The sequence below is a fragment of the Salvia miltiorrhiza genome, chromosome 8, assembly GCF_028751815.1.
Source record: "Salvia miltiorrhiza cultivar Shanhuang (shh) chromosome 8, IMPLAD_Smil_shh, whole genome shotgun sequence".
In the NCBI taxonomy this organism is placed as follows: domain Eukaryota; kingdom Viridiplantae; phylum Streptophyta; class Magnoliopsida; order Lamiales; family Lamiaceae; genus Salvia; species Salvia miltiorrhiza.
In genome coordinates, this window is record NC_080394.1 from 24,105,456 (window position 1) to 24,177,544 (window position 72,089).

The 72,089-nt window shown below is 36.4% G+C and overlaps 3 protein-coding genes and 2 long non-coding RNA genes across 9 annotated transcripts; 2 read left to right on the forward strand and 3 right to left on the reverse strand.

The window, feature by feature from the left end:
* Positions 1 to 8,675: 8,675 nt before the first annotated feature.
* On the reverse strand, positions 8,676 to 10,821 carry LOC131002018 (uncharacterized). The gene is made up of 2 exons (XR_009094103.1): positions 10,498 to 10,821; positions 8,676 to 9,242 (listed from the first exon to the last, which is right to left on the reverse strand). It is a non-coding gene; the product is annotated as an uncharacterized LOC131002018 (long non-coding RNA).
* An 8,538-nt stretch (positions 10,822 to 19,359) lies between these two features.
* LOC131002019 (SNF2 domain-containing protein CLASSY 1-like) lies at positions 19,360 to 25,875 on the reverse strand. 2 transcript variants are annotated; one of them, XM_057928698.1, is made up of 8 exons: positions 25,486 to 25,875; positions 25,273 to 25,373; positions 24,806 to 24,888; positions 24,446 to 24,516; positions 23,746 to 23,999; positions 22,049 to 23,539; positions 21,648 to 21,803; positions 19,360 to 21,553 (listed from the first exon to the last, which is right to left on the reverse strand). In XM_057928698.1, exons 4-8 carry the CDS (start codon positions 24,492 to 24,494, stop codon positions 19,595 to 19,597), a joined length of 3,909 nt encoding a protein of 1,302 aa, XP_057784681.1. In that variant the 5' UTR covers positions 24,495 to 24,516; positions 24,806 to 24,888; positions 25,273 to 25,373; positions 25,486 to 25,875; the 3' UTR covers positions 19,360 to 19,594. The 2 variants fall into 2 exon arrangements, with proteins under 2 accessions (XP_057784681.1, XP_057784680.1); XM_057928697.1 differs by lacking the exon at positions 24,806 to 24,888.
* Positions 25,876 to 31,513: 5,638 nt separating this feature from the next.
* Positions 31,514 to 33,718, reverse strand: LOC131002020 (dehydration-responsive element-binding protein 2A-like). The gene is made up of 2 exons (XM_057928699.1): positions 33,466 to 33,718; positions 31,514 to 32,919 (listed from the first exon to the last, which is right to left on the reverse strand). The coding sequence occupies exon 2, from the start codon at positions 32,907 to 32,909 to the stop codon at positions 31,896 to 31,898; it is 1,014 nt and encodes a 337-aa protein (XP_057784682.1). The 5' UTR covers positions 32,910 to 32,919; positions 33,466 to 33,718; the 3' UTR covers positions 31,514 to 31,895.
* A 15,283-nt stretch (positions 33,719 to 49,001) lies between these two features.
* LOC130998224 (uncharacterized) lies at positions 49,002 to 49,415 on the forward strand. The gene has a single exon (XM_057923654.1). The coding sequence runs from the start codon at positions 49,002 to 49,004 to the stop codon at positions 49,413 to 49,415; it is 414 nt and encodes a 137-aa protein (XP_057779637.1).
* Positions 49,416 to 49,695: 280 nt separating this feature from the next.
* LOC131002021 (uncharacterized) lies at positions 49,696 to 53,104 on the forward strand. 4 transcript variants are annotated; one of them, XR_009094105.1, is made up of 3 exons: positions 50,058 to 50,072; positions 50,172 to 51,733; positions 51,819 to 53,104. It is a non-coding gene; the product is annotated as an uncharacterized LOC131002021 (long non-coding RNA). The 4 variants fall into 4 exon arrangements; XR_009094106.1 differs by having other exon boundaries at positions 51,875 to 53,104; XR_009094107.1 differs by having other exon boundaries at positions 51,882 to 53,104.
* Positions 53,105 to 72,089: the final 18,985 nt, after the last annotated feature.

The following is a 72,089-nucleotide window of genomic DNA, read 5'->3' on the forward strand; positions in this document are numbered from 1 at the left end:
GATAACGAGAAGATATTGCAACGTTTTCAATCGATGAGTACTCGTCGCAATCAGTTGTCATCGCTTTCTCAAACAGAAACAAGTAGCTCACCAAGTATTTATTCTTAGGTTATTTGTAATGTATTGAAACTTTTTTAGTTATGTTATTTGAAATGTATTAGAACTATATTATCTATGAAAATGTCGTTATTATTATTATTATACTTGTATTTTAGTAAAAAATGTCTAAAATGTATTGAATGCCCAAAAAAAAAAAAAAAACGGGGACTACCGCCCCCGAACCCCCGTACCAATTCACCCCCCCCCCCCAAAAAAAAAAATCCTGCCTCCGCCACTGGGTACTGCACAAACATTTACACCATAAGAGATGAGATCTCTTGGGAGCACCACAGTGAAAATTGAGGCTCCTTATCTAACAAGTTAAAAAATTTATTCCAGCTCCACATTCTAGCTTTAATCTCTGCAACCGTACTCTTAACATCCCGTTGTTTACCTTCGAATCTACTTTCGTTGCGCTCCTTCCACAGTTGCCAAACTGTACACGACCTCAGCGACGACAGGAACTTCCCACTTCTCTTCCCCTTGCCTAAGTTAGAGAAAGATGAGAAATGTGCACTAACATGGTTAAGTCGTACCGTGGTCATCCCAAGCCACTTCTGTAGTTCATCCCACACCATTTTAGTTTTCGGACATCGAAGGAATACGTGATTGATCGACTCGTTGTGAAAGAAGCAAGCATTGCACATAGAGTCCACCTCATCCAATGGAATATTCTTCTTCTTAAGGTTGTCACAAGTAGGTAGCCTATATATATATATATATATATATATATATATATATATATATATATATATATGGTGTGGTTCTAGAGAGAACTACATTATTTGTGAGAACGTGAGAACCATCAAATCTAATGCATTCACTGTAAAAGTTAATGCATTCGCTGTTAAAATTAATGCACTCAAAAAAATAAAAAAAAATACTCCCTTCAGGATTCGAACCCAGGATCTGCATTCATCCAACAAGATGATACATCCACCGTAGATCTTGATGATCGAATGGCTGAAAATGGTTCTCCGTTCTTTTTTTATTTATGGTTTTTTTATTTATGGTTCTTTTATATATATATATATATATATATATATATATATATATTGTTGATTTATTTATTTATTTTTGAAACATAAATTTTTTTCCATGCATAAAGTTTCACACAAAAATGCATAACCTTACACACAAAAATTATTGCATTTTTCAACTTATCAGATTTTTTTGCCATTGGGCCAACCCACCTCCCACCTCGTCAATTTTTTTTTTTTAGATTTTTTGAAATGGAAATGTCTTCCATGCATAAAGTTTCACACAAAAATGCATTATACTGTATAAAAGATGCATTGCATTTTTCGACCGATCAGGTTTTTTTGCCGTTGCCCCACCCCACCAACCCATCCACCCACTCGGTCAAATTTGCGTGTGCAACGTTATGTATTTTTGTGTGCAAAAATAAAAGTGATAAAGTAAGAAAGAGAATGTAATAAAGTGATAAAGTAGGTGAGATAAGGTAATAAAGAAATACTTAATTAGTGTCAATTAAGTGTTTAAAATTCCTTATTTTTGCCAAATATAGAAATATAGCATCTTCGTTGGGACGGCCCGAAAAGGAATATGTAGCATCTTAGGCGGGACGGAGGGAGTATTATTTAAAGCTTAAGTACTAAATCATCTCACTCATATATATATATATATATATATATATATATATATATATATATATAGGGGTGCGCTCCAATGAGACACATATTTTTCGTGAGACACTGAGACCCTTATTTTTCAATGAATAAGACATATATATATATATATATATAGGGTGCATCTGCTATACAGGCAGTATAGCATCTGATGAACAAGGCATCTGCTATACAGGCAGTATAAAATTACTGCATCTGATGAACAAGGCATATATATATATATATATATATATAGGGAGAGGTTCAAATAAGAACCACTAATAAAATGGAGAATGCAATGTTGTTAGAAGGGAGAAACAATTTCAACCATTAAAATAGCTCAATCAAACGGTCAATAATTAAGAATAAATTCAGTGTCCAAATTTTGGTGAACTTATCAATAATTGTGATGAACATGTTAATAATTCTGATAAACTGAAGTATTTGTTGAAAATCTCGCACTCCAGAATTCGAACCTCAAACCAAAATGTTTGTTCAATAAAATTATTGGTATGTTCATCAAAATTATTGATTTGTTTAACGTTTCTAAATTTCGCATAAAAAAATAATTTTTCCATAAAACCTAACCATATATATATAGGGGAGCGTTCCAATGAGATCCCCTATATGTGATGAGATTTTAGATTGATTTGTGAGTGTTGATTTCATGTATTATATGACTGATATTTACCTTGAGAGATAAATTTTTTACCAGCTGGATTCGAAATCCCGGAGGGAGCAAAAGTTTTACCAATTTATTCATTAATATATATTGTCTTATTCATTGTACTCATCATTCAACACTATATATTGGTGTAAGTTATGGCAATCTCATCCTCTCACGAAATATAGCAATCTCACTGGAGTGCACCCCTATATATGTATATATATATTATTGATTACTCATTTTCATTTTAACTTGACGAAAAACATCATTATGTCGGCATTTATTTGAGTTATATGATATATATAGTATAAATAATATAGGTTAATTTATCATTTATTTTGATGAATTGATCAATTCTGAATTTTGTTTAATCATTTAATCCTTCACATACTCTAATATATGGTCTATTTTATCCATATGATCTTAAAGTAAACCTTACCTTATAGTTTGTTATAATATGTCCTTGTACTATAGTTTTGTGTATCGTTCATATCAAGAGGTCCATTTTTAACCGATTTCTCTAAACAATTAAGGGTTAATTGCATGAAAATACACGAACTTTAGTCGCAATTTCATTTTGCACATGACTTTTGAAACTTACATTTTTAATCATGAACTTTACATTTGTTCCAAATTTTCCTTAAAATTGAGCTCCGGCCATTTTGATGCTGAGGTGGCGCCTATGTGGCAGCCGGAAGTGTGCCATTTAAACAGCCGGAAGCTTGTAGGCAAAACGACGTCGTTTTTTAAAAGCTTAAAAAAACATAATAACCACCGCTACCACCATCTACCCTAGCCGCCTCCACCACCACCATAGCGACCACCACTGCCTTCGAAGCCTCCTGTTTGTGGCCTATCATTTGCATAGTTAACCTTCATTGTACGACCATGAAGTTCCTGAAGGTAATTTCAAAAGAAGTAGTAATTGTTAGTAGTCAGATTAAGAAACTACAAGAACACATCTATTAGAAACTAGAAGGATCAGAGCAGTGCAAACAAAACCTACTGATCCAGAGCCTGGATGTCAGCTGATGCCTTCTCGGCAGAAGTAAACGTAACAAACCCAAATCCTCTGGATCTAGGATTTTTGGGAGAGAGAGCTATAAGATTGAGGGAGCTAGGGTTTTCAATCATCAATGCCGTCAAGAACAATCACCCCAATCAAATTGGAATTTTGGGAGAGAGAGCTGTGAGATTGAGGGAGCTACGGTTTTCAATTTGGGTATTTTGTTGGGTAGATGGTCAGAATAGAGAGGGAGAGAGGATGGCGCCGGGCTGGAGAAGTGGCGACGCCGGTGACCGGCGTTGTATGTGCAACGGCGGTCCGCGACCGTGTGCGGCGATGGAGAGAAGCAGAGAGAGAGTCTGGCGAAGGGAGAAAAGAAAAGGAGAGAGAGAGAGAGAGAGAGAGTATTACAATGATGTCATTTTCGTGCCACATCGCTTTAATTAATGACGACGTGGTACATACGCGTGGCAAGTTTAAAGACACGTCAGCTTTCCGATGGCCGGAGCTCAATTTTAAGGAAAATTTGGAACGAATGTAAAGTTCATGATTAAAAATGTAAGTTTCAAAAGTCATGTACAAAATGAAATTACGACTAAAGTTCGTGTATTTTCATGCAATTAACCCAACAATTAATTAGCATACCGCATACCGCTAATAATTAAGGGGTCTATTGAAATTACAAATTAAGGGCAAAGTCCTCTACTATCTTAATGCTAAGTTGATGTGAACACGTACAAGTTAAATTTCCTATACATGATGTAGGCAATGACGTTTGCTTTGCAAAAATGAAGAGTTAAAAATGTGAAAATTTGTGGCATCATTTCGTATTGACTTTCACTCGCACTTCTAGAAGAGTTAATTAAAATTGATATTTACTGCTGTAAGTTATGGCAACAAGTGCAGTATTAGATCATAGCTAATTAGCTATTAAACTATAGAAAAGCACCGACACAGTGAACTCGATTGTAATATTGACGAACTTATTTGGATTTATCCAGCATTATTTGATAGTGAAGCTTAACATAATTAACAAAAACGTGCACAGAGTTAGTTTTACTTGATAAGTCTTTTTCAGAAATTAATTCAAATTTTCTATTACGCAACTCTCCACCCCTCCCCGACCCAATAAAAGTGTGAAAGAGAGAGAGAGAGAGAGAGGAATTCGAATAAAAAATAAAATTTGTGTGAGAAATAAGAACCAATCTCAATCATTTATTTGTATAAATATGCAGCAAAGATTGGCATGCATCATTTTCGTTCTATTTTCAACATGCTATGCTTATGGGTTAGCTAGCAATGTAATTTTTAATGTTTCTCTATATGATAGTGGCCGAAACTTATGAGATTTTTTTTGTTATACCATTTAATTAAACTAATTAGTTACTTTATGTTATTTATCTATAAAATTCTTGATGTGCAACTCACATTGAACTAAAATTCAACAAAGAACTAGAAATTAATTATGCAAGTTAAAATTAATTATTATTCATGCAACTGACATATTTATAAAAAGGGTTAATGTGCAGATAGGCCCCTCAAGTGGAGGCCCTTAGAGCGTTTCAGTCCCCTTACTAACTGTGTGTGCAAATTGGCCCCCGAACTCAAAAAAACGGTGCAGATTGGCCCCTCTGACTTAACACCGTTATGGGCCGTTAGTCAAGGGGGCGATCTGCACCGTTTTTTCGGAGTTCATGGGCTAATCTGCACCTTTTAACTTTTTAATTAATTCATCTCTCTCGCTCAAAATTTGATCGTCGTTGTCGCTGATTCAAGCTCCGGCGGAGGGCGCCGCCCCTTTCTTTCTCTCTTGGGCCCTAAACCTCGGAGCTCGCTCGACTGCACACGCTTAGCGTCAAGGACGAGCCCTAATTCTCCCATTCCGTCGAAAATCGCCGCCGCAATATCCGGTGAACCCGCCGCCTGGATTTTCTCGATGAGGAGTCGCCTAGCTTTTCTCGATAAGGAGTCGCCTCTTTCTCTCAAATTCGGTGATAAAGGCCGACGATGCCCGTCGCCATCTACACTATCGGCGTGCTGTTGAAGAAGGACGCCTTCAAATCAGAGACCATGGCCAACATGATCTCGATCTCGATTGGGGTCACGATCACCGCCTACGGCGAGGCGAAGTTCGATTCGTTGGGGGTGATTCTGCAATTGGGGGCGGTGACGTTCGAGGGAGAATTCGAGTTTCCATTTCGATTATGTGATTTTCGGGAGCAATGACGCCGATTTGGAATTCCCGATTTGGGGCTGGGAACTTGATTTCGTGATTTTCCTCATCTGACGGCGATTGACGCCGGAAAAGTTGGTCGGAGAAGATGAGATGTGATTTTTTTTAATGAACGGTGTGCAGATTAGCCCCCGAACTCCAAAAAGGAAAAAGGTGCAGATTAGCCCCTGAACTCCAAAAAAACGGTGCAGATTGCCTCCTCTGACTAACGGCCCATAACGGTGTTAAGTCAGAGGGGGCGATCTGCACCATTTTTTTGAGTTCGAGGGCCAATCTGCACACACAGTTAGTAAGAGGACTAAAATGCTCTAAGGGCCTTCACTTGAGGGGCCTATCTGCACCTTAACCCTTATAAAAATAAGCATTACATTATAACATAAGATTTTATAATTACAAAATTATATCCGTGCAACCATATATATAATGTAATAAATACAACTTCAATATACATAGTATCCAATATACCTCGTTTGCAGCTTCAATATATGCCGTGTGCAACTTCAATATATTATAAAAAAATACCCATGCACTAACAAAATCTTATCCGTGCAATCATCTAATATAACAAATACTCCAATATATTTAGTATCTAATATACGTCGTGTGCAACTTCAATTTACGTCATTTGCAACTCCAATACACATCATGTACAACTAAAATATACATAGTATCTAATATACATCGTGTGCAACTCAAATATTAATATACGCCTTATACAATTCAAATATACATCGTGTGCAACTCATTTGCTATCTCACCGCCATCGATTAAAGGAAGTATTTGCTTGTAACCCACTGTCAATTTGTTGTCCTCTTTTAAAAAATCGAAACGAATTGTCAAAATTCTTGCAAATTTTTGTTATGGTTAAACAATAGATGGAGTTTATTAAACATGGTAATTTCGCATAGTGAAGTTACACCAAAATGCATATTCTTTTTTATCCTTTTCACACTTTTAATTTGTTTAATGTTAATCCGTGTAAAAATTAGAATTAAATATGGACCTTTTATTTACATGAAATCAATGGTTCATATTGATTCTTATTTCTTATCTTAAGGATAGTTTCTATTTTAACCCCACCATATATATACGGAAAGAAAACAATTGTTAAAATATCTTATCCAACTGCGACTTCTTTACTTCCAAGAATGGTAGTTTGATGATTGAATCTCTTCTATAATTTGTCGAGCATCTAATGATGGATATAATGAAATGGAAATATGTCCTGATCATTTTAAACAAGCAAACATAAATTTTGGTCATTAACTTAAAAAATATAAAAATCTGATCATATTTTACGCGTTCTGTTCAAATTACCTTTTTACCCATCGATCATGCCTATTTGTGTTACACGAATGGTACTAGTGATCATATTAGTGTTAATAGTGTCATATACTTATGCTGATACATTGTCTTGTCTTATATAGATGGGTGCAGTCATATGACCATTTTGAACACTTCCCCGTAAGTTTTAGATTCTCTATTTAGGGTTTAGATTCTTCATTTAAGGTTTAATCATCAAATAATACTTTTGGCACTAATACTATTATTTGTGCCAAAAGTACCAATTTATTTGATTTTTTTTTTTGTTGGTACTTTTGGCACTAATGTTGTCATTTGTGCCAAAAGTACCAATTAACTTGAATTTTTTTAATTTTTATTGGTACTTTTGGCACTAATAGTGCCAAATGTACCTAATTCACGCGCAAACTCGAATCCGGTCCGCCCTAATTAAGGGCAAAATACGTATAAAAAAAATGGCCAAAATTTATAATTTTTAGATGAGTGATCAAATATTAAGTTTCATTGCTCAATATGACTATCCCATGAGTTAACTCTAATGAAATTAATAAATACTTCACATGTATATTTTGATCTAACAACAAAAGGGAGATGGATAAATGGAATTTTTACTATCTAGATTTACATGAGTCACTCATTTAATGATTCAAATCACTAACAATTAAGCACAAGTTTTTTTTATCCATACTTTCTCACCCATCAAAGCAAGTGAAGCTTTAATTTTATGATGGTGATATCTAACAATACCTATTAAAAAGATTCATTTTTTATCTGTTGAAAATAAAATTAATAATGAGCTAGGAATCTTAATCCAGTTTGAATTTGACGATTGGCTTGATAGATTGAAAAAAGGAGATTAATTAGAATCGAAATTTTCGAGCCTACAAAAAATTGAGCTTGATTAACTCGAATTAAAAATAGCTTGAGCTCGAAAGAACTACCAAAATAAATGAATTAGTTTAACTAATTTAATTTTTTATCGTTACTTGGTTTGTCAAATTTCTTTTTTTTTTTTTTTAGAATTATAAGAGACATTTAATATATAATCAAATCAGCAATCCGCAATAATCGTACGCAGGCGAAACACTATTCCCATAAAGGTGGCCAAGTGGGAACACTACTCACAAGCGGGATTGAACCCAAAATTTCTTATTGTAACAGCCCGTTCTTGGGAAAAATAAAATATAATAAATAAAAGAGCTATTTAGAATAAAGGAGGTTAATGATATAAATGAGGTTGCGTTACGAGAAAAATCCCAAGGATTCAAATAGGTTTAACTTCGCAGCTCCTTAGAAAAAGAAATAGGAAAAAATATTAGGAAAACTTGACTGAGCTGAATAAACTTGACAATTATATGTTACATCGGTTATTAATACTCTAAAGAGATAAATGAAAGGAGATAAAATGTAAGGTATTGAGAGATGTCAATCAAATGACAATATTCAAACTCAGGATCGCATAAGTTTAGTTTTGTGACTCTGATCATAATCAATGATAGTTTCATTAATAGAAATATGAGTTAAGCGTCTAAGCCTAACCTGATAATAGTGTGCTACAAAATAGAAATTCTCAGTTTAGGGAATTTAAAAGACGAGCTGGCAAGCTAGTCATTAGCGGAAGCAAAAGACGTCATGATACTATTACCTAGCATCAACTCAGCCTCGTCTGCACCAACCGATCAACCTGAAAATATTTGAAAATAATTTGGACTGAGTAATAATGCACTCAGTGGGCATGAGTTTCTAAAATATTTTATGAAATAATCAAAGCAGTTTATCCAATATCACAATCATAACTCATAAGGTTTAAAAACAGAAATCCACTTCTAAGTATGATAAAACTTTTTCTTATTAAGTGGCGCGCCATGCGACGTTCGATTGTTACTCGCTGCTTATAATCCCGGGCCTTTAGCCACCGTCGGATCGTTTACCGCCGCTTAAGTGAACCCGGGACGCTACCCAGATGGAACATATCATCATTTGTGCTTTGGAACGTGTCCAGGAGCACCCTTATAACGCCTGCTTAGCTTTGTTAGTGCACGATGGTGATCAACCCACCGAGCTACTATCCTTGTGTACACAATCCTCATCTAACGTGTTAAGCCAAATGAGAATCTCGATCGATGCTTATACGAGCATTAAACAATACATAACGCACATAAAAACATTTATATTAGATAAACAGATATTTTCATGAAATATCAGAGCTTATATAACTCAAGATAGATTTTAGCAAAATAAAGCCCACTTCGAAGTAGATATTCAGTGCTTGCTTTGCTCTTCTCTACTGCCCTTGGTTACTTGAACCTACAAAAAATCTATTCTTAAATAGGTCTTGAGGTGTCATTCTAATTTCTAAGTAAAAGGGAAAAATCGCTCACTATTGATACACTTTGCCTGAAATAATAATTTCTTTAAGTGAGACCATAAATTTTTAATACATAATTATTAACTTAATAAATTTAAAATTTATAAAATAATTAATAATTTTAGAATATAAAACTTTAATCTTGAGAGAAAGTTAATTAAAACATTTACAAGACCAAAATAATAATAAAAGTTCAAGGAAATAATGTAATAGGCCTGCCCAATTTAATGAGCCCAAATAAAATATATAAACTGAACCCATCAGTTAATTAAAATCAGCCCATTTGAAAAAATTAGCCCAACAGATTTTAAAGAAAATCAGCCCATCATTTAATAAAAGAGAGCCCAAAAGAAACCTACATTAAAAAAAAAATCCGATTAAAAGATTGAGCTTCTCTCTCTATCCTCACTCTAACGTCTCTCTCTCTCTCTCTCTTTCTAACTCACGCCTCTTCTCCGGTCTCCCTCCACAGATCCGCCGCCGCCGCCTGCTCCAACCTCGGCGAGAATCGCCGGCTCCGACGCCTCCCTCACCCAACGCCTTCCCTCTCTCACCATACCCTCTCGCTCACCACCTCCCATCTGCCCCTCTCTCTCTCTCTTGCGTACCCGACAGCAGACGGCCAAGGAAGGAGCGCCGCCATCACTGCTGCTGCTGCTCCGTTCTCGGCCGCGTTAGTGGCGCCTGGCCTCCGGCCGCGCCACCTCGTTCAGCCGCCCCGGACTTCGCCGCCTTGCTCCGACTCTGTCTGCCTTGGCCGCGAGTGGCCGGCGGGCTGCTGCCACGCATGCAGCGCCGGCAGCCGCAGCCTTGACAGCCCGCGCCGAGCTCGGACAGCCCCCCCTTTCTCCCTCTCAACGATTCCTCGACTATCACTCACCGGAGGAACAAAAGGAATTTCAAATGTAAAGATTTGATTTTTGGTGTTTTGTATTTCTGAAATCTTTGAAGTTATGAGAAAAGAAAGTTTATGCCACTGCTGAGTTCTGATTTGGGCGTCAAAAATGGTTTCTTGAACAGTCCTTGCTGGGTTTAGTCGATTGAGTCCTCAAGTTTGTGTTCTAGTCATTGAGTTTTCTGTTATGATGTGGGTTTAGTAGTCTATGATCTTTCTTCTTCTTCTTTTTCTTTTTTTTTTACAAAATGGAAGAAAATATAGAAGGGAATTTATAAATGTATGGGAGTTGAAGTAACCTTTCTTCTTGAGTGTTGCTGTCTTTTGTTTGAGATTTTCTGTAACAAAAGGAAAAGATCGCTTGGTTGTTCATATGAAAAAGACAAAAGAGAGAGTGAATGAAGTTACTGAATTTAGTTGGAGTCTTGAGCTTTTGTAAGCAGCAATGAAGTATTGACAGATGTTGTTGGTATTGATTTCATCCGGTCATAAAATTTCTGCAATTGAAAAGTAATTGAATGAAAGCAAATTGAATGGGATTGAAGAAATTACCTTCAGAAATTGGAGTGTGCGGATTGAAAATGTTTGTGGGTCAGGTGAATCTTAAAGAAACAAGAAGATGATGTGGCTGAAAGAAAGCCAAAAGCTTTTGGATAGAATTCTTGGGGAAAAAGGAAAATGTTTCAATTCTCCCTCGACTCGGCTTCTGACACTGGCATCTTAATTTTGGGCTACCACTTATCTCAAAATTCTTGGGCTGAAAGCCCATAAAAAATATTCTCTTAAATAGAGATTATTGGGCTTAAGGTCCATCAAAACAAATAAATAAATATAAATAAAGAAAATACTAATAAGAACCTTTCTCATGTATTTTAGTATTGGGCTCAAGACCTTTGATTGATAAAAATTAATAGTAATGAACTTTAATTTAATAAAAAAAATCTCGTTCAAATAATATGACTTACTAAAAATCGGGCGTGTATCACTAGTATACTAATTAAAGGTCTTCTATATTCTTTATGGAAAGGTCGGGGTATTACACTTACAAAGAAAAAAAAATTGATGCCTTAACTTTGCCACTTGAACTAGGCCTCATCGACCGTTTGTCAAATTTTATTGCTTTGCTTCATTATGAATTTGATAATGAGGCTTCGATACTCGTCGTTGTGAAGTGTGTTTTGATTTTTTTTATCTTAAAGTTGAACTTATCATTTTATTTCTCTACTTTTTTACTCAAATGTTAAATGAAGAACTCTCCGACATAAAAATTAACAAAGGATAATTATTTAGAAATATTTAATACTCCTTTCGTCTCATTTGTATTGGCCCCCTTGCTATTTTGGATTGTCCCAATTATAGTAGCCTATTTCTTAAAATAACAAAAATAAGGGCTCATAAGTGGACAAAAGTAAAGCATTCCATCTACTTAACTCATAAATAAAGACTTTTTTAATCTCCGTGCCCAAAAGTAAGGGGCCAATACAAATGGGACGGAGGGAGTATAACTTTTTGTTGAAATGACACCCATTTTCTCATCAAATAAAATGTCAAGTTTATTGATTTAGAAAGGGTTAATTCTCTCTAAATCCTTAAACTATAGTCATTTTCCGTTTTTTCCCTCAATCTTTGAACTTCCCACAAAAAAACCCCCAACTTTCAATTTTTCCTAATTTTCCCATGACGGATTTTCCGGCCAAATCCGAAGTCGGAATTTTCCTATGTAGCGTTATTCATGCCAAATCACCCTATACGTGGCAAATCACACTCACCCTCCCCCTCCCACGTCACTCTCTTTCTCTCTTTCCCCATCCCCCTCTCCCCCCGTCTGGCTCCCCACCTCTCTCTCATCGCCAAAACCGCCCAGATTCTGGGGACGGCGGTTTCTAGGAGACGGCACAAGCCAAAGAGCGGCGTCGACTCTACCAGAATTTCAGAGGCGGCAAGCGAGCTCAGGCGGCGCCAGCTTGAGGGCCGACGTTTTCTGGGACCTCCGTCGACTCTCCCCCTTCCCCCATCCCCCACCGCTGCCACTTCCTCCTCCCTCTCCCTCCCTCTCTCCTCCACTCCATTCCCGGCGCCGATTGAAAATCCACGTTTGAAAACCCACTTCGCCCCCCTCCTCCTCCACTCAGATACCAAATTTGAAGAGGCTTAGGGCGTTAGGCGGCGTGACTGGGAGACAGAGGCTCACCGGAGGAGGCAGATCAGGGCGACGCTGCTATTTACGGCGCAAACCCTAGGCGGCGCGAAGAGGGGGCAAAACCCTAGCTGCAACTCTGAAAACGTGGGTCAGAGAGAAGGGTTCTCAGGTCGGATCTTGGGAGCACGGAGCCTTTGAGGAGAGCGGTCGTCGGGGCAATCTGTAACAGACATGGATGAAGGCGGTAGTCTGCTGGTTTTTTGGAGGAGATGAGCAGCGGCGATCGGACTTTGAGAAGAAGGTGGTAGACGTGGCAGAACGGCGACAAATTGAAGAATAACAAGCACGAAACGACGTAGTTTATGTATAATAGATACTACGTCGTTTTATTAACAATCTGACGTGTCCACGTCACTTAATTCCGATTCCATGTGTGATCGAATTTGGCCAAAAATTCCGTCATGGGAAAATTAGGAAAAATCAATAGTTGGTGGTTTTTTATGGGAAGTTCAAAGATTGAGGGAAAAAACAGAAAATGACTATAGTTTAAGGATTTAGAGAGAATTAACCCATTTAGAAAATACGATATATTCTTTCCTTACAATAATATAGTTATCAATTAAATTAGTATGTCCATCCGTGCGATTCACGATAAATATCTAAATTCAACAACATGTTTAAATAAATAAATATAAATATTAAACATAATCAAAATATAAACAAATGTAAAATATATTTTAAAATAAAACGAATAATCGACATCAATTACTCATTAAAACTCTTTGAAAATATAAATTTTTAACTTTATATAAAGTGCAATGATATTATAGGTATTAAATAAATTTAAGTTATTAGCATTAAATATTATTATTATTATTATTATTACATGTCATTATAAATATATAAAAATTTCATACACAAACATAAATAAAAAATTCTAAAATTTTAATGGAGAGAATAAAATATTTCAAATTTTAACTTTTTCATAATTTATTCGTTTTAAATTCATTTTTGATGATTTTATATAATAATAAATTTAAGATGTATATTGAATATTTTTCATGAATTAAATTTGGCGATATTTAAAAAATAATTGAGAAAGAGACAATAAAGAGTAGGGTTGTAAACGAATCGAATCGAAGCAAATATCACTGTATTCGATTTGTATTCATGAAATTATTTAAGATTCAAATCAATATTCAATACCTTTCGAATAATAAATCTGATTCGTATTCGATTCGAATTAATATTCGAACTATTCGTATTTGATTCGAATATTCGATTCAATTCAAAATTTTATAAAAAAAATATCTAAAATAATATTCTAAACAATGTAAGATTCTATATTCAACCTAGAGACATGAAAGTGAAAGAAAGGCGGGCGCTTACTCTTGAATTTAGGGCTTGAAGATATTAAGATTTATCTACTTAATTATAACGTTTAGGTTGGTTGTTGTTATACATTTCTTTCATTAATTATCTCTATTCAATTATATATAATTAGATTAGATAGTTATAAATAAAATATTGTGTGTATATATATATATATATAGATATATTATAAATATTTAATCGAATCGAATACTTACGAATATCGAATTGAATATCAAAATTTTTAATTTGTATTTGGTAACTAATCAAATCAAAAATATTATTTGTATTTGGATTCGATTCGTAAATTTTCGAATACGAATATCAAAATTCGAAAACGAATACCGAATCGAACAAAATTATTTGATTCGATTCGTATACAACTCTAATAAAGAGAAAAGCAGTGAAAAAATTGGTGGGAGAAGAGAGAAAAAAAGGAAGGGAAAAAACTTCCTTTTTATATACTCCCTCTTTCCCATTAGAATATGTTTTAATCTCCCAAAATAGAAAATGAACCTATTTTAGTGGGACATTCTAAAATACTCCCTCCATCCATCAAAAATAGTACTAAATGTGAATGATACGAGTTTTAATAAAAATATTTATTATATTGTGAGTGGAGAAAAGGTCTCACTTAAAAACTATTTTAAGTGTTTATAATAATAATTAATTATATTGTGAGTGGAAAATATGATCCACCATATGATAGATAGTTTTGAAAAATAGAAAAGAACTACTTTTTATGGATATCCCAAAATGATAAAAATAAATTATTTTTTTATAGACGAAAGGAGTAAAAAAATAAGTCTATTTTAGTGGAACGGGGAATTATTATATAGATGTAAACAATGTTTATTTTTAATAAATTTTTAGGTTCCATTGTCTAACCCGAAATTAGAAGTTTACGATTAAAGTCAGACACGAAAAGAAGTTCATCAGGACTATCCGAAGTGAAAAATCAAATAACCTGACTCAGTTAACATCCCCTTAGTTACCAACACAAAGTGGGACTTGACTTGGGCAAAATCTGCGATAGTTTAACAAAAACTTTAATTAGAAATAGTAAATGCAAATCGTATTACAATAGTCAAGAGTATTGGGCTCAACCCAAATCATGAATATAACGTGGAAGCGCGCTCAATTGATAAGCACAATGTAATTGGTATAAAACATTTCATTTCTAATTAATAAGTTGTAGGTTTGAATTATCACAAAAAAAAAAAGAAATACGAAATTATTATTGGTAATCCTTTTAAGAAGAAAAAAAAAATCTTACTAATAAATGTTATTTAAGAAAAATTAAGTGTATGTCTATCTCTCTATTAGTTACCTATTAACTACTCCCTCTGTTCCACCAAAAATAGTCCTAAAGGTAGATGACACGAGTTTTAATAAAAATGGTTATTGTATTTTGAGTGGAAAAAAGATCTCACTTAAAAATAGTGTTTATAATGATAATTAATTGTATTATGAGTGGATAATATCGCCCATCATGTGATAGATAGTTTCTAAAATAGAAATTGACTAATTTTTGTGGACATTCCAAAATAGTAAAAATTGACTATTTTTTTATGAACGGAGAGAGTATTAAGTAAGTCGATGTTGAAATAATATCAATTCATATGTTTATTTGTTGTTACAAATATAGAATGATCAAGATAAATATATTAGTTTATTTTTCTTTTTTTCATAAATTTTTTAATTCAATTGACCCGACGATGACGAGCTAGCTTAAAACTAGAAAGTTTGGAGTTAAGATCAACAAATTTTAGCTTGAAAATTTTTCAATTCTAACCAGGGCCGGTGCTTCTTCACATTTAGTGGGGCAATGGCGCGGGGCTCCAAATTTTTGGGGGTCCAAAATTTAGGTCTAATAATAATATTATGCCATATTATATATATATATATATATATATATATATATATATATATATAGGAAGAGGTTGTAATAAAAGCCTCTTTTAAAATGAGAACTAGGAACCTAATCTTGACCTTTAAAATTGTAGATCTAGTGGTTAAGATTATTTCATTTAATAATTCACGCATAATTAGGAAATCTAATTAGAAGGTGCCGTCTTTTTAGTTTTTCATAATCCCTCCGTCTCTGAAATAAGTTTATCTTTTTCCTTTTTGGGACGTCCCCCAAATAAGTTCCTCTTTCTTTCTTTCCATTTTTGGACAACTATCCCACCACTAATAATACTTTATTTATTCTTACTTTTCATTTTTTCACCACTCCCAATACTAATTATAACACTTTTTCACTTTTTCACCACTCCCAATACTAATTATAACATATTTTTCTCCACTATCAATACATTTTACCATTTTTCCTTAAAACCTGTGTCGTCCCCAAAGAGGAACTTATTTTGGGGACGGAGGGAGTAATTTAAAGGTTAATTAAGTCATTTGCATTTTACTGAACTAATTAAAGAAGAGATTTTTATGGGATTGGTTCTCATGCAGTTTTGTCATATTTTATGAAATTCGTTATGAAAATAAATTTAAAATTTTGGATGTAGTGTTTTTAAATATTTTGATGTGCATAAGTATTAAAAGTAATGTAAAAGTCAAAGAACAATTTTTTGTCTTACATTTTTACAATAGTTATTATTTTTGCATACACTTGCACAAATATGCGACGAAAATGCACAGTTGGATTCATAGATTTTGATACTTATTAGTGCATAGTCGATCATTGTTTTTTTTTTTTTTTACAAAAAATTTATTGAGTTGCATATTTAATTATTTCATTTGATTTAATTGTACGTAGCTTTTAGTTGCCCAGTTAATAAGAATCATTGCATTAAGGGGATAGACACTTATTGAATTCCATGGTTTTAGTCTAATGCAACAATAAATTCCGACTGTGCAATTAGCACTTTCCAATGTACCAATTCACGTTTAAAAACTCTTATAATAAAAAATACTTATGAACTAACTCACAATTCAAATGCACTTAGACTAAACAATTAAAACAAATGAACAACCCAATAGACTTATCCACAAAATTGTACAACTATTCTTAACATCTATGAAACAAAAAATATTGCTTGTGCAAATAGAACTTTCCAATGCACCAATACACATTTAAAATATCTTAGAACACATCTTTATTAATGTGCAAACCTCATAATTTATAATATTTTTTTAGCTTTGCAATTAAATAATATTTTGCTCAACATATCTTTATATATATAAAAAGCAAAGTAAATGTAATTTAATTCAATTATAAGGGTGTAATTGGAATTGGAGTGAAAATTTTAGAAACCAATTCAGCAAAAATTGTGGATCCCATAACCTACAAAACCACATTAATTATTGTTTTATTTTATTTTATTCTTTCTTAATGATTTAACTTATTGTTAATCAACATACAACATCTATGCAATTGGAATTGATTTTCATACAACATCCAATCAAAAAAATCGCACACCTATATAACAATAATCATCATCTATGCAATCTAAAAAACATTTAACAAAAAAATTGATGAAAATTTTATATCTATGCAACCAGTTTGCACATCTATGCAACAACAACCATAATCTATGCAATATTTATAAAAAAAAAAAACAACAAAAACCCAACATCTATGCAACGACATACAACATCTATGCAATTGAAATTGATTTTCATACAACATCCAATCAAAAAAATCGCACACCTATGTAACAATAGTCATCATCTATGCAATCTAAAAAATATTTAACAAAAAAATTGATTGAAATTTTATATCTGTGCAACCAGTTTGCACATCTATGCAACAACAACCATAATCTATGCAATATAAAAAAAAAACAACAAAAACCCAACATCTATGCAACGACATACAACATCTATGCAATTGAAATTCATACTCATACAACATTTATGCAACATCATTCAACATCTATGCAACAATAACCATCATCTATGCAATCTAGAAAGAATTAACAAAAAAATCGAAAGCAATTTTATACCTGTGCAATCTATGCAACAACAACCCAAAATCTACTCAACAACATACACCATCAATGCAACTGAAATTCAAAATGGTTAAGCAATTATCTGTTTTGAATGGCCTGAAGAAAGACCGAGTTCGTTGCGGCCTTGCAATCGCTCCGCCTACGCCTTCGCCTACTTTGAATCACCGGGGAACAACCACTTAAGTTAATACCTCCGTCTTCGCCGCCGCCGGAAACACCTAAGACCCACGACTAACACTCTCGCCGTCGCCGGAAAACCTTTGTCTTGCACACTTCGAAGTCAATCCTCACCACCGACGCGTTGCACAGATCGGTGTACAATATTCCTGCAACCGCCTTCGACTTGCACAGAACGATTCTAACATCGGTAGATTCGACCGACGATCAATTATCCCTAATCGGTTTTTTCAACAGATTCGATCGCCGGCTCCTAGGTGCATAGGCGGCTCATCTCAAGTAAAAACCCTAGATAAAAGTGAAATTGTGAAATTGAGTGGAATGAGAAACGTGAGTATATTTAATTAGTGTATTACATGTTTACCCTTTCAATTTCAATTGCATTTAAATTATTAATTAAAGTATGCATCTGTAATTTAATCTCAGCCATCTATTTTTTCTAAATGAATGGTTTAGATTAGGTTCCTAGTTTTCATCTTAAGGGGGCTAAAATGTATGAATTCTATGTAGAACACGTATGAATTAGCTGTGTAACTGTATGAATTGCGAAATTCATACGTGTTCTACATAGAATTCATACATTTCGCAATTCATACAGTTACACAGCCAATTCATAAGTGTTCTACATAGAATTCAGCCGTTTCTAGTTTTTACAAAAAGATGTGTTTTTATTATAGCCCAACTCTATATATATATATATATATATATATATATATATATATATATATAGGGGGCCGCTCCAATGAGACCACATAATTTTAGTGAGATCTAGGACACGATCTGATGCGTTTACATATATATATATATATATACTATTTCACTCTAAGTCAGTAGCAACAACGGCAAAACAAAAAAAAAAATTGTATTCTTAATTCCTAAATGGCTAAACAGCAGCAAACGGCTCTCTACTCTCCCTCTCTCACTTCTCTGTTCTCTCTCAAGAAAGGTTCATGGGTTAGCAATTTTATGCATTCAAAATGAGGTATTATAAAAATTTGATCTTGAAGATGTTATTGATGATTTTACTTCTTAAAATGCTAGAAGATTTTAATTATTTTAATAATTTAATTATTATTTAATGATCTATTGCATTTTTATCGTGAATATTTAAGTTGTGCAATTTAGTCGCAAGTATGAAAAAACATCATCTATGACTACAACAAATAAAGAAGGGCCTCCTTTTTTCTTTTCGCCTAGGGCCCCGAAATGTGAGGGCCGGCCTTGCCCGTAACCGAATAACTTGCAACTCCATAAAACCAATCTGAAATTCAGTGGATTGACTTACTTGATTGATATTCCTATTCGTAGCAAAGAAAAAACAATCTTCCATCCAAAATGGTGACTTTTCCAATTAACACTTCAATAAAACATCATAAGTTCAAGTGGTTAAAGAAAGGAAATTGGCTAAACAAAATATTCAAACTAGTAAACATCCCATAAAAACGTTCCCCGTCAAAAGTAGCTAAACAGAAAGCAAACATTAAAGATTCAACCGTGGACAAGAATGGCGAGAGTAACAACATTGATTTATTGCAAAATAATAATGTCTTCAATCAATTATTCATTCATCCTGTCTTGAATCACATATTTCAAATTTTCTTAATGTGATTTTATATTTTTATTCATCTCCTCATTGTCCGGGAAAATGGAAAAATAAACAACTTGTTCAAGAAAATAGGATGAAAATTAAGGATTAGAATGTACATCCATCGCAGTCTAAAACATGATATGGCATCATCATCACATTTTCTTGAGCATACCTTTTCCTCTAATCACGTTGGAGGCTTTCTCGTTCTTCATGATCCGGTGGAACAGCGCTGCTCGATCTTCTTCGACAATCTCTCTGAGTAGCTCATCCTCGATCTTGGGCGCCTGCCAGTGAGACGGGTCCTCGACGTGTTCGTCGCTGAAAATCATATCCGAAACCCACTCCTTCCAAGTAGTTCTGCTGTGCTTTTCCTCCTCCAGTGTGCCAGTGGCCAGCAGTTGATATACATAAACAACTTTGTTCTGGCCGGGCCGGAACGCTCGTGCAATCGCCTGCTTACTCTTGGAAGGATTCCACTCAGAGTCGAGCAAGATAACGCGCGACGCAGCAGTCAAGCTGATACCTTCAGCACAGGCCGTGATCGAGGCAAGCATGACTTTTGATGGCCCCCCTGGCTCCTCAAATTTATCCATCACCCGCCCTCTCTCAAAGAGCTCGATGTCTCCTTGAAGCACAAGGACTTCCCGCCCTTTACGCCAGCCGTAGAACCTCTCGAATATCTGCAGGAACAGATTGATCGGGGCGATGTTGTGGCAGAATATCAGCAGCTTCTCGTTTCTGAGCAGGCATCTTGGCACGAGGTTCATAACGAATCTAACTTTGGAGCCCGACTTCATGTCAAACTTGAACTTCTCGAGATCCTCCAGCTCCTCCGGGCTGAAGTACTGGCGTGAGCACGCTGTTGTTCGGATCAACCAAGGATGGATGGCACCAAGCGTGATAAGCAGCTCCAGCTCCAGAGGGAATCCCTTGTACACGGGCCTCTGATTCTGAAGTTTCAACAGAATCTCTTGTTGAAGGCTGGTCGACTTCATCATCAACGTGTAGCATTGCAAGCCGGGGAGCTCGTCTGAGGTGCCTCCCTCATACACGTCTATGAACTTGGTAGTCAGTTTCCTCAACGTCTTCAGCGCTTGCTCTCTTTCTCCGCCCTTGTTGGAGTCTATCTTCTTCGAGATTTTATCGATCAGAAGCTTTCGTCCCCGATTCTCCAGCGAAAATTGAGTTAGCCTCTCTTTATTTCTCTTCTCATACTTGGGATCCAGCTCTCTCAACACCTCGTTCACGAAGCTCGGCCTTGCTAAGAGAAGGGTGTTGAAATATTCACCGAAATTGTTCTGAAACAACGTACCCGAGAGCAAAACTCGAAGCCTCGTATTAACCTTCATCAGAGCTTTCCTGAGCCTCGACTTTGTGCTCCTCGGGTTATGCCCTTCATCAAGGATCAGAATCCCGGGGCACTGCTTCAGTAGTTGAGCCATGTATTTCCTGTGCGCGTAAGGCGAATCTTCCCGTGTCAGAGTGAGGAATGAGGTGTAGCCCATAAGCAGGATGCTGGGATGCGAAAGCCACTGCTGCATCTTCTCAAGACAGTCGAGCACATGCATGACATCTTGGTTGCGGGGAAGGCCCGGTGCGACCTTCATTCTCTGCTTCAAGACCTCGCCTTTATATGTTTGACCACCGTGGATTTGGTAAACAGGAATAGGCACCTTCCACTTGATTATCTCTTTGTACCACGTGTACAGCGTCGTTTTTGGAGCAAGGACTAACGGCCTCGATCCGGGAAACAGCTTCAGGTAGCTAACAAGAAACGCGATGATGAGCAAAGTCTTTCCGGCTCCAGGAGCGTGAGAAATGACGCAGCCGCCTCGTCTCTTCTTCTTTTTCTCCATTCGTGATGGTATCAAAGATCCAGCAATGTTCCGCCACAGGAATTCGAAAGCTTTCCTTTGGTGGCTCCGTAGTTTATCTTTGAGATCAGGAATCAGCGACCACACGTTGTTCTCCCCGTTTCCTATTGAAGGCTTAGTCGATGGGGCAGGAATGCAGAGTTGCTCGAGATCTTTATGTTCGCTCTTTTTGTGCTCTGCGTCCACGTCGTCTCCAGTTCTTTGCTCCTTTGTTGGAGTGCTTTGTGTAGTTGGAGTCTATAGAACCAAAAAGGAATAACTGATAAATTTTCATGTGATTACTATTGTAATTAATCTTAAAGATTGAAATACCAAATCAAGACCAACTTACAAATGGTGGCAAAATATCCTTTATTTCAGTCTCCACGGATCCACACAATTGGCAAACCATTCCAACTTCCTCATCAAGTCGATAATCATGTTCGCACTTATTCCCCCCGATCCAACTCGAGTTTTGCACTTCATCAGGAGGTTTACCATGAGAATCCTGTGAAATGTTCCAAACAGACGGAGTTGATAACAAAAGCATTTCATAACTCAACCATATAGAATAATGAGGCGCAATGTCTCCCTCACCATGCACGTCTATTACTGTGCTTTTATTCATAATTGATAGTTTTATTCGGAATAACTATCACTTTTATTTATAAGAGCACTGTCACTTTTCTCTTTTTGTCTAGAATAATTAAGCATGAAACTCACATGAAATTGATCAAGATTGCAAAGTTGTACCTCATTATCATCAAGGAGGTACCATGATGCCAAAGCAACTTCCATTTCCTTCCACAACATATCGATCTCCGATATTCCTTCCTCGTTGTTTACAGCAGGTTTCTCGTCCGGCTCCTTCTCATTCGAGGATTTCTTCGACTGATGCTCCTTCCACTGCTCAACCACGGGGGGCTGCACCGGCTCATTTTTTAGAGTGGCATCGATATTGTTCATACATCTTCTGATCAATTCTCGGCATAGTTGTGCCGTTACAGAGCCCTTCCTGAAACTCCTCACGTCGTAAATGCTCTCTCTAACGTAAAAGCAGTCCCTCTTCAAACTAGTCGAATGGCTGCTCACTCTGTGGTATTTTCTACGAGTGACTTTCGGACCCTTTCTACCTCCACTTTCAGCATCCATGAAGTCAAATGTTTTCCTTTTCTGTGAGGACTGAAATCCGTTCATATAGAAATATCTTGAAACCATTTCTCCGATATCTTTCGAACTTTCTTCAGGAACCTTGAAATTCAGGAAATTTTTATCGAGGATCGACGAGCCATTGCCACCGGAACCGTCTGTAGGAATGATCGCAAGCTCTTCTTGTCGAGCTCCTTTGAGCGCGGCTAATTTCTGCTGATACTTAGACATGCCCGATTTCTTACCACTCTTACGTTTAGGCGCGTCCGAGTCCCCATCATTTTCATGTGATGGAGCGCCATCTTTGGACTTTCTTTTACTAGAGCTACTGCAGTTTTCATCCGAACGGTGGTGCTGAAATTCGTTGTCGGCCTGAACTGAGAGAGCCATTGGAAACTCATCATACTCTTCATCCTCCGACGAACTCTCATCATACTCTTTCTTATAGGTCTTGCTCTCTCCTAAACGGGTCACCTCAATCTCGTAATCTGGAAGGTTATCGCAACCCAAGTAACGTTCTGGCTGTGCATTTCGACGTTTTGATCTCCGCAGTTCAGTGGGATCGTACGAACACAAGAACCCGACCTCACGTCCTTCGGAACCTTCCTCGTTGGTGGCCAGATCAGCTTGCATAACAAAAGGGGTCAAAACATTATTTTCCACCTTGAAACTCACACAATACGTATGATTCGGAGAATCTGCTTGACCACTGTCAGGACTGTATTCCGAAACCTCGTAGACAATATGATTCCTCATCGATCTCACATCAAATGCCGTTTGCTTCAGAACAGATGCGACAATGAGCCATGACATATCAGCGCAGAATATCCCACTAAACAACTTGAACTTTTGAACTGAAAAACAGTCCTCGGAGGACCCCCAACGGTAATATTGACTCTCGTATGGCTTCTGTTCTAGCTTTTGAAGTACAGAAATCTGATTGATTTTCACCATGGTAGTTGCTTTACAAAGCTTCTTGTTTATCAGATAAAGATCAGGGCCTTGGTCGACGTAGAAACTGATATAGAACTCGCAGTTACATGATGCGCCATCATGTTTCCTCTCAATCGATCTTATCCTTGCATCAACCCAGACCTAAACCACATCAACACCAGTTAATGAGATCAAGCAAAGACAAATACAGGACAATATGTGGTTTGGAAAATTATAGATCAAAATGAAAGGACACTTCAAATAATGTAAGTGAAGAGAAATGTGACCCTAGAGTAAGTTGACTTCTTTAAAATTTGGAAGAGGCCAGTTACCTACAATAAGTTCAATGATAATCGTTAAAAACTTACAGGTTCATCACTTGTCTCATCATCTGAATCTTCAGGATTGTGAAATGTAGAAAATACACAAACATCAACTCCTTGCCTTAAAAAGGATATGCAGTCGGATACAATAGCTCTTCTTGACCTTACACGAAGATGCGACATTGGAAGGTCCTCCTCAATGACCTCTCCATTTTCAACAATATGTGTCGAGATAGCTCCACCATTAACTTTGAGGCGCTCCACAGGTTGCCATGAGCCATTCCGAAAAGCCTCAAAAGCTATGAATTGGCAAAGAATGAAGCAAAAGCTAGAAGTCAACAGAGTATTTTTGATGATTAATTGAGATTTAGGAAGATAATGTAAAGAACTTAAAACCACTCCTTTCTAATTAAAAAGAAAGGATGAGATATTATGTCCAAAACCATACGTAGCAATTTATGTTCCAAAACACTCCCCAAATGTGTGATACAGATAAATGGAAACGCATTATTTTGAGTTGTATATGATATTGACATTAGCAGCAAATGGCATAATTTACTTTGTCCTAAGATAACTGCATTACTAAGTTATGGGGAAGACAGATGAAATGAAATGAAATTCATGTGAGTGAAGCATGTAAGTGACAGTGTGCAAGCAAGATAGATTAAATAAGAAGTCATTCAAAGTTTCAAACTACATGAAGGTCGAACGAACAATGGTAAACATAAACTGGCTTTCTACTTACGATATGGATCAAATGGATGGTTACTTTGATGTATCTGCAACCTCTTCATGATTCCTTATAGACTCCTTTTGCTAAAAATAAATAAATAAACAAAATTAACTGCATATTTGAAGTGCCTCCAAATTACAGCAACCACAATGATGGATTCGGAAATACATATAAGTTGCTTGTCTACAAATTGAGAGAGTTGAGCACAACAAAACTCATACATAATAGAAGTCATTTTATTAGAAATTTGAGTTTAAAATGTAAAAGATCCATATCCATCCTTGAAAAACCTATATATAATAACATTTCCCAGAAATTTGAAAGTGGCAAAGATACTAAGTGAGATAGAAAGAGAGATTTTCAAGAATTCACCAAGGTTTTGGGGAAGATACACTTAGTTTACTGAATAAAGGCATTGCTTTTTATGTAGTGATGGCATGTGAGATCTGCTTCACCTAATATAAAATCTCTTATTAATATAAAACCACAAAAAACAAAAGAAAACAAATACAAAAAATAAAACAAACAAATAAACCTTATCAGATCCCTGCAGTTCTAACAAACTCTTTAACATTTCTTTTTCTGTGCAACATAGATTCACTCTGTAACAAACAATACTTAAAATTTGCGAAAGGAATTCCTAATTCGTCAAATTACATATAAAAAAAATGCACCCTCTCTGTTTCCTCTTCGCTCAGATTTCTGATCCAAAAAATGCTGAACATAATAAAGCTGACAAAATCCATGCACAAGAATTAACAAACAAAAAATTCACCCCATTGAAAAGGAAATGTAGAAACAGAAAAACATCACTTAGAAAAAAGCAGAAGCAAAATTACCAAATTAAGAAAGAATGATTCAGTCTTAATTCAAGCTAAAAAATCAGCGTCGACGTCATCGTCATCATCACCATCCAATTATCATCACGCGCCGTCACCAACTAGTACAGAAAAATTCAAGATTACAACAATCAGCCACACATTTTCCACCAAACACACACACACACACACACACACACACAAAAGAGGCAAAATTAATCCAGAATCATATACCAGAGAGTGAGATGAAGATTCCGGGCAGGCTTGTAGCTGGAAAATCTGTGCTGCGCTTTAAATGTAGTCAGCAGAGAGTGGAAAGCAATAAATAAGGAATGATGAATCCAGCAGTGAATGAGGAGAGAGGGAGAGAGAGAGAAAGGGGAAAAATTGTTGGGAGTTTGTGAAAAATGTCGGGCTTTTTTGCATGGAACCGGAAAAAGAGGCAGTAAAGGGCGTTGGGAATCGGGGTGAGATTGAGAGATTCGGTTGATCGGACGGCGGAGGAGTCACAGAGTAAGAGAGGGGGAGGGGTTCATTTTCTCTTGACTTTTGCGGTCTGTGAAAGAATCCATTGGATTGTGGCTCGTGCTCGTCTCAATTATTTAAGCTTCGATTCCATATATTTTCACATTCACTGGACTGTATAGACTGACTACAATACCTGAAAGCGGTTGACGAATTTACAAACGAACCGCTCTAAATAACCCGGTTTCCACCTTCATATTTTGCTCCGAGGTGATCTTGGGTACAATCGGATCTACCTTACAATCAAGTTGCACTCCCACTTTAAATCTTGATCCGCATTCTGATTCAAATATTCTAATTCAAATTGTATAAATAACACTATTCTGGATGTAGATCAACCCCGATTGTATAATTAGGGATGGATCTAGAATTTAATGTTAGAGGGACTGAATTTGTTGAAATACGGCGCCATCGAACTAACTATTTTTTAGCATTCCATACACTTCATTTTCATGCATTTTTTTAATAATCACTTAATATAATGGATAATTGTTTGCAATTCAATTAATTCAATATCAAGTAGATTGAAAGCATATAAAGCTATATTTTTACACATTTTAAAAAAAAAATGTTTCATATTCTAAACATATAAACTAATTTTCATTATTAATAATTCGTAATTTTACTTTTAACTTGAGAATTGACTCAAATTCAACATTAAAAATTAAATAAAAAAGAAAAATAGGATAAAATATACACATATAAACTAAGAGAGCGTTGTTGAAATAGTCATTTTAAAGAAGAAAATACAATATTTGGCAACTAATTGAAAAAACACAAAATCTAGCCATTTATTAGGTGTAAAGATTGTTTTGTCCTTAATTAGAGCGGATCAGATTCGGGTCTAATTCGGGTTTGCGCGCGATTAGGCACATATGACACTAGTGCCATATGTGCCAACCGAAAAAAAAATCTAAATATATGGCACTAAGAGCATCCACAGTGGGAGTTACCTGATAGCTGACCTGATCTTTTTAGTTTTGATTTTTGTATTTTTTATTTAAATTTAATTGCACAAATTTAAATAACACAATTTACTTCAAATTTAAATTGCATTAATTTTAAAATCCTAAAAATTACATTAAAAAATTACATAAATCTTAAAAATTTAAAGACATATCCTAAAATAACTATTCCGGATCTAGAGATCCGAAACGTGCCCAAACGTGCTTGATCAAATCACTGGTAGTAGTGCTGGTTGGCCTCAAAGATCACTGGCGCCGCCGTTCCATCCAACACGTCGGAGAACAGAGGTGAATGGTTCAGAACGTTGATGTCGTTGTTCGAACCGGCGACACTGAATAAGGCATGCCAAATCCAAAAATCGTGGGATGCTACGGCCTCCAAGATCAAGGTGGGCTCCCCTTGATCACCGCGTGTATATGCGTCGTGCCATGCCATTGGGCAATTCTTCCACGCCCAATGCATACAATCAAGACTCCAGAGCATCCCGGAAAATTCGTGTCGCGTCTCGTGCATCTGAAGAAGGCGTTGGATGTCCACCTGCATAGGACGTCGAAGATACTCGGCTCTGTAAGCCCGGATGACAGCCCTGCAGAATTTCTTGAGGCATAGACTCCCCATCGTGTTGGCGACCTTGAGATACTCGTCGAAAGTATCCGCACTGACGTCGGTGTCTAATTGGCGGATAGCCGCCGTGCATTTCTGCAAAGGCGTGAGAGAGTCCCGACCTCATGCAACATGGCTCATCTGGAAGTAAGTATCTTCACCTTGAACAACCTCGACGATGCGCAAGAACAACTCATTCTGCATCCGAAGACGACGTCAAAAAAATGTAGTCTCGTACGTCGGATTGTCGTTGAAGTAGTCTTGCATAAGACGTAAATGGGCAGCCTCACGATCACTATGGACGTATTGTCGGTGATGAACAACACGTTCCAGCGCCGGTTGAGAGTACATTTGAGCAATCAATTGTTACTGCTCCTGGATCTCAAACCGATGATCGTCTGCACTACACCGTCGGAGAAAGATGACGAAGTATCATCGAACCATTTCATTTTTTGAAGAAAAAGAGAGGGAGATTGAAGGAGAAATGGAGGAAAATTGAAAGAGAGAATTATTTGTGTGTGTGAATAAAGAAATGAGTGAGAGGTATTTATAGAAGGGAAAAAATAAAAAAATAAAAGAAAAGGGAGAGAAACGGCTATGAAGTCGTTGGGAGCAAGAAAACAAAATGGGGAACAGCTATATTTGGCCGAAAATTCAAAATTAAAATAAATAAATTATTAGGCGCGTGTAAAACACGTGCGTGCATTAAAGGAGATCACGCTTGGCCTGATATATCGTGACAGACTCGAGTCCCTTGTGGCTGCAGTGGGTGAGCCGATCTTGTGGGTGACTCGAGTCCCCATATCGGGTCACCCACTGTGGGTGCTCTAATGACACTAGTATGGCCATAAGTGCCATTTGTGCAGCACACTAAATGGAGAATCTAAACCCTAAATAGATAATCTAAACCCTACGAGGAAGTGTTCAAAATGGTCATATAATTGTACTCATCTAAATAATATCAGCACACGTGCATATGGCACTAATGACACTAATATGACCATAAGTACCATTTGTGCAGCATTGAGTATATGACACTAATGACACTAATAGTGCTATGTGTGTTTAACCCGCGCGCAAATCTGAATCCGACCTGAATCTGGTCCGCCTTTATTAGGGCAAAACAGTCTTAAAACGTGAAAAATAGCCATATTTTGTGTTTTTTCAATTAGTGGCAAAATATTGTGTTTCCTTCTTCAAAATGGTCATGCGAGTATATTATTTCTATAAACTAATGTATTATATTTTTTCTTGTATTTTTTTATTTATATTCATATATATATATATATATATATATATATATATATAATATCTATATTATATTAAAAACTGCCCACAAAAATTGGAAGGGGCCTTCAGCTTTCCCTGGGACTATGTTTTAAGCATAGCCCAATCCTCAAGTCGGATGCACCTAACTTTATATATATATATATATATATATATATATATATATATATATATATATATATATAATATCTATATTATATTAAAAAAAACACTCAAAAATTGGAAGGGGCCTTCAGCTCTCCCTGGATCCGCCAGTGTGTACAGTACACTCAATTGTACCCAAATTTTCGTGTATTTTTGTCATACTTTGTGGATTTTTCAAAGTTATCTTTTAACAAATTAACTAAGTAGAAAAAATTACAGGAAGAAGAATCAAAATGAAGATCCATAAATAAGAGAAAACGTTTGGAAATCCAATAACTAAAAAGATACTTTCTCATATCTTTGTTGTGGTTAATATAGATACAAAATAATTGGATTTACCCGATGGACCACTCGGCCAATTAAAGTTAGGTGCATCCGACTTGAGGATTGGGCTATGCTTAAAACATAGTCCCAAAATATCAATCCTAAAAAGCACTAATCGGACTTTGGGAGTAAAAAAAGCTCTTGTTTTTTGGGCCAAAATGTCTGCACTGTTTGTTTTTCTAAATTTTTTAATTATTTGTTACTTGATTATGTATTTAAAAATAAAAAATGAAGGTGAAGAAAAACAATGGTTCAAGAAAGATTTAAATGTGGTCGACGTTGATTGTCGATGATACTTAAGACTTTAAATTTGTTTATTTACTTTGAATTATTGTTTACTACGCAACTGTCGATGTGTTTGAATTGATGATCATTGTAAAACGATTTTAAATTTTTATTTTATTTATAGTTTTGAATTCATGCTAGTCGATTTAATTTATTGATTTTAATCAACTTATCATGTGCTCATTTTTTTTCATCATTTGGTAATAAAAATAAACAATTTTTGAAAAATAGTTCGATAGATTTGACCCGATGACCTGAATAGAGCTGGACTGGGCTACAAAAATTTTAGACCGATTAATTTTGGCCCAGCCAATAAGATGCTCAGAGCCCGGTGGGCTGAGCATGGTCAAACTATCCATTTTGCCTCTAGTTGTTTTATAAGAAGGAAGAAAAAACAAAGAAGATAGCCATGCTTCTTTTTTTTTTGATAAATTACATAAGTAAATAAAGAAATAAAATACCGCGCGACAGATGACTCGAATCCAGAACCTTAGATCTTGGGATTAACCTCCTACCGCTAAGCCAACACATGCACATAAAAAGATAGCCATGTATGTTCCAGCACTAAAATTCCGTTAATTTGTTGAGGTGCCTTAGTCACAATGACTTAAGTATAATATATATATAAAAAAATTGTTATGGTAAATTGTTTAACATTTAGGATTAATTATTATTTATAACCTTAACTTTATGTAAATTTCAGTTTGTAGTCTCAAATTTTTTTATTTATATAACCTGAATTTTGAGAAATTGATTAATTATAGCGACAATTACACTAAAATTATGATAGTAGCTCTTCTCTACCGAAATTACACATGAAACTAAGATCGACTACCATCAAACGAGAGCCTAATATATTCTACATTAAAGGAAATTTCAACGATAAGTAGCGCATTGTGATCGGACCACAGGTGAAGTCGAAATCGTGTCTGAAAATTGGCGTTGTTGCACTAACTTGCAGACGCAATTCCAATTACACCGGTGGTCCGATGACAATGTACTACCTACCATTGAAAATTTATTTTCATGTAAAGTACATTAGGCTCTGATTTCGTGACTGTTGATCATCCTTTTAGTTTTAGATGTAATTACGAAAAAAAAAAAGGCTATTATCATAGTGATGGTGTTAATTGTAGCTATAATTAAAGAATTTCTCAAAGTTCGCGTTATACAAAAAATAAGATTTACTCTATAAATTGAAATTCGTTGAAAGTTCAGGCAAATGTAAACAACGAGGTTAAATTGGATGAAAGAATCTTCGGGTGCCTCAACTTTGCCATTTGAGCTAGACCTTATTGGCAAGTGATATATTACAAATTAAACTTTATAATAGAATTATACAGAAATTACACACAATTTAATTTTGTGGCAGTTTTTACAATTAGCTATAAACACTATATGCCCCATAAAATGAACGATGCACTTCCAGAGTCATCAACAACACAAACTCTCAACTTGTATCTATCATATATTTATAAATCAATTAATCATGATATTTATAAAATTTCGTAATTACATGAAAATATAAATTGAAAATTCACCTTAATCTGCCTAAAATATTTTTTAAAGAACAAAAGTTTACGATTTTTAGAAAAACATAAACCAAAGAAATGACAAAAAAAACACAAAAAGAATTACAAAAATATCTAATTTTAAGGATAATTATGTAGAATTAGATGAAAAAAAACCATTGAAAGCTTAATAAATTTTAGATATATAATCTGTACGAACATTGCCTAAATTGCTAGGCAATGTAGTACGCATTTTTTTATGCTTTGTACGGACTTGAATATCCCTTGTAGTCATATTTTATTAAGTTTTGAAAAAATCAATAATAAACCACTGAACTGAGCTGGAGAAATGGGGACTGACACATAAGCTCGAATTGAAAGCATATATAGAAGATATGAAACGAGTACAAGAACAGATATAAGACATCTATGATCTAAACACCACCTATTTTCACTTTACAAGTTTCAGTTTTATGAATCGAGTGTATGACTTGATCCCTAAGCAAGAAAACGGTTTTCCATTCGAGCAAATCCCATGCTTCATAATTGTAGGTGAACATGTTGAGGCAAATTGATATTCAAGTATAGAAAACAACAAACCATGAAGAATCACAACGTGAATAAGACACTCACCAAGTAGTGAGCTTGTCAAAATGGAAATTTCTACTCAAAATACAAGTTACACATATATAGGTTAAGTTGTTCAGAGCAAACAAAAGCTGTACAAGACGAAATCTCTAAACCTACTTAACTCAAGAGTCTTAACAGCTGCTCCCTCACATTTAAAACTTCTGGAGAAACAGCTTATTGGTCATCATCAACCAACCCCCAAGGAAGAAAAAAAGAAAAAAAGAAATTTTGTCAGTAGGATATGAATACACTAACTTGCTCAGACTAAAAAAGTTTCTGTTTATACTGGGAATCACCTACACAACTCAATTCCATCATTAAAGAAAACAATGTATATCTTTTGTTTTCAAGACCATCCGCGTAAGTGCTTCATATGGCCAAGTCCGAATCCAAATCTAATAGTAGATCACTCAACAAGACATCACAGTCCTCCTGCCTTCCTGGTTTCAGGAAGTCGAGATCATAATCGCTCCCCAAAACCACCTGCTCGTGATTTACACGGGGACCCTCCATCTGACTTCCATTTGCATAATGCCCTGCTCCAGCCTGCGCCCTGGAAGGATTGTATGGGGCGGCATCCAAAGCCGCAAGCAGCTCATCCACATCAAACATCTCATCGAGTGGAAATTTCTCAAATTGATCGTCATAAGGTGGTCTGTCAACCACACTCGGCCTCTCAGCATCATCACTACCAAAAGAACCCTCGGATTCTTGCTTAACCTCCTCCTTGGAAGGTTCTTCTCCATGTGCTTCCTCCCTTCTCGGGGCATCTTCCATCACTTCCTCCTTGATTGCACTCATTGGGGTGCTAGCATCAAGCAACCGACCGTCACCTTGTAATCTACTGCCTTCAGTCTTCGCATTGGGGACATCAAGCTTTTGCATATCCCTCTTGCAACAAACCTCAGATATGCTAGAGTTCGTGGATTCAGATGATGAAACAGTCACTGAAGCCGATGAACTATAACCAGGGAAGTTAAGCCGAGCACAGAGGCCATACATTGCCTTGGCTGCCTCATCATAAGCAAGAGCGGCTTCCACTGCTGTGCCAAAGGTACCTAGCCATAACCTGCTTCCCCTGTGTGGCTCCCTGATTTCGGCCACCCATTTACCCCATGTTCTCTGCCTCACGCCTCTGTAATTGCATCGACTGTTGTCAGGACCACCTTTCCCTTTCATACACCCCTTCTTCGAACCCTTAGCAGGAGCTTTACGCGGGGCTTTATCATCATCTACTGTATCAAGTTTAGTGTTGTATTCCTTCCACTTCTCAAGAACCTCTGTGACACTTTTAGTTCCACTCTTGCGGCTCCTTGATTTCCTCTTTCTATTATAATCCATGGGTAGAGACGCCATATTCACATCATGATTTAACAAAGCCATGTCTCTATTTCTGCAAACGGAACAAGAAACCTTGTTAGGTACATGAAGAAACCTAAATCGACATCACAATCATGTAGTACAAGCCAATTCAAGAGAAAAGATTCAAGAATCCAAAACAATCAACTTTTTATGCAATTACAAAATTGGGAACAACAATGCTTCAACTTAATATAGAAGTAGGACATTCTCAATATACAGAAGTAGGAGGCCAGTCATTTCTAAGAAACCCCCAAATCGCATTTCTATCTCCCCAAGTAACCTAATTTAAAAAAGGACAAAAGATCCATCCACATCTCCGAACCTCAAAACATATCAATCCAAAAAGGAAAGAGATAATAAAAATAAACATATAAATAAATAAAGAAAATGAGCCGAAAAGATCAAGAACCCTAGGCGTTGATTCCAAATCACTAACCCGAAAACAGAGTCGAGGCGCAAAATTCAATCAGTATATATCAACAACAAAATAAACTAAGAATCCGAAAACATGATTCCTCAAACCCACAAAACAAGAATCACCCATAAAGTCCCCAAATGGAAGAGCAATTCAACGTACCTCTGAACAATTTCTCTCAGGCTCGCGATTCCCACCGTACACGGAATTTATTACACAGTCTTGGCCAAGTTTTCTTCTACAAATCCTCTTTTTGGTGGCTTTTCTCCCAAATTGATGCCAAATAATCAAATGAATTAACTTAGCAGTTCTTTTTCAGTGATCGATTTTGTAAGAGCTTGTGATCCTTCGCACTGCAGCAAACCAACAACAAAAAAAAATCTCTGTGTAAGTAGAGCAGGTGGTGTATTTATAGCCTCCTCTAGATATTTCGGTGGATTTAACTAGATATTTCTTCGTGAATAAAATAATGGCAAAATCGAGATTTTTCTATTAGGTTTTGCGATGACGTGGAAGACAGGGCACCGCATATCGAGACACGTGTCGCGAAGGTTCCCGAACCACAAACAAAACAATATTTTAGTGATGGAGAGAGGGTTTTGGTTGGCTGTTTCGACGCGTACTGTTTTTGCTTGGGAACTAAGCAATGGATTGGCCACACCTTAACTTAATCCTTTCTCTTCTTAAATGACATCGCTGTTTTGGTCAAATTTCAGTCTTGCCCCCCACGGTTTCCCCGGTTACTTATTTTATCATTACAATTTCATTTTGCCTCCAAACATAATTTTTATTAAGATTTTGAAAAACCAAGTCATCTTACATGCAGCTCTAATAATTAGTGTTAATATTTACGTCAGTATTTCGCAAGTCAACCTTAGTTTTATCGGAATCGGAATTTAAATTTTGGAATATATTTGTAGTTAATAATAACTGTAATTATTAATAATTTAGAATATTTTCTTTTTAATATAGGGCTAGCTAGCACACTTGTTCGTACAATGCACGAAAAACATTAAATTGCACGATATTTTAAATAGATAAATATACGTATTAAACTTAATTTAAATATAAGTAAATATAAACATGAATCTTAATAATAAAAAATTAAAATTATCTGCGGCATAATCTCAATAAAAAATGAATATAAAAATATTTGAATTATTAATTTTTAAAATACCAATTAAGTGATTTGAATTGATAATGAGTATAAATATACAAACCATCAAATATCAAAAGTAAGTATAAATGATAATGAGCATCATTGTGTATCATATACTATCATAAGATGTACAAAACTATTTATGTGCATATAATATTTTTTGAATGCATATTTAAGTCATATTTACGCGGTCATTTTGTTTTAATACAAATTTTAAAATAAAGTTTTTATGTAACAATCAAAGATTTAATTTTAATTTTCAGAAAAGAGAGGATTTGTTTTCATAAAAAAATTTGGCCAATTTAGTAAGTTTAATTTTATAATATTGAACAATGATCTTGCATTATTTTAGTTGAATTTTGATTTTAATAAAAAAATATCTGAAAAATGGTTCTATCGATTAGTCGTAAATGTATACATACTATGTAAATTGAATAAACATGGCAACAATTATTTTCAATTATATGCATCAAAATTTTTATTTGTGTTATTTTATCCACAAATATTTTTTTATTAATGAGAGTGGAAAAATAAAAGGTTGAACATAAGATATGTGTCATTCATTTTCAAAAAGTAAACATGTTACTATAAAATTAAACTTTCTAATTTATTACAAAAAGTAGACGTGTTACTACAAAACTAAACTATATTGTATAATATTCAAATTATAAAGAGAAAAATAGAATTATAATAACAATATCACAATTTGAGATTTTTCTTATATAAACCAAGTATTGCATATACGAATATAGATTTTATAATATTTTTACAATCGATTTTATACTCCCTTCGTCCCAATTCAATAGGCTACATCAATAGCTTTTATGATTTATGATTTCAAGCGATCATAATTTTTCGTGTTAAATTTATTTTTAATAATTTTCACATCAAATTAAAGATCTGATCTTTAGTTTAACATTCATATTGAATATTATTTCACGAATCGAATTTTATTATTTTTAGAAAAGAATAAAAAATAAGTGAGAAAATTTGGTGGAAATCATGTAATGAAATAATATATAGATGGTGAATTTGTGAGAGAACGTGTGAGATGGTGGAAGTTAATAGAGAGAAAGCATGATAAAATGAATGATGGAAAGAGACAAAAAAATTGTCAGGAAAAACTATCCGTTGAAAACTATATTTTCATATATTATTAGTACGCCCTCCTGTGCGATGCACGACAGTCACAAAATTAAGTTACATTTTCAATAAATAAATATAAACACAAATATTAAAATATAGTTCATATATTTATATATATTTATGAAAAGATGTTCAAATGAGAACAGAGATTTAAAATGAGGATGAAAAATCATTCTCAATTCTTGGATCATGAAAATATATAGTGGATGCAACATTTTGATGTATAAATGCACCACCTGGGTTCAAATCCTATTGAGAATGAATTTTTTTTTTTTCATTTTTTTTCGAGTGCGGTTAATTGCACAAGGAATACATTAACTTTAGGGTAAATATCATGAAAACCCCTAAAGTATATCCGTTTTATCAAAAATACCCTGAAACTTTCAAAATGTTTTCTAAACCCTCAAACTATCAGGTTTTTATCAAATATATCCCGCATTTATTTTTCAGCCACCAAAAACGTGATGTGGCTCGCCGGATGCCACAATGTAATTTATATTCTATTTTTTTAAAATGCAATGGCAAAAACAACATCGTTTCGTACCATATTATTTTAAAAAATCCACTATGAAATTTAAATTTCACTCCTATCGTGTTTGAAATTCACTCTAATAACCTAGAATTATGGATAAACATGATAGAATATGGTACGAAACGAAGTTGTTTTTTCCATGTCATTTTAAAAAAAATAGATTATAAATTACATTGTGACATTCGGCGAGCCACATCACGTTTCTGGTAACCGAAAAATAGATACGGGATATATTTGATAAAAACCTGATAGTTTGAGGGTTTAGAGAACATTTCAAAAGTTTCAGGGTATTTTTGATAAAGTGGATATAGTTCAGGGGTTTTCATGATATTTACCCTTAACTTTATACGTCAGTACACTGTTCTCAGTTCTCTTCTCTCTTTCTATCTTTTTCTCTCCTATCTCTTTAACTTCTAAAATAATTACCCTTAATTAATGTTGTAATTACAAAAATAAATTGGCGGGAAGAATTACTAAAAAAATTGTGTTTTCATACCGTTATAGATATAGATAATCTTATTGATAACTGGATAAGTTGGAATTAAAGTATAATTTGCCTAAACTTTTTAGTTTGAGCTTTACGATTAAACAATTGATGAATATCGTGAAATAAAATAATGATGAAAAATGTTGATATATATCAAGAAAATATACTCTTTTCACTTATTAGGTGGAATAAATGCTCTACCTTCCATATTAAGTTATATTTATGAGCACTCGTTTAATTAATATTAAAACTTGATTTTCGACTTATTGGCATTTCTCCTCTATGCCTATACGTTTAAACTTCATTTTGTACTAAAGAGTGAAATCTGACCGGCCGGGTTGAGTTGGGCAAAACTTGTTTGAATCAAGTTGAAGGATGTGTATTGAATCATTGAATTGTGCGGTACATAAATTTAGGGTTAGCATTAATACACATATATATGTTTTAGTGTATATATCTATATTTGTAATATCAAATGTATCATGTGTAAGAGCATCCGCATTGGGACCTCCTTGATAGCCTCCTTGATAGCCTACTTGATAGTGTTTGTGTTATTGAGTAGGTAGTGCTGCATTGAGGTTCCTTGATAGCCTACTTGATAATATTAGTTTTGATTTTATGTTTTTCATTTAAATTTTATTTCTCAAATTTAAATAACACAATTTATTACAAATTTAAATTGCATTAATTATAAAATCCTAAATATTACATAAAACTTTAATAAAATAAAAACAATTCCTAAAAATTAACTACTCTGGCCCTAGAGGTCCGAAACGTGCCCAAAGGTGCTCAGTCAAATCATATCGGAGCTGAGCATGTAGTTGTCTATCTCGGAGAAGGCTATCCCTTCGCACATATTCCTCGAAGGACACCGGTGTTTGTCCAGCACTCTCCGTCGAACCACTGCTAGACGCCCCGTCATCATCTCTCCAGTTGGCAGCCGCTTCACCTTCGTGTTCCACAATCATGTTGTGGAGAATGATGCAACACATCATGATGTCCTTCAGGTGCTCTACGTACCAATTGCGCGCCGGACTTCGAATGATTCCCCACCGAGCTTGAAGGACTCCGAAGGCGCGTTCCACATCCTTCCGTGCCGATTCTTGCATCTTCTTGAACCTTGCCTCCTTCGGATTGGTTGCCATTAATGGACTCTTCACAAAGCAACGCCACTCCGGATATATGCCGTCACACAAATAGTAGCCCATCCGGTATTCGCGCTGGTTGGCATGAAAGACCACCGGCGCCGCAGTTCCTCCTAACACGTCGGAGAAGAGAGGAGACTGATTCAGCACATTGATGTCGTTGTTTGAACCAGCAACACCGAAGAAGGCGTGCCAAATCCACAAATCGAAAGAGGCAACGGCCTCCAATATCAAGGTGGGCTCTCCATGATCCCCGCGTGTGTATGCGCCGTGCCACGCCTTTGGGCAATTCTTCCACGCCCAATGCATGCAGTCTAAGCTCCCGAGCATCCCGGGAAAACCATGTCTCGCCTCGTGCATTCGGAGTAGGCGTTGCACGTCTGTTGCCGTTGGACGGCGCAGGTAATGGGCTCCAAAAGCCCGTATGACCGCCTTGCAGAACTTCTTTAGGCATAGACGACCGGTTGAGTCCGCCACTTTGAGATACTCATCGAACACATCCGCACTAACCCCGGTGGCTAATTGGCGGATAGCCGACGTGCATTTCTGCAAAGGAGAAAGAGAATCTCGACCGAGTGCATCAGTGCTCATATGAAAGTAAATATCTTCACCTTGAACAGCCTCGACGATGCGCAAGAAGAGCTCCTTCTGCATGCGAAATCGACGCCGGAAAAAAGTAGGGCCATACGTTGGATTGTCGACGAAGTAGTTTTGCATAAGACGTACGTGAGCCTCTTCACGATCACGGTGGATGTATGATCGGGGACGTTTCGCACGCGCCGGCTCCGGCGCCGGTTGGGGGTAGTATGATTGAAGCACTTGTTTCTGCAACTCAACCAACTCCATGAACTTTTCAGCGACTTCGTCGGAATCGGGCGAAGAATCATGTTCAGGTGACGACATTTTTGGAAGAAAAATTGTAGGAGGAAGAAGGAATGAGTTGTGATGAATGAAAGTGAGTTGTGATGAATGAATTGTAGGTGAATGAGTTGTAGGGAGAAGTATTATTTATAGAGAGAAAAGAAGATTAAAAAAAAAAAAAAAGGAAAATGGAAGAATGCCGTTGAAAGAGCCGTTGGAAAGCAAAAAAAAAAAATTGAAGAAACGGTCGAAAATCAAATATAAATAATATATTTTTTTTAATTATGGCGCGTGCAGAGCACGCGCCTACTCGAGGATACCCGATAACTCGGGTACTCCTCGAGGACCTCCACGCCGCATCGCCCTCCTCGAAGCCGGCCATCTCCTCGAGGACCTCCTCGAGTACCCGCGATGCGGGTGCTCTAATGTAAGGTTGTCAAATTGGAGTTACAATACTGTATTAGGATAACTAGAGAACTAAGGCGAGATTCATGAATTGCTTTTCAGAGAGACAAAAATAGTTCAGTGAATTTGTTTGACTTTAATAATTTTCTACATTTATATTTATTATGGTTATATAACGATTTACTGAACAATTTTATCGTAATAATTTATATTTATTATGGTTATATAACGATCTACTGAATAATTTTATCGTAATGACTATTTTCGAAACCAATACTAGTACTTGCCATGACTAGATCATCGTAGAATTCTTTATACGTATTTCAAGTATTTTTTTTTATGTGGTATCTGAGGTACTAATATTCATCAACGTAAATAATACTTAATTTTCAGTTATTTAAAATTTTAAAATTTTGAAATAAGGGTTAAAAAGTCATGAAAGCTAGATTTTTCATATTTTTATTTGGATGGACACTTTTTCATTTTCTTATACAAGAAGGGCTAATTGAGCTCATCAACTCTTTAATACTATATTATAGATATAGAATCATAGATGTGATTAGTGTTTTAAATTCTGACACTAATTTAGAAATAAATAAATCTACATAATTGTATTAAATAGATAGTTTTACTTTATATAGGATTGTAAATGAACAGAAAGACTCGCAAATTATTCGAGACTCAATTCAAAAATAATTTGTTTGATAGTCAACGAGTCGAACTAGAGCCTGATTTCAAACTCGATAATTTTATCGAGTCGCGCAAACTCGAACCTGACAGTGTCGACTCGTTGAACTCGTAAATATGTTCGAATTCGATTGTTCACGAACATGTTTACGAGTATGTTCACAAACCTTCAATCAAATTAGTGCACGAATTTCAAACGAATCGAGCTCAAATTCAAATAACATATTAAATATTAATAAAGATTAAAAGCTCTATTTATCGAAGTTTGAAGGAGTTCAAACTCGAAAATCATATACGAACATTTATTGAGAGAGGGCATATATATTTACGAATTAGTGCAAATTAAATGGCCGGAATTATCCACCAAAGCTCAGATCTCGAGACATCAAGACAGCGGCGGCATGACATCAAGGCTCTTGCATTCCAGAGAAGTCATACGGACACCAAATTGTGGAGGAGTGCATGGGCACCACGTGTCGGCATCCCACTCATGCATGAAAGAGCTGATGACGTCACCCCTCATGCTTTTCGGCCGAAGTCGTCCAAATTCGACTCTAACTTCCCTAAAGCGGAACTGCTGACTAACTGTAAACGTGTTTGCTGCGACTAGCGACAACGCAAGAGAGGAAAAACAAGATTGGGATTTTGCTCCTTGACCCATTCCAGGCAACTTCCCATCCTTCATCGAAGAGGAATTCGTTTTTTTCTCATCTATATTATAGTATAAAGAAGCAGTTTAACGGTAACAATTTACCGGCAAATTTTAAAAATCAGTTTTTATTTCAAACTAATTAGGCCTATTTTTTCGGCTACCTCTATCTTATCACAATTATTTCATGTTTTATCTTTTTGCCTCTAAAAAAACTCTCTTTTCCACTAGCAAATACTCCCTGTTTACCGTTTCCACTCTAAAATAACTTTTTAGCCTTTTTATACTCCTATTTCATTTTTGTTATTTTCGTTTTCTTATTTTTTTTCTTCTAAAATTTGTAATTTAATAATGATAAATATTTAATACATATTAAATTAAAAGTTATGATAAGTGCTTTAATTTATACTCCTTGATAAAAATGTTATAGAAATTAAAAGTCTCAAACTTATTTTATTTTTATCTATTGATTTTATTTTATTTATTAAACTATATGCAAATAAATAGTTTTGTACATCTTAGAATATTATATGATACATAATGATACTCATTATCATTTATAATTGCTTTTGATATTTGATGATTTATATATTTATACACATTATCAGTTAAAATTAATTAATTGGTATTTTAAAAATAACAAATTCAAATATTTTCAAATTCATATTTGCATTAACTTATATTTAAATTATGTTTAATATGTAGTGTGTGTGTGTATATATATATATAATATATATTTAAATATCATTCAATTTCGATGTTGGTCGTGCATCGCACGAGCGGGCATACTAGTTTTCATTATATTAGAGGTTTTGTTATACTCCCTCCCCTCCGTTCCTAAAAAATTTTGCAATGTAAAAAAGGTGATCAAGTTAATTGGAAGAGTATTTTTTTTAATTATTGTATCAATGTGCTATTTTTAATTTTAATTTTTTTTAATGTTGGTTGGTGTTTTTTGTTATTCAATTATGGAAGCAGCCTTTGTCCTCAAGTATTATGGGCAATGTGTAGAGAAGATACTTCCTTCCTAGAAATGCAACTCGGGATCCTTATTTGAACTTACCATTCATATCTGCTAATAAATGCTTTTTCATCATAATAATCATAAATCATATAAAAATGGATAATTTAGAGTAATTTTTAATTCTTACACAATAAAAAGTTTGTGTGATCCACTTAAACGGAACATATTTTGAAACTGCCACTACAACAAAAATTGGATAAGACATTACACATATAACCAGAACCGATCACCTACCCACCGTGGGCAAGCATAACGTGCAGGGACGGATCTAAGAATTTAATTTGGACCGAGCGAGATTTCATCGGATGATTTTAATGAATTTTTAGTAAAGAAAACAGACCGGGCGACCGCCGAAATTTCATCAATATATATATATATATATATATATATATATATATATATATATATATATATATATATATAGGGGGCGGTTATTCAATAAACCACCCTTATTTTAAGAATTATGAACCAGCAAAAATACATGAATTTTATGTATAACATGCATGAATAAACTGTATAAAGGCATGAATTGCGAAAAATAATTTTTTGCTACCTTTGGGATTCGAACTCAGGACCATGAATTTATCCAACAAGGTGATGAATCAACCGTAGATCTTGATGATCTAAGGGCTGAAAATGGTTCCTAATTTATATTTTAAGAAGCGTTCTTATTTTAGCCTTCCCCTATATATATATAGGTAATAAAAAAAAATTGACCGGGCGACCACCGAGGCTGCCCGGCCTCTAGATCTGTCTCTGATAACGTGCCCACCATTGATGTGGCAAATTCAATTAGGAAAGATAACTAATAAATTTTACTCTAATTAAAATTATCTTACTATAATTACAATTGCCACATCATGGTGGGCACGTTATGCATGCCCACGGTGGGTAGGTGATCGGTTCTGCACATATAACATTGTTTTTTGTCAAAGTCTGTGGTCTTATATATTTTGTCTGTGGTCTTATCTTTGCCTGTAGTCTTTTAGCATGTAAATATGCTAATAGACACTAGACTTATGAGTCTGTTGTTATAGATGAGTTGTTAAATATAATCTATAACACTGGATCTAATAGTCCATGGTCATATATATGATGTTATTTTATAAAAATAATAAATTGGTGAAATAATAATAAAATTTAAAAAATAATTTTGTTTTACTCTAAAATTAATGACCTCTTATAGCAATAATTTAATTAATGAAAAAATTAAACTCGTAAATATAAAATTAAAAATAATAACTAAACTTATACTATTTAAATTGTTTAATAACATCCATTATTTTTTTGGAATATCACTTGAATTGAAGACTGTTGACGGACTAGAGACGAATTGGAGATTTAGGTCAGCCGCCGCTACCCCTCTTTCGGCGTCGGCGACGCTCCTCTCCGGCGTGTTTCTGCCAAAGACACGACGACCGCCTCCTCCTTTCCGGTGCGGCGCGGCTCTTCTTCTCTTCCTCCAGCGAGGCGCTACTCCTCTGGTGCAGCGTGTCTCAGATTCGACGGCGCTGAGTTTCAGGGCGAATCGGTGCTACTCCTCTGATGCAGACGTTGCCCTAGCCGCACATATTCCTGCCGCCTCTCGCTGATCGATGGCCACTCCTCTGTCAGCCGGATTTCGCGACAAGGGAGCCCTTAACCTCCCCTCCGTTTCTGCGAATTTTGAAAAGCCACAAAAGCCACAAACCATAAATATTCTCAACTCTCCAACTCGGTCTTCCCCTTCATCAGGCAACGGCGCGGCGAATACTGCAAGCCCTAGCGTGGTTGGAAACGCTAGGATTTCTTATGCGAACGCCACTGTGAAGCGACCTGTTAAGCGGCCGGATTTAGCAGCCCATGTGTTTCACGATTTGCGTCCAACGAAGGAGGGAGATCAATTCTCCCTGAAAATACCAAAGGCTTTATATCTTGAGGAGGTTAAAGCTTTTGAGCACGCGTTGACAGGACGTCTCCTGCTGGGGAAAGGCGATAAGCCACGTTCTACTATGGAATTGAAGTCGGAACTTCAACAACTTTGGGGTATAGTTTCTGCTTGGCAATTGATTCCGTTGGGAAAGGGCTATTATACACTCCGATTTACTACAGCGACTGATAAAGCTATAGCGAAGGAGAAGGCGATCTGGGAACTCTCGAAGGGGAATCTTCGGCTCCGGGAGTGGACTTGCAATTTTGATCCGTTCAAGGAAACCTCTCATTTGGCTAACGTGTGGGTCAGAATTCATTACCTTCCAATCGAATGCTGGAATCCACAAATTATCTCTGGCATTGGACGTTTCTTGGGCCACCCCTTGAAGATCGATGGTGCGTCGGCAGGAAGAGATTTTGGACAGTTCGCCCGCATTCTTGTTGAAATAGATATGTCTCTTCCTCTCCCTCATACTATGCTTATTGATATGGAGGAGTTCTCATTTCATGTGGAATTTGTTTTCGAAAATCTTCCCCTTTATTGTGGTCGTTGCAAGATTACGGGACATTCTCCCAATGGATGCCGCAAGAACAAATCGATGGCGCCGGGGGAGGCAAATGATACAAATACTGCGCTGCCGAAACAGCCGCAACCGATTACCCAGAAATCCCAGCCACAGCCGGAGTGGCAGCAGGTTGGTGGAAGACAACAGGTTGGGAAGGAGCCGGTAGTGGCTGAATCGGAGCAAGTTGGGTCCAAGATTACTGAACCGCAGAAGTTGTTAGGAAACTCTTTTGGATCCTTGGTGGCAGAAGACGTTGAGGAGGAAAACTTGGAGGTGGTAGATGAGGATATTGATGTGGAGTCTACAGAGAGACGCCTGGCTGCGAGTCCCAGGAAGGATTTAGAGGGGCGTAATGATGACTTCGACTGTGAGGCCAGCGGCTTACAGAAGAAAGATTTAGCCCTTGAGAACACTATCAGAGCACAACGTCTGGAGCATGAGCTGGAAAAAACACCAAACTCTTTGGCGTCGCCGGCTGGGGCGAACACAGAGACTGATTCTCCTATTCTTCTGGGAGCAAATGGAGGAGCTGTGGTAGAGCAGCATTCGGTAGTTAGGACAGAAGATTCAGCGACCCAATCCTATCCTACTCCGGTTGATGTTGAGAAGCAGACCAATCCTACTCCGGATGAGATGGCGAGTCGTATAATTAGGTTAGAGGAGCAGGTTAATCAGGGGATGCAGTTGCTCTCGGAGCAGAAGCGCGGACGTGGTCGCCCAAAGGGCTCGGTAAAGGGACGAGAGCCTGTACATGCCATTCCGGAAGGTTGTATTAAAAGCCGTCTCAGGAATGCGGAAGAAATGGGTTACAAGCCAAGGGAATTTGTGGTTGACCTCACCAATAGGCCCAGTATGATTGCAATGAATAATGTTGTCCATGGGCGTTGGTCGAATGACATGGATGATTATCCTGAGTTTCAGTATTAAGTTACTTAGTTTTTCCTTCTCTTTTCAAGTTTTGTGCTCTTAGTCTGCGTCTTTGTGCTTTCAAGGGATGTTTTTTCCTTTTTTTTTTTAATAAATCTCAATTTAATAAAACTCACACTATATTTTCTTAATTAAATTAATTTTCCCTAAAAATTATTTTCACATTGTCACTCTTTTCTTTTTGCCATTATGATTAAAAAAATATCTTACTTTTTGTAATGTTAACAAAATTAATAATTATCCAACTCGAAGGAAATTTATAATCCCTCAATTTGAACGATTTTTTAAAAGATATATACTACTATAAAAAATCCTAAGTAATTAAATAAATTTCCCCTAAAAACAAATAAGGTTACGAATACTCTCAATACTAGCAGTACTCAGCGCTGAAATTAACTTCTGATAACCGCCGCGGCCATCTAGAGCACTCTCTTCCTCCACGGCCGGGGGTCACTATCTGTCCCTGCGCGATTGCCGGTCACTGTCGCTCACGGCGCAGCCGCTTTCCCCTACCTCAGTGGCTATTTCTCTGTCAAGTCAGTTACTCTCTTGGACGCCTTAACTCCCCCGCCCCATTCTCTTGGCGCTGCGATTGAAGCTCGCCTCCGTCAGGCCGTTGTTCGAAAATAATTGCGATAGAGGTAAGGGATTAATTTTGATTTTAATTCACCTATCTCCATCTTTCTTTCCCTCACTATCTATCACCCTCGCCCAGCTTTGTGCCACTGCCACCATGCCGTCATCAACGTCAACGTGCTCCGCCTCCGTCGTTGACATTGTTGCTGCCACCGTGTCCTGTTGTCTCCCCCTTCGTTCTTATAAGGTTAATTTCCTGCTTGGTATACGTTTAGAAACTGTTTGATGTTTTATTTTAAAGAACAATTTATCGTTCAATAATTGTAACCTGCTAATTTTTTTCACGCAATATTGAATAATGTCCAGTTCATAGAAATAGAGTGTATTGGGTGATAAGAGGACCAAGTACGAAGCCACTAAATGAAACGAATTCTTGTATGAACTTCTGTGTATGATTTTTGTGTATGGCTTTTGTAAATGTTCTTGATTATCTGCTCTCACGTTTGATTCTGAAATCAATTCATGCGTGAAAATCTATTTTTATTTTGTGTAAATTGAAATAGCCCAATAATTCCAATCAAATGGATTTTTTCAATAGCAAAATGTTACTTGTTTTTTACTTTTCAATTATATGTTCGTCAAAGGGAAACTTAAAATGTATATATATTATACAATTGGATATGTTGGATATGTGTTTTGGTTGGTCTCTGCATATATAATGCATGTAGCACAGGTGTTTTCTGTATTTAGTTTTTGTGATCTAATGTGCTCATGCATTTTACAAGTTCTAGTTTCATGGTAGCAAGGCAATTGATTGTTTTACTAAATGAATGTTTGTTTTCGTATTTTGCTGGGTGGAGAATCTGGAATAGTGAAATGCTCTTGCAGAAAGAAATTGCCTGTTTATTGAAGTTTTCAACTTTTGGATGCATTTTCATTCCCTGTAAGTTATAAGTTGCTTGGTTAACTTTAGTACTTGAGCTTCGAATTTTGCATCAACTCGTGGTTGCTAAAATATTAGCTTATTCTTCTCTCTGTCTAAAGGGAGCTTGACTAGAACTATAGACATTTGGAGAAATGAAAAGTACCACCCTTATCAATCAATATTTTATAATGGGTTAGGTTTTAGTTTTATAATTTGTTGATGAGTATGGAACATATGTATATTATTTTAACATAATTATTGTGTATTGACGAAATGACAACATGTGACTAATTTGTTTATGATAATTTTTTATTGTGATTGTGTGAAGGATATGTAGCGGTGAACAGGGGCGGGGCTAGCTAAACGTGGGCCCTGTGCGAATTGTTAAATTTGGGCCCTTTATTTATAGTTGAGAAAAAAATATATTATATACATATTTGATTAAATAATACATTTTTTTGTCAAATTATTTAATAAATATATAAAAAAATATGTCATTCACTTAAAAAGTGTTGCCCTACTTGCAAGTTTTCATATCCAGATTGATATTTTCTAATCATATTAAGCTCAAGATTTTAAGCACCGGTGTCAAGTACACAACTAAACAAAGTAAAGATTAGAATAATAACCAAACAATATAACTATATAAGAATTTAGAGATGAAAGATCGCACCAGTAATCTTTATATGAATACGATAAACGTAGTATGTCCACGATTAACACACAAACCTAAATACAAAATTATAATTCCATCAGTTAAAATTAATAATAACAATTATTAAAAATAAAAAACTGAAATAAAAAATAAAAACTGAAATGTATAAAATATAATTGAAAGTTTCAACGAAATTACCTTTAATCTCAAGACTTGAAAAATCACTGAAAATAAAAAAGAAGAAGCAAGAAATTTTTTGGAAAAGAAGAGTTGGTAGTATAGTATATTAATGTTAATAATTTTGAAAGAACTAGTTGGGCCTTCAAAGCATACCCTAAGCCCATATGAGGGGCATGTTGCTCGCCACATTTGCCTACAAATTAGGTGAATCTGTTCTACCTTTAAAAAAAAAAAAAAAAACGCCACTTTGCTTCTAGGGAGAATCGAACCCGGGTGGCCAAAGACCAATCTAAGGCACTTCACCACTGTGCTGCATTAAGGAATTCAATAATATATCAGGCTTTATTTATTATATATATATATAATATATATGGATCTATATATTTTTGGGGCCCCTATTTTTTCGGGGCCCTGTGCGGTCGACCACCCCGCGCACCCTCCAGAACCGCCCCTGGCGGTGAAGGCAAAGAAGACAATATTAGACATATTGATTTATGCATCACATTTTGAAGGAACGAAGGAGGAACAAGTGTTAACTCATTTGAATGTTAGGATTGAACTTATTTGGTAGTGGATCCACACATTTTAGTTTTAGTTATTGTTAGAATTTGGTCGAATCTTTAAGTTGTAATGAACATTGAAATTTTATAATGATTATGTTATAAATGAAAATGATTTTCTCATGCCTTTAAATAAATATTGAATTTTCAGGAAAAAAATTTCTTATAAATACAGGATTTAATTGATTTTAAAGTTATAAAAGAGCATGGTTTTTTTGGGACCTACGACACAGCTCAAAAACTGATGTGGTATATAAGAAATAAATTGGGTGTTTTTCTACTACGACAACAGACAAAAGCTAGTGTCGTATACAGAAAATACCATAGACAATCGGCACCTACGACACTACTCGAAAACCATAGTGATAATAATGATACAACAACGGACTCTATGCTCTCAAAGACCATATACAATGTCTGTTGTCATAAATATCTATGACAACAGGCAATGCCTGTGGTCTTTGAGCACCTTTTTCTAGGCACCTACGACACTACCACTTACAACAACAGACATTTTCTCTAATAGACAATAGGCAATGCCCAATGTCTATTAGCTTTTTTGTAGTAGTGTGCTCGAATCAAATCTGGGTTTCCAAACTTGTTTTCTTTATAGGAAAAGTAGTCCAAAACTTTAAAGGAGTTTTCTTTAAAGGAAAAAGGGTTAATTACGCCAAAACCATGAACTATACGGCTATACCTCAATTTCCAACTTTTTCAAGAACTTTTTTTTTTATCAAAAATTCCCTGAACTTAAAGGGTTGAACAATTTTTCCATGACTTTCAAGAATCCCCAAATTGAATGCTGACATGGCGTCGTCGGCAATGAATCAAAACGACGTCGTTTAGTTAGGGGATAAAACGACGTCGTTTTGAGCCCCAACCATGCCTCCTAGTTGGAAAACTCACTAGACGTCGCCGGAACTAGATTTCTAGCCTCTGGTCTGTTGCAACGCCGCCGCTGCCGCGATTCTGAATCCCAGGTCGCACAGCACGGCCTCTTCTTTTAGCAACCAGGTCGCCCGCCGCCGCCTTCACGGTCCTAGAGTTTCGATTTGGGTGTGGGAGGCGGAGGGAGGCGACGATGGCGCCGGTGTTCGAAGGCCAAGGTGGCGGCGACGTCTTTAATGGAGAAGCTAGGGCACGAGGTTTGTGGAAGAAGAAGAATTTATGGTGGAGAAGAATACCCTAGGCAGCGCAAATCCTAGAGAAGGGTGGCACGGCGGCGGCCGGATGAAGGCGGTGGTGCGAGGGGGATGAAGACCCTAGGCGGCGCAAACCCTAGGTTGGTGGCGCGAGGGGGAAGATGAAGGCAGCGGATCTGGTGTGGTGGTGGGAGAATGCAGCGGAGGGGGCGACAGAGGGTGGCAGATCTGGTAGTGGTGGGGGAAGGCAACGGGGGCGGATCTGGTGTGGTGGTGGGGGAAGGCAGCGGAGGGGGCGACAGAGGGTGGTGGATCTGGTGGTGGTGGAGGAAGGCAACGGCAGCGGATCTGGTGTGGTGGTGGGGGAAGGCAGCGGAGGGGGCGACAGAGGGTGGCGGATCTGGTGGTGGTGGGGGAAGGCAAATGCGGCAGATCTGGTGTGGTGGTGGGGGAAGGCAGCGGAGGGGGCGACAGAGGGTGGCAAATCTGGTGATGGTAGTGGAGAAGGGCGGCAGGCGGCGGCAGAGGGCGACGGCAAAGGCGGGTACTCTTTTTCCTCACATCTGAAGTTTTAATGAGGCTCGGCCCTTAGTCTGCTCTCATGTGCTTTCAAGGGTTTCTTTAGGTTTTTTCTTTCTCTTTTAATAATAATAATATTATTATTATTATTATTATTATTATTGATTTATTTATTATTATTATTTTTAATTGATAGAGGCTATTCATAGAATCCCCTATTCATATCCCCCTTTCATGAATCGCAATATTATTGGGCTAATAGTAATAGTTAATTATATTTGTATTTGTATTTAAAATAACTCTGCAGAGCCTAGCCCAGGTTTTTTGAAAGGGAGCCTAGCCCACGTTCATTTCCCTAAATCACACAAAACTCAAGAAATTCAAAATCCCTAGCTTAGCTCATTCATCCATATACAGTAATGAAACGGTCGAATTTCGCTTTCCTATAATCAATATGAACAAAATGGTACGAGTACGACGTATTCTGATTCCCGACTGGCAATTTATTATATATTTCAACAAAAGCGGAAGATGATTCTCGAAGTTTCTTGAAGTGTTTTACTTGTTGGAGCCAATACTAGCGTGCCCGCCGTTGACTCAGTAGCAATTGATTTAGCTGAGGTTTCTTTTTTCCCCCATTTTCTGAGCTAATTTCGTGTTGCCGTAACTTTGAGTGAAAGAAAAGGGAGGCGTTTGATGGAGCTATGTTACATGTAATCTCATCTCATTTCTTCATGTAATTGGTATGCGTTTTCGCGAGTATTATTGTTCCGGTGTGCAAATGATTCTGAGCTGGTAACTAAATCTTCCAGAATTTATTTAACGGATACGTGAAGAGGCAATGAGTTGAAATATAATTATCTGAATTCTGGGAAAAAAGAAGATAATTTTGAAAGGTAATGAAAAACGGTACAACTATATAGTATCATCATCTAAAGGGGTTGTACTTGTATGTTGTAGGTGTGGCGCAAAGCCCCTCTCATGTAATACCTAATTAAATGGAAAGGAAAAATAGAAGCTAGCCCCAAATGTGGGGGAAACAAACAACAATGGAACTCATATGCTGTGGCTTGAAAAATATTTGTTGCCCTTCTTGCAGGACACAAGAATTTGCTGTAGGTTAACTAACAAGCTGGAAGATCTGCTGGTGCTGCCTCTAGTGTTTCCAGTTCTCCAATTCCGTTCTCTACTAGGAAAGCCGTTGCAAGTCCCCAGCCGATGTGAACATCCAAGTGACAGTGCAGCAGCCATACCCCTGTTTGCAGTTCAATTTTTAATCTCAAAGTTACAAATATGTGTTAGAACATTAGACATTTAGAATATGTGATTTGTGTCTCAAATTGAACCTGGATTATCTGCTACGAATCTGATCACCGTCCATCCACCTACAGGAACACTTGCTGTATTGCGCAGAGGAGGGTCTACAAGATTGAATTTGCCTGTATCTCTGCTTGGATTGAAATTTCCGAACCCTTCAGCAATTATGTAGAAATCATAACCATGAAGATGGATTGGGTGGTTCTCAGCAGTGAAGATGCTTGTTCCCTGCAGAACCAACTGCACTGTTTCCCCGTATCTTAACTTGTAGAGTTTAGTACCAGGAATAGGCTGCCATAGTGACCGGCTGACGTTCCCTGTATAATCAAACTTTACGGGAGGGTTTGCTGGAAAATCTGTCGTGAAGACACCAGGTATCCGTTGTTGATGCGCTTGAAGCAAGGAGAAAGTGGATGGCAGCACGAAAGATACGTTGTTCATGCTGGCAGTGAATCGAGTACCATTTGGACCCTGACAGGTGCTACGGCTGGCACCGGGGGGACAGTTTTTGAGTCCTAGTCCAACGGTGTAGAAGAGATTATGATCAATGTTAGTAGGTACTTGAACTTGTCTTGGGCTTCTGAAGCTGGTTGTGAAGGCAGTGGCAGTAGCAGTGTCGTTAAAAGCTGGCATCGTTGGCATAACTGGCTTGATTGTGGCACCTTTAGCTGGGCAGGGGGCAGATTTGTATTCGAGGATGGCTGTAGTTGTGGTATTATCAAATGGTGCGCCTTGAGCACTTGCGTAGGCTTCTGCTGCCATGTAGTATCTTGCAGGTGGCTGATCAGCGGTGATTAGGACATCCGTGGTCTGGCCTGGCCCGAGCATTAGGACTGAGGTGGTGAAGGGCTTAACGTAGGAGGCATCAGCTCCAACCACCGTAAGCTTGTGATTGGCCACTTTGAAGAAGAGTTCTTGATTGAGTGCAGAATTGACAACTCTGAGAAGATTCGTCTCGCCCGAGTCCACTGGAACTATTACTGTGTCTGCATCAGATGGAACAAATGTGTCATATCCCAGCATTGATCCTTATTTGTCATGTGCAGATATGAGCAAGGTTATATTATGTTTATCTTTCTTTTAATGTGTCCTATTATTGATTTGCTCTTGATTTTTTATAATTTTCAATAAACCGATTTTAGGTGAAGAAATTTGTATCATCTGCGCACTCAGACTAACTATTTGTTGCCATTACAAGGCATCAGAAATAAAAGCAAGATTTGCAACCTTTGCTGGAGCAATTGTACAGGTCTCCAGGCTGGCCATTGATTGTGTAAGCATCGGAAATGTTGGGAGCAGCTCCTGTTCTTGTGGCTTGTCTCACAACAGCGATCGGATCGGCATTCCACCACTCACCTGACCAAAGTTGACATCAGTCATTATCTGAGGTTTTTGATTGAGCAGTATTCACACACACACATAATCATTGTTTAAAAAGACTCTGTTTCTTTTATTGCTAATTGAAGTGCACATCAGAAGATGAAGGAGCAATAGGTACCAAGAAGAAGGGCCGTTTCACGCTTTGGCTTCTGGAAGGGATACGAGTCTCCTTGTTTAGGGTGAATGATCAAAGCTCCGTAGACTGTGGCTCTGAGCCATGAACTGTGAGCGTGCCACCAAAGAGTACCTTCTTGTCCTTGGATGGTGAATCGGTAAGTGTAACTCCCTCCTGGTCTTATAGGGCATTGAGTCACGAATTCTGGTCCATCAGCCCATCCAGTCCTAATCTGCCTGACACCGTGCCTACGAGGAATATAAAACGATTAGAGGAGTTTATTACACGTCTTAGATTATTCTATGCGACTATATAGATATAATGCTTGCATTTCACATGCATGCAATTACCAGTGAATGGTAACGTTGTACTGAGCTCTGTTGACAACGTTAACCACTAGAGTATCGCCATTGTTCACTTCCAGCGTAGGCCCCGGGAACATCCCATTAACAGTGATAGCGCTCTGGGTCTTGCACAGCCTCTTCACTGGGGTTGCTTGCACCTGTTTCACAAAAACAATCATGAGAAAATGTAGAGAATAACATAGGAGGTAGGAGGTCAGAAACATACGACAAAATCATGGTAGTGGACTTTGGCATTTGTTGTCGGCAGTGTGCCGGTAGAGAGAAGCAAGAAAGCCAATATGATGAAACATGAGAAGAGAGAGGTGGTGCTGTTTCTGACTCCTTCCATCTTCTTCACTAGTGTTTTGATTTAGCTTCGTCGTTAGATAGTTGAAGAGAAGGTTAGAGTGAATATTTGGGTTGTGAGAGAGTGAGAGCGTGGAATTGCTTATATACACAAGAATAGGCGAGAGAGGGTGGTTCTGAGGTTGGCAGATTAGGTTAAGATACAGATTAGGGGCTATACGTAGTTCAACTTTGTGTAGTTGTTGCACCCACTGGTTGATCAGAATCAAGAAATTTTCATCTATGCTTCATTTACAAGTCTTGTTCTTCAGGTAGGAGGTTAATTAATTATTGTCATTACTTTTCTCATTGCTTTCCCATTGCCAATATGGAATCTTCGTTGCATTGTGTGTGTAAATGATATTATGTCCATTTTTCCCACCCGAAAATTGGAACTTGTCCGCACAACATGCATGCAATGCACACACGCATTACCTATTTTGAGTGTACGTGTGTAAATTTTATATTATGCATTTTTTTTTATAAATTACAATTTTTAAATAAACAAATTTAAAGACCGCACCACGGTGGACTCGAACCTAAAGACCTTTGCCTTAAATATTAACCACTCTACCGTTACGTCAAAATCCACGCTTTTTTTATGCATGTTATTAGTATAGTGATGCATTGGTATAATGAACCACGAGACAAAATATCATTTTATATATGTTGGGACAACTTGTCGTATATTGATGTCTTGAACCGACACTCTTTGTGAGAGCTACGTAGTCAACCATGATATGTTAGCTTATCTACGTGTAGAAAAAAGGAGACGGATAGGCTAATTTACTGATCTAATTATTGGATCACTGCACCAAAATAAAATGACAAGTTGATTGCAAATATTTGTGTGTTGTTGAAGAATAGGAGTGGATATCCAAAATCATAACTTTCTAATCAACTTCTTAATTTCCTTCCTCCAAGTTAGATCTTGTTTAAGTTATATACACATGTTACACTAGTAATATTAAAATATTATGTGGGCATACGTGAAAATTACTGCAAGTAATATATGTGGAGTGGTATCAAGTTACTGATAAAACAATGAGTAATCTCATATCTCATCATAATTAGTTGTCTGATGACGAGTGATCCATAATTGCATGAGCCGTAACATTTAACATGGTCCAAAACTTATTAGGTATTGACAAGAAAAAGCAGCAACAACAACAATTCACACAAAATAAATAAATAATCAAATAAAAGAGATAATAATAAATTGCCATTCTACCTCTTACGAAACTCAATCGCACTAACTGCTAGAAAAATTATTGTTACTGTAAGATTAGATACATCACTTCTTAGAATATATTGTATCTTATATGAAAACAGAATTAGAGGCCAGAACTATTTACAGGTATGTAAATAGTTGTATGCTCTTAAAAACATACCAGGATAAGTTTGGATAAAATATTAGATAACATTTGAAAGTTTGAACAAAATACAATAGGCCCTTGACTAATGGGAGGCTTAGATGCTGGCTCAAAAGTGTGAAAAGATGACAAATTTTTCAAAACTTCAAGGGTAAGATGGTAATCTTAATAAATTAATTGTAGCTAATTTGTTCAACCAATTATTTCATTTTTCAAAGTATCTTGGAGTTCTTTCGTTATAAAAAGAAATTCAAGAAGGGTCGACATCTCCATATTTCTTATCAAATCTGAAAGACAGTAAATGTAAATTACTTAAATCAGGAAAATTAACTACTATGTATAAGTGTATTTGTATTTATATTTTTATTTCTGATTAAGGATGTTACCTCAACAGCTAAACGCAAGCATATTTAATAACGGCGACTATCGGTCAATTCGAATTTAAAAATCCAAAATTGAACAATCCAGGAACTTTTGGATGGTCAGCCAAATCAACCGAACTTTTTTCTCAAACAAACTCAAGTTTAAGTTTTAACAAGTACGTCCTTGGTGTGATGCATGGATCACTATATATTTTCTTATTTTAAAGTTTTAAATTATATAAAAATGTTAAAATGTCATTTTTTATGATTTAAATTAATTGATAACAAAAAATTTATGTTAATTTAAATATTAGTATTTGATTTAAAACAAGGTATAATATTAAATTTAATGAGTATTTTATAATGATACTAATTAAATATATATAATAATAATTTAAGTCAATCTCATTTTGAACAAATAACACTAAACCATCAATATAACAAAATTAATAGCCGTTATTTAACAGTTTTGGACTGTTAAAAATCTAAACTATATTATTATTAAAGATCATATTTAAACAACCCAATACTAATTAAACATCAGAACAAATACAAATAATAAAAAAAATATAACAACAAATATTTATATAAATAAATAAATAAATAACTCGTACACATAATTAAATAAATCTATATAATATTTTAAATTCTAATTTTTAGACATATAACTAAATTTTATTGACAAATTCATATTAATACTTTCTTTTTTCTTCTTAATTTCATTAAAAACTATTAAAATTGAAAACTATTTAAATTTAAAATAATTATAATTAAACAATCATGGAAAATTTTTTGAAAGGAAAAAAATTATATGTACTTATTTTTTCACCAACAAACGAAAATAAAATGAAAAAAAGAATATGATGTTCAACATTAAAGCTAAATGAGATAGAAGAAAAAAAATTAATTTTGACACTTTAAATGATTATAATGTATTCGTTTTAAATTTATTCTTTTTATAATTTTTACATCGAATTAAAGATTTTTTTCGTAATCTTTAATTTAACATCCATATTGAATATCCCTCCGTTCCGCGAAACTTGAGCAATTTCTTTTCGAAACGAGTTTTAAGTAGTATTTTGTTTGTTAAGTGTGGTAGGTGAAAAAGTGAAAAGGTGAATAAAGGGGAAAAAAATTGTCATATAAGGAAACTGCTCAAGCTTTGCAGGACAACCCGAAAATGAATACTGCTCAATCTTCACGGAACGGGGGGAGTATTTTTTCACAAATCGAAGTTAATGATTTTTTTTAAAACTATTAAAATAGAAAAAAACAGAGAAAGAAATTGGTGGAAAAATTGAGAGGAGAGAAAAAAATTGGTGGTAAAAAATTCATCTTTTATACTCTTCTCGTCCACCAAAAGTATGACATTTTTGATGGCCACATGTTTTAATAAAATGGTTGGTGATTTTTATGTAGTAGAGAAAGGTTCCCACCATTGTATAAAATGAGTGGTTGAGATTGAATTGAGAGTATTTTTTTTTTTTTTTTGTAAATAAAAAGTATTTGCAAGATAAAAGATAATAAAAATATGTGGGATTATGTTCTAAAAAGAAAAATGACATATTTTTTATGAACATAAAAAATTATAAAAATGTCATATTTTTTGTGGATGGATGAAGTATTATCTTTGATTATATAGATTTCGGTTTGATTTTTCAGACTAAAATTTTACAAAGTGTGCCAATTTTAAAAAATAAAACTATATTCTCAAAAATAGCCCAAAAGTCATTACAAAATAAAATAAAATAAAGTATTTAGCCCTTAGAGGTTTCGACTGAATTGGGGTAAGTGATCTACATGATCTAGGACTGACTTTTAGAATGAAAAATACTCCCTCCGTCCACTAATTCAGGACCTGAGTAGCAAAACACGGGTTTTAAGAAAAAAGTGTATTTTTATTAGTGGAGTGGAGAAATGGACCCACAATTAATATATTATTTATTAGTTGAGTGGAGAAAAAATGTATTGTTTTGGGACCTACCAATTAAATATAAATAAAAACTTACTAAAAATGGATAGGCCTTGAGTTGGTGGACGTCCCAAAAAGGAAAGAAGGCCTTGAATTAGTGGACGGAGGGAGTATCTTTAATACTTTAGTTCCTGTTTATTCAGTTTCAACTCAAGTTTCTAACTCAACCAAATCGAAACCGGAAAGGCTAAAATTCAAGCCGAGCTAATCGAAATTTACTTTTGGGTTAACTGTACATTTTACCCATTCTCAAAATAAAACAAAAGAATATATAAATAATGGTAATGATTCCAATAAGATCTTTCATATATGGTGAGATCTAAATTAATTTGTATGTGTTGATTTAATGTATCTTATGACTAATATTTATTTGGAGGGGGAAATAATTTACACAAAAATTTATGTGGTTTCGAATCATGTAGGAGTGAAAATTTTACAAATTTACAATTTTTTTGAATATCGTTGTTCAATACTATATACTGTCTTATTCATTACTATATACAGACTTATTCATTAGTCTCACATCTATTACGATATTTACATCTTTACTAAAATTATAATTAAAAATAATTATTAAACAAAAGAGAAAAAAATCAGCTTCCCCCCTCTAGTCCAGACCCACGTCTTTCTCTTCCAGATCCACTGTCTCCCCCTCCTTTGCGTCACATTGCGCCTCCTCCGCGCCTTGTCACCGCGTCTCATTGTCGTTGCGTCTCACCTCGCCTCGCCTCATTGGCGCCGCCCCTCGCGCAACTCTTTGCCTCTTTCTCTTTTGGCAGATCCATTGTGTTGCCATGAATCTCACTCTCTCTTGATGTATTTACTTCTTGCTACACCGCCTCGTTGCGCTATAGCACATTGCTCTTTCTCTCTTTTCTCTCTCTCTCTCTCTCTCTCTCTGTGTGTGATTTGGGTTACGTGGGAGCGTTGCTCGGCAAGCGATGCTCGAGTATCGAGCAATGCTTCCAATTGAACTAGTGCTCGACGCTCCATGCTCGATGCTTGACACCTAACGCTCGAGTGTCATGCGTTATTTCAAATTGAACCATTGGTCGACGTTCGATCTAGTGTGTGGGAGTCAAGCATCAAGTCAAGTATATAAGAGTCAACCAGTCATATATTTTCATTCAAGTATGCTGGTGAATTTGTTATTTGTTAAATGTGCGGTGAGTTTATGAATTAGTGGTGGTGGATCAGTGGTGATAGTGGCGATTGTTCGATGGTGGCATGCGGTGGTCGTCGACAATCGGTGGGTGGTGGTTATCGGCCGATGGTGGCATGCGGTGGTTCTCGCTTGCTGGTGGGTGGTCTTGGGGCTCCTCTATTTTATTTTTTTATATTAATTATTTTTATGATTTTAATAAAATAATTGGTACATAAGGATAAAAAATATCTTAAATGAGTGTAATTTTTTTATTGTTTTTAAATGAGGATATCTTTTAAGTTTTGTTTTTAAAAAAATATAGTATATCATTTTGTCCCTTTATTTTTTCGGTTCAAATTTACTCACTCTTAATATCATTCTAATGCTAATTTTATTTTAATTTTCATTTCAACGATGAAATAACTCAAATAATACACAAACACAATACGTGTTTTGCCCGCCCTTAATATCATGCTAATGCGAATTTTATTTTAATTTTCATTGAACAATGAAATAACTCAATAATACACGAACACAATGCGTGCCAATATAAATTAATTATATAATTAGAATCAAATCCACCCCTCATTCTAAATATGTATTGTAGCATTGTTATATGTATGGTGGGGTACAAGTATTATATATAGGGCCGCATTCAATGGAGACCACTCCCTTAGATAAAGAATAAAGATTAAATCAAGGTCATTCATCTCACTCCAATCAACGGTTCATATAATTTTCTGATTTGATTTTTCATGTAATTAAATATTGATTAATTATATTTATTTAATCCGAAAATGGCAAATATGTCCACTCAAATCCACTGAAATCTGGGATCACGTTGAACAAATCCCGGAAATTCCTCTCTTCCCATTCTGGGACCTGATCCGTCAATGAACATAATAGGTGAACATTAAAATGTTCATTTGTTTTTCTACGAACATAGTTTGTTCATTAGTATTTTCTACGAACACTATAGATCTGCAGATCCGGCGACGGCGCGATGGTCGCCACCACAAGCGTCCACGTGACCGCCCTGGACGGCCTGGTGAACGTGAACTCCCTCTTCACCGTCGCCGTCTTCGTCGGCCGCTCCTTGGCGACGCCGGCGTCGACAGATTGGGGAAATTGGGGAGGGGTGAGAGGGAAAGGGGGAATGGAGGGGACAACGGCGATCTCGGACTCGGAGGGGACGGCGGATGAGACGAGGGAGGATATGGAGGTGAGGAGCAGCAACAGGAGGAGGAGGAGATGCCGATGGCTTCGCCGGAGAAGAACAGTGTGGGAGAGAGAGAGAGAGAGCGTGAGTTGGGAGATAGATAGAGAGAATGGGTTGGGAGAAGAAAATACAAAATGACAAACCTAACATTTATTATATAAAATAAATGAAATAAAATCATAATTAAAGATTAAATTATCACCCTTAGATTAAGCAAGATCGACGCACATGATTTGATCTTTATTCTTTATCTAAGGGAGTGGTCTCCATTGAACTCTCCCATATATATATATATATATATATATATATATATATATATATATATGGAAGTTCAATTGAAAAATAAATGTTTGCAAAGAAAGGAGAAACAATCTAAGCCATTAATCATGATCCATCGAACGACCAATAATTAAGATTAAATTTCGTATTCAAATTTTTGATGAACGTACTGATAATTGTGTTGAACGTATCCAGGTTTCGAATCCCAAAAACCCCAAATGTTCAATAAAATTATTGGTATGTGCAACCGCAATACTGATATGTTCAATGTTTCTCATTTTATTGTAGAACCGAACTCTCTCTCTCTCTCTCTCTATATATATATATATATATATATAGAGAGAGAGAGAGAGAGAGAGTTCAGTTCTACAAGAAAATGATCTTATACAAGAAAATGAGAAATATTGAACATATCAATTAGATAAAATTTTCACTATGCATTATTATATTGCAACTTATGCAACACTATATACTGGTTTATGTAATTATTTTATTTTTCACAAAAGATAACATTCTGAGTATAACTCATCTATATATATTTGTCAATAGGTGAGTTGAGAAGTGATAAAATATTGACTAGAATTCCAGACAGATTACGTTGAACTGTAATATACATTGGTAACATGGACAAAGTGTGTATTTTCTTGATTAGGTGAGCTTAATTAATATTCGATGACAAAAGTAACTAGACTTTTTTAGCTAATCTCATCACAAGCACGACCACGAGCGTTTTAGTTAAAAGAAGCCCATAACGACAAGTTAAAAAAGTATTGAACTCGAATCAGCCAATCAGGTAGGTAGGCTGTCCGATGTGAAAAATATGTCCAACTTCTATGTTTCGTTTTCCAACTTCCTTTCATCACAAATGATAACTAGTCCATATTGTATGAACGATGAATCAATTTTAACCTTTAAACTTCGCATGATTTATGGTTGTCACTAGAACAAGTATTATTGTAATATATTAAGAGCCTAAATTTTAATGATTTTTATAATTAGAATAATGCTGCTTCTTTGTTTTATGACAATTTTATGATATTGGTTGCTAATTTTTAGATTAGGAAATATTTGTACATAGCCAACTCCATATATATAATAAAAACACATCTTAAAATATAAACGATGAATCATTTTCAGCCTTTAGATCATCACAATCTATAGTTACGATTAATTCGTCACTTTGTTGGATAAATTTATGGTCCTAAGTTTAAATCTCATTGATAGCAAAATTTTTAGTTTTCGCAATTCAGACATTTTTTATTGATCATTCAGACTGAAATTTTCCTGTTAGCTTGAAACTCGTTCAGCTTGAAACTCTGCTAGGATCTTGTCTCAGCTTGATCTTCAATTGGGGTTTAGCAACCTTCGACTTCTTCAATAAACTGCATCAACTTAGAATATTTAATATTCTTAAGCTTTGTTTTGGTCATCAGTAGGATTTCATTGTTGAATTTTGACATTAATCAAAATATATAATTTCTCAACATGGTGCTCTGTGCCTATCCGTGTTCCATATGCATAATCTATAGATGCTTTCTTTCGTCATTTACATTTGATATCAAATCAGTTGAAGTACGTGTGTTAATATATAAAAGTGCCCATTTATGATAAGGAATATGCAAAAGTTATTGGTTTTCATAAAAAAAAATACTCCATCCGTTCCTGAAATAACTTTCTCTTTTTCCTTTTTGGGACGTCCCACAAATAACTTCCTCTTTATTTCTTTCCATTTTTGGACAACTACCCCACCACTAATAATACTCCATTTGTCCCGCTCCAAATGTCTCCTTTCTTTTGGGCACGAAGATTAAGAAATGTATATAAAGTAGATAAAGTGGGTTGGTGAAAATTGTTTAAATATTAAGTATAGAGAGAGAGTGTATTGCCAAAAAAGGAAACGAGACATTTGGAGTGGGACAACCCAAAATAGAAAATGGGGCATTTGGAGTGGGACGGAGGGAGTATTTATTTATTCTTACTTTTCACTTTTCACCACTCTCAATACTAATTATAACACATTTTTCACAACTTCCAATAATAATTATAACACATTTTCTCCACTATCAATACACTTTACAGTTTTTCCTTAAAACCCGTGCAGTCCCCAAAGATGAAGCTATTTCAGGGACGGAGGGAGTATATGTATAGAAATTGTCATTATTTAATAATTATATAATAAAAGGCACTTGAATGCGCTAAATTTTGTGTGGAAATCAGTGACAAATTGATCCCGATTAATAATTTAAATCTATACTATATTAAAAAGGCAATTTTCAATTGGAAATTAATTTTAAATCAATTTTAAAATTGAGTGACAATTTTGTAATTATAATAAAATTGAAGGTTTATTTGTAAATTACTCCCTCTGTCCCACTCCAATAAGCTCGTTTCCATTTTAGGTTGTCCTACTCCAATAGGCTCAGTCTTAATATGAAAATGTTTAGGGCTTTATTAAGTAACAATAAGGGAGTACTATTTAGTCTTTTATAAGAGAGTATTCTTAAACACCATTTAACTACCAAAAAGTGAGTTTCTTAATCTCTACGCCGAAAAGAAATGAGCCTATTGGCCTGGGACGGAGGAAGTATATTTTTTCTTTTTTATTTCCTTTTTCTTTATCTATTTTTTTGTTTTATTTCTTTGTAAAATTATGAAATTCGACTAATTATAAAATATTTAATATGCATATCAAATTAAAGATCATGATAAGAGCTTTATATATTTTTTTTGTGAAGGATAAGAGCTTTGTATTTGAACTCACACAATCTCCTGATCACACACACAACACCAATGGAACTTGACACAGTGGTTTACATGGTTTGGTGAGAAACACCTACGTCCACGACAGACAGATAAGTTTCTATTGATGATGATGATGATGATGATGATGATGATTAGAACAATTACGAGAAATGAGCTTCGAGCTCCAAGAACACAAGGCTACGCTTTGCTCAAAGTTATTGCTCTCTCTCTGGTTTTTCACTCACAACATGGAATGATCTACACCTAATGCAGAAGAAGAAAAATGATACTTACACTTTATCATAACTACAACTTAATTGCAATGAACGGCTCCGATCTGCTCTATTGTAACTAACTCGAAATGTCAGTCACACACTAGCCTCACCGCCATGCATGCAACTCGTGTGCAGTCTTATGATGTGAGCATATCTTACAATATATCTCCACCTTGCTCGCAATAATATCAGCTCATACTATCTGCAAACCAAACTCAGACCTCATATCATGTTCACCAGTTCGAGATAATGCTCGAACTTTGCTCTCGGCAGAGTTTTTGTTAAATAGTTTACTGCGTTATCCTCAGTTGGCACCTTTTACACTTGTATAATACATTTGTTAACCAAATCATGAACAAAATGATAACTCACATCAATGTGCTTTGATCGGTCATGGAAAACTTGATGCTTTGCCAAGTGCAAAGCACTTTGATTATCACATAATATCTCAACGTATTTCTTTGATACTCGAAAATCAGTCAAAATGCCTCTGAGCCAAACACCTTCCTTTACTGTCTCTGTCATTGCCATGTACTCTGCCTTAGTGTTGGATAAAGCAACAACATGTTCCAGCAAAGACCTCCATAAAACTGCAGAACCATAAAGGGAAACCAGACTAAGATCTTCTACTATCAATGTTAGATGCATAGTCTGCATCAACGTATCCCATTAAAGGATTTCCCTTATATCCAACTCTCACTTCTAACATAATTCCCAAATCAGCTGACCCTTTAGCATATCTGAAGACTTGCTTCAATGCTTCCCAATGAGGCATTTCTGGATCAGACATGAATATGCTTAGTACACTAATGGCATAGGCTAAATCTGGCCTAGTGCATATCATTAGGTACATAATGCTCCCTACAACATTTGAATATGGTATGGTTTTTATGCTCTCAATCTCAGCATCATTCTGTGGCCTTTGCTCTGTAGTCAATTTTATCTGTTGAGTTATTGGTATTGCTGCCGTCTTTGACTCATTCATCTTGAATTTTTTCAAGACTTTCAGAATGTAATCTCCTTGCAGTAAGCATATATTTTCCCTTCGTTTATCTCTCATGATGTCCATACCTAGGATCCTTCTAGCTTCACCCAATTCTTTCATCTCAAAAACAGTCTTTACCTTGCTTTATCAAATGTATTTCCCTTTCATCTTTGCTAGCAATTAACATATCATCCACATAAAGTAACAAGTAAACCATTGGCTTCCTACCATCTCCCTTGAGATATACCCAACTATCATGTTTAGATCTCTTGAAACCTAAACTAATCATGAAGTCATCAAACTTAATGTACCACTGTCTTGAGCTCTATTTGAGACCATATAATGACCTTTTCAACAGACAAACTTTACCTTCTTCTCGTGCATTAATGAATCCCTCTGGTTGCTCCATATATATAGTTCCTTTAGATTGTCATTTAGAAAGGCAGTCTTCACATCCAACTGCTCAAGGTACATATCATACTGTACTACCAAAGACAAAAGAAGTCTGATTGAACAATGCTTTACAACTGGAGAAAACACCTTATTAAAATCTATTCCATCTTTTTGTGTGAAACCTTTAGCCACCAACCTTGCCTTATATCTAATAACTTCATTTCCTTTTATCATTTCATATTTTCTCTTGAATATCCACTTACACCCTACAGACTTTTGATGCTTTGGTCTATCAACAAGTACCCAAGTCTTGTTCTTATAGAATGAATGAAGCTCTTCCTTCATAGCTTGTACCCAAAATTCCTTCTCTGCACTTTCTATAACTTCTTTATAAGTGGATGGCTCCTGATATCAAAGTTTTCAGCTACATTTAAAGCATATGCTATCAGATCTGCATGGCCATATTTGTCAGGTGGCTTTATTTTTCTAATTTTTCTCTAACTCTAGTGAGCTGATAATCCTCCACTCTGGTATCTAACACTTCTTGAGATGAGACATCATCTTCCTCCTGAGCACCCTTATTAGAGTCTGTAGAATGAGATGTGTTGCCTGGCTCCACCTCAATTTCTGCATTCTTATCATCTTCAGCTCTTTTCAGATTTCTGATCAACATTTCTTTATTCCCTTTTATATGTCATTATATCTTCTTTGAATATAATATCCCCACTTATTATAATCTTGTTCAATCCCTTCTTTGTACACCACAATCTATACCTTTTTACTCCAGGTTGATAACTTAACATAATGCACATAAAAGCTCCAGGTGCCAACTTATCTTGCTTCACATAAGCAAAATCTTGACAACCAAACATTCTCATGTGTGATTAATTTGATATGTGTGCACTCCACATCTCATATACAGTTTTAAAATCAACTGCAGATGATGGACTTCTGTTGATCACATAAGCTGCAGTAGATAAAACTTCACCCCAAAATCTTTCTGGAAGACCTGAGCTAACTAACATGCACCTCATTCTCTCCAGCAAAGTTATGTTCATCATTTCCACAACTCCATTTTGTTGTGGATTGGATGCAACAGTTTTGTGCCTTTTTATCCTCTTTTCCTTGCAAAACTGATCGAATTCCTTAGATAAGAACTCCAAGCTATTATCTATTCTCAAACATTTGAGGGTTAACCTTTTCTGATTTTGAACTTCTGCACACCATACTTTAAACTGAGAGAAGGCTTCTGACTTTTGCTTCAATAGATATACACAAACGTTCCTGTTGTGGTCATCTATTATGCTTAGAAAATATCTAGCTCCTCCCATTGTTGGTGTGCTTGAGGGGCCCCATAAGTCTGCATGAGCATAATCAAGGGGCACTTTAGATATATGGGTGCCCTTTGGATATGGAAACTTGGTGCTCTTTCCTAGCAGACATGGCTCATAATGTGCGACTCTGAACTTGCTTAGGTTGGTGAATATTTGTTGTTTTAAAAGCTCATTCAAAGCCTTTTCTCCAACATGCCCTAATCTAGCATGCCATTTAATTGACTCATCAATTTGATTTACATTAATATGCCCAAGTAAAAGCTCTACATCAAGGTAATAAAGGTTGTGCTTCTTGATTGCTCTCATAACAGTCTTTCCTTCCTTCATAACAAGCAGCTCTCCATCATGAGATTTCCAACTGCATCCTTTTAACTCCAAAGTCCCCAAAGAGATTAAGTTTCTCTTCAAATCTGGAATGTATATGACCTCAAAGATAATTTTAATTAATTTATCATGCACCCTGAGCCTGATGGAGCCAATAGCTTTCACTTAACATATCTGATTGTTTCCCAACAATACTACCCACCTTCTTTCAGTTTCAAATCCAAAAACCATTCTCTTCTTGGGCACATATGAAAAGTGCAGGCTGAGTCTAGAATCCAATGATCTTCAACCTTGCCCTGCAGGACATTCAACACTTCAGCCTCAACATTCTCTTGAAAATTATTAGTAGTTTTCTGGTGCCCTTTCTGTTCTTGCATATTCATTTTCCAAATATAACAGTTCTTTCTTAAATGCCCTAGTTTCTGGCATTCAAAACATTTCTTTACGTCCTTACTGTTTGCTTCTTTGCCCTTTTGTTGATTTCATTTCTTGGACTCATCATAGAGCTTTTTTCCCTTCTCTTTGTATTTTTTTATGTGCAAACTTTCAGATGTGGATCTTGATTGCCATCATTTTGTTTTAGAAGTTGTTTAGCCTGCAGTGCAGTCAACGACGTGAATGTAGGAACCGAGGCAAGAGTTAGACTCTTTCTCCGTAAGACAAAATTGCCCCGCACAGTACACACGGTTCGATGGCAAATGTCCCCAAGATACAACGGTTTGAATGAGTACGAGACCTTGTACTAGGAACTCGAACTTCCGGCGAACTACTAAATACTCGGGACTTGAGTATGAACTAGAAGGGAGATAATGAGTAAAATTAATTATCTGAATTAATTTTGGTGTGTTTAATCTCATTCTGCAGGGCTGTATTTATAGGAGAAGGAAGGGTGCGATGAAGAGGTGTCTGCCAGGGGGTGGCTGTTCGAACAAGCCAATGGTCCGAACCATTGCACTGGTTCGGTCAAAGGGGTGCGAGCCAACCACCCACACCTCACCAGCCTGATCCAACCGCTGCCACGTCAGCAACCTCATTCACCCGAACTCCTTATCCGCCACGCGGTGCCACGTCACCGAGCCGCATGTTCCACGTCACTGCCACGTCACACGAGCCACCGTTTAGTTTGTCAAAACTAAAGGCTCCTCAAAGCTCCTCGCGACGACGTGAACGAGCGAAGTGCAAAGTGAGCCTACAAAGCGCCCATTGCGACAAGTGCGACGTGCACGTGCTCGGCCTCGGCCTCGGACTCGGACTCGGAAGGTGCTTCGCACCTTCCTCGTAGGAATTTTGAGTTTTAGCCTTAAAAGGCTAAGTCAAAACCCACTTGGGTGCACCATATGGTCCACCATAGAGAAGCACACTTGATTGTTCCTTTATGGTGGAGAACACTTTATAAATAGCTTTCAACTTCCTCATTTTTCCAATGTGGGATGACACTCCACATTCCATTTTCAATGGCTATCTTTTGGCATTTAATTACTCATTCAATTCTTAATAGATTTGAACAAGTAAATATACCAAATTAATCTACTCAAAATGTAGATTCCAAATATGCCATTTAATCCCATTAATTATAAAGTAATTATGGACTAATTAAGCCATTTATTCCAACAATCCCCCACATGAATGATGATTAATGCAAATGCAAAAAACTAAGTCCCGACGATCCATTGTTGCATTAGGATAGGTAGTTGTTAGCTTTGAACCTTCCTTAGTGTAATGCCATCGGATTTACTCGTTGCTCGGTGAACATGATGTCTTGAACCGGTCAACTTTTGTGTAAACCTAGTCAACAACATACACACAATAATAGATCTAATATCTTTCGTTCTCACGTTGTGTCCATTTCGGCCTTGGACCATTTCTTGGATTCACAAGTGTTTTTGATAATTTGAAGCGGCCCCACTTCTTCACTTGTATAGGTGATCTCCCATAAAGAGTATCCTGCCATACTCCACCTAATAAGGCTATAGGAATCATTAAAAGCTTTTGATGGCTTACCCTTTACCACAAGCTGCAGGCTTTGCACTTGAGCAGCTATGAGAATGGATTTTGAAGGTTTCAAGTGCTCAACTTGAACTTCCATAATTTAGTTGTCTCATTGAACCATGTTCTTGGGATCTCCAGTCATTATGGTTGAGTTACCACTATGAAAGTTCTTAACGTGTGGATTTTAATCCCATTCCCCTTACTGCGTTATACAATTGATCACGATTAATACCTTTAGTAAACGGATCCGCAATATTGTCTTTTGACTTTACATAGTCAATGCACATTATTCCTGTAGTGATCAATTGTCTAACGGTATTATGTCTTCGACGAATGTGTCGAGATTTACCGTTATACAAACTATTCTTTGCTCTCCCTATGGCAGCCATGCTATCACAATGTATCATAACAGGAGGCAAAGGTTTTTCCCAACATGGAATATCTTCTAAGAAGTTTCTTAACCATTCGGCTTCTTCGCCGGCTTTGTCTAAAGCAATAAATTCCGATTCCATTGTAGATCGGGCTATACATGTTTGCTTAGAAGATTTCCATGATATTGCTCCTCCACCAATGGTAAATACAAACCCACTTGTGGATTTAGAGTCTTTAGTGTCGGATATCCAATTGGCATCACAATACCCTTCCAAAACAGCGGGATATCTCGAATAGTGTATACTATGAGATATTGTGTGTTTTAAGTATCTCAACACTCTTATTAATGCGGTCCAATGATCCTTTCCAGGATTACTTGTAAACCGACTCAATTTGCTAATAGAATATGCTATGTCCGGCCTTGTACAATTTGACAAGTACATTAGGCTTCCAATAATTCTAGCATAGTCCGATTGTGATACGGGTTCTCCTCGATTTTTGGCTAAGTGTATACTTAAGTCAACAGGTGTTTTAGCCGGAGGCAGATCAAAAGCTTTGAATTTCTTAAGTACATTCTCAACATAGTGAGATTGTGATAAGATTATTCCCTCGGGTGTTCTTAGGATTTTAATTCCTAGAATCACGTCAGCTAATCCCATATCCTTCATGTCAAAGTTTCTCTTTAACATCTCCTTGGTTTCTATGATTATTTTATTGTTGCTGCCCATAATTAGCATATCATCAACGTAGAGACAAACAATGACTAAATTGTTGGATGTTCCTTTAATGTATACACATTTATCACATTCATTGATTTTGAATCCGTTTGCCATCATTGTTTGGTCAAATTTCTCATGCCACTGTTTGGGAGCTTGTTTGAGTCCATACAAAGACTTTACAAGTTTACAAACTTTCTTTTCTTGACTGGGAATCACAAACCCTTCGGGTTGTTCCATATATATTTCATCTTCTAAATCTCCATTTAGAAATGTTGTTTTTACATCCATTTGGTGTATCTCAAGATTATATAATGCTGCTATAGCAAGTAGCATTCTAATGGATGTAATTCTAGTGACTGGAGAGTATGTATCAAAGTAATCATACCCTTCCTTTTGTTTGTAGCCTATAACTACCAAACGTGCTTTATACTTATCAATAGATCCATCGGCTTTATATTTCTTCTTAAGAATCCACTTGCAACCCAAAGATTTATTTCCCGGAGGAAGATCAACAATAAGCCAAGTGTGATTGGATAAGATTGACTCGATTTCACTATTGATAGCTTCCCGCCATAGATCGGCATCAGGACCAGACAATGCTTCCTTGATTGTCTTTGGTTCGTCTTCTAAAGTATAAACTACGAAATCCGGACCAAAGGTTTTCGCAGTTTTTGTTCGCTTTTCGCGTCTTGGTTGCGGTGTTAGTTCACGTGTTGGTCTGTTATCCTTAAGCGAAATTTCATCATAAGTTCTCTTTTTCGAACTTATGTCATTCTTCTCTTTCTTGGGGAATATTTTTTCAAAGAATATGGCATTTCTTGATTCTATAATCATTCCCTCATTCATATCGGGTACTTCCGATTTGTGTACCAAGAATCGGTACGCACTACTATTGTTTGCATATCCAATGAAGATGCAATCAACAGTTTTTGGTCCTATTTTTATTTGTTTGGGTTTAGGTACTTCAACTTTTGCTAAGCACCCCCACACTTTTGTATATTTATAGGACGGCTTCCTTCATTTCCATAATTCATATGGGGTTTTTTCTTGTTTCTTTTGGGGTAATTTATTCAAAATTTTATTAGCCGAAAGAATAGCTTCCCCCCACATGTTATGTGATAGGCCTGAGCTTATCAACATAGAATTCATCATTTCTTTCAATGTTCTATTCTTTCGTTCTGCAACACCATTTGATTGTGGAGAATAAGGTGCAGTCGTTTGATGAATAATGCCATTTTCACGACAAAATTCCTCAAAAGGTGCAACGTACTCGCCACCTCGATCACTTCGAATCATTTTGATCTTGGTGTTAAGTTGATTCTCAACTTCATTTTTGTATGTTTTGAAAGCTTCGAATGCTTCGTCTTTGCTTCTCAAAAGATACACATAGCAAAATCTTGTGCAATCATCTATAAACGTTATAAAGTAATTCTTTCCACCTCTTGTTTGCACAAGTTTTAAATCACATAGATCGGTGTGAATTAATTCAAGAGGTTTCGTTGATCTTTCCACTGAATGAAAAGGAGATTTTGCCATTTTTGCTTCAATACAAATTTCACATTTTTGATGTTGATTGAAGGTCATTTTTGGCAATAAGTCTAAATTTACTAAACGACGTAGTGTGTTTAGATTTGCATGTCCTAATCTATCATGCCATAAATTAGGAGACTCAACCAAGTAAGTAACGTTTTTCTTTATTTCATTATCACGTACAAGTACAGGGATATCATTAAGCTTGAAAAGGCCATTATCTAGGTAGCCTTTTCCTATATAGTGACCATTCTTGGTCATTACAACTTTGCCTGCTTCAAATACTAGTCTAAATCCGGCGTTGCACAAAGCGGATCCTGAGATCAAGTTCTTGCGAATGTCGGGAACATGCAACACCTTCTGTAGGGTTATCTTGAGTTCCGACGTCATCTTGAGCACAATGGTTCCAACTCCGATGATAGAGGATGCGGTAGAATTGCCCATATACAGTTTTCTGTCGCCGGAGAGAGCTTCATACGAGGAGAACATTGTCTTGTCGGCGCAGATATGCCGGGTAGCACCGGTGTCGATCCACCATCCTTTTGGACTGCCGACCATATTGACCTCGTCTACGACGGCACACAAGTCAAGTTCGCCTAAGTCGAGGGGCACAGACTTTGTCTCCGTCACGTGGGCTTGATGGTGACCATTGTGCTTGTCTTTCTTTGGTTTGCGACAATCTTTTGCCATGTGACCGGGTTTGCCGCAGTTGAAGCAGTCTCGTTTGATCCTCTTTTGACCTTTTGAGTCTGGATTTTTGCCTTTGAACTTGCGTTTCTTCTTGTTGCTAGACTCGGCTAGATTTGCTTTTGCCTCCATGGAAGTTTTGTTCGTCATGTTTTCGGAGATTCTATTGTCCTCTTTGATTCTCAAGCGAACGATCAAGTCTTCAAGTCCCATCTCCTTGCGTTTGTGCTTGAGATAGTTCTTGAAGTCCTTCCAATGTGGTGGTAATTTCTCTATCACCGCGGCCACCTGAAAAGATTCAGACAGTTCCATACCTTCGGCAAGAATGTCGTGCAAGATCAGTTGAAATTCTTGCACTTGCTCCACAACAGTTTTGCTATCAACCATCTTGAAGTCTAGAAAATGACCGACTATAAATTTCTTTAAGCCGGCGTCTTCTGCCTTGTACTTCGTCTCCAAGGAGTCCCATAGTTCCTTGGACGTCTTGGCGCTAGAGTAGACATTATAGAGAGTGTTGTCTAGCCCATTCAGTATATAGTTACGACATAGAAAGTCACTATGATGCCATGCATCATATGCGATCCGCAGTTGCGAATCAGTATCGTCTTCCCCCACAGTTGGAGGAGATTCATTCACAAAACGAGCCATATTCAAGGTAGCAAGATAAAAAAGCATCTTAGACTGCCAACGTTTAAACTCAGAACCTGCGAATTTTTCCGGCTTTTCGGCAGCAGCAGGTGCTGGAGCATGTGGTACGTTGGTCGGAACTGGTGGAGCATTGTTGTTGGGTGGAACATTGTTGTTGCGTGGTGTCGTCATCTTCTACACGAATTTTGTCTTACGATTGTTATTAAAGGTGTAGAAATATGGACAAAACAACGACGTGAATGTAGGAACCGAGGCAAGAGTTAGACACTTTCTCCGTAAGACAAAATTGCCCCGCACAGTACACACGGTTCGATGGCAAATGTCCCCAAGATACAACGGTTTGAATGAGTACGAGACCTTGTACTAGGAACTCGAACTTCCGGCGAACTACTAAATACTCGGGACTTGAGTATGAACTAGAAGGGAGATAATGAGTAAAATTAATTATCTGAATTAATTTTGGTGTGTTTAATCTCATTCTGCAGGGCTGTATTTATAGGAGAAGGAAGGGTGCGATGAAGAGGTGTCTGCCAGGGGGTGGCTGTTCGAACAAGCCAATGGTCCGAACCATTGCACTGGTTCGGTCAAAGGGGTGCGAGCCAACCACCCACACCTCACCAGCCTGATCCAACCGCTGCCACGTCAGCAACCTCATCCACCCGGACTCCTTATCCGCCACGCGGTGCCACGTCACCGAGCCGCATGTTCCACGTCACTGCCACGTCACACGAGCCACCGTTTAGTTTGTCAAAACTAAAGGCTCCTCAAAGCTCCTCGCGACGACGTGAACGAGCGAAGTGCAAAGTGAGCCTACAAAGCGCCCATTGCGACAAGTGCGACGTGCACGTGCTCGGCCTCGGCCTCGGACTCGGACTCGGAAGG

Coding starts and splice junctions, on each gene's coding strand:
- LOC131002020 (XM_057928699.1), bottom strand. CDS start 32,909: ATGGCTTTGTTAAATCATGATGTGAATATGGCGTCTCTACCCATGGAT.
- LOC131002019 (XM_057928697.1), bottom strand. CDS start 24,494: ATGAAGAGGTTGCAGATACATCAAAGTAACCATCCATTTGATCCATAT. Junction 24,000..24,445: donor CCATCCATTTGATCCATATC/GTAAGTAGAAAG, acceptor GCCAATTCATAG/CTTTTGAGGCTTTTCGGAAT. Junction 21,804..22,048: donor ACCTCCTTGATGATAATGAG/GTACAACTTTGC, acceptor AACATTTCACAG/GATTCTCATGGTAAACCTCC.
- LOC130998224 (XM_057923654.1), top strand. CDS start 49,002: ATGAAGGCAGCGGATCTGGTGTGGTGGTGGGAGAATGCAGCGGAGGGG.